Source organism: Sabethes cyaneus, chromosome 1 (genome assembly GCF_943734655.1).
Source record: "Sabethes cyaneus chromosome 1, idSabCyanKW18_F2, whole genome shotgun sequence".
NCBI lineage: Eukaryota > Metazoa > Arthropoda > Insecta > Diptera > Culicidae > Sabethes > Sabethes cyaneus.
Genome location: NC_071353.1, coordinates 75409493 through 75466992, shown reverse-complemented (window position 1 = coordinate 75466992; position 57500 = coordinate 75409493). Strand labels below are relative to the sequence as shown.

The 57500-nt window shown below is 34.8% G+C and overlaps 3 protein-coding genes across 3 annotated transcripts; all 3 read left to right on the top strand.

Annotated features, from left to right (window-relative positions):
• Positions 1 to 5691: 5691 nt before the first annotated feature.
• On the top strand, positions 5692 to 6204 carry LOC128734765 (myb-like protein D; the record flags this gene model as incomplete). The annotated part of the gene is made up of 1 exon (XM_053829107.1): positions 5692 to 6204. A coding segment is annotated over one exon (513 nt), but the record flags the coding sequence as incomplete, so codon positions are not given.
• A 1260-nt stretch (positions 6205 to 7464) lies between these two features.
• Positions 7465 to 8301, top strand: LOC128734754 (probable serine/threonine-protein kinase clkA; the record flags this gene model as incomplete). The annotated part of the gene is made up of 1 exon (XM_053829096.1): positions 7465 to 8301. A coding segment is annotated over one exon (837 nt), but the record flags the coding sequence as incomplete, so codon positions are not given.
• Positions 8302 to 17234: 8933 nt separating this feature from the next.
• Positions 17235 to 22709, top strand: LOC128745839 (uncharacterized). The gene is given in 3 exon segments (XM_053842911.1): positions 17235 to 18305; positions 19307 to 22539; positions 22541 to 22709. Coding segments are annotated over 3 exon segments (4473 nt in total).
• The last annotated feature ends 34791 nt before the right edge of the window (positions 22710 to 57500 follow it).

Here is a 57500-nt window from a genome sequence, read left to right as displayed (position 1 = left end):
ACTGTGCGCTGGTTCGATTTTCGGTTTTTCGAGTGATTCCTACACCTTTATACTATATTTTCATATAGTAGAAAGGCAAAACATTACGATTACAATGAATTTTACTGTTTACAACACTTGGTGCTGTAATCAGGGCTTCGACCGATCCTTCTTTTCTACCGCAGTCACAAAAACGGGCATTCAAGTTCACACCGTCCGTTTAGTGATGGAGTACGAACGCTATGCATAACACAACTGGCAGTTTGCTCAGTCAAACGCCGATTACACGCAGTACAACGAACGCGTTCTAAAGCTTTTTAACATTTTCGTGTCGATCAAGTTGCCTTTACCGTTTGGGGCAGCGAATGACTGCAAAACAGTCAAATGACTGGCAGTCATCACGCTTACGAAAAGCAACCGCACAATCGTATGATTCAATACTACAAAAAAAACAACCACTACATGTGCATGGAAGAAGTCGGTCGGACTCCGTCCAATACAAACGAATATTTTGCTTGCGTCGGACCGACGTCCGGGTGACAAACTATTACTGTGAGCAGCCGATTTGGAGACAAAAAGAGAAACGAAAAAATACGTCACCGTATGCTTCCAGTCAGTTTGCAGTTTATATTCTCAAAGCACAAAGCAAAACGGGAGATTGACTGTTTGCTTTTGCTGAGATGCCGCATGAATTGTAAGACTGTGAACCATTTCGCGAGATTTTTAACTTTTTGGTTAAAATTTGACAGTTCGATGGTTTTTCGAAAATAACCCTGCTCGGGAGCATGGTTAGTTTTGACCAAGGTTTTGACAGTTCGATGGTTCGCTTCAGAGCCAATGAGATATGCACAGGTGAGGAAGAGAGCTTCGACGTGTTTCACTGATTTTTCATAGGAATTTTTTGCATTGGTATGGATGCTTATCGCATAATAAATTTGTTCAAACAACACGGATTGAAATGAGATGAATTTTATCTATCAAATAAAAGCAAATCAACATCAAAAATTCATCCAATTTTAACTCGAACAGAATAAACAATATTTTCATCCTCACCTTATAGGCTCTCATTGAACAAAAAAAACTATCAATACGTCAAATATGAAATGGTTCGCATTCTGAACTGATTTTAACCACTCGAGGAGAAATAACTATCAAACTGTCAAATTTTAACTAAAAAGTTAAAAATTCCGCGAAATGGTCCACAGCCTAAGACGGCAGCAGCGCAAGCGGCAGATTGACTGGATTAAAAAAACAGTCGAATGATCGTTCAAAAAGCGGAGTTTGAATGCGGAAAGTTCGCATTCACGGCAGTCACATTCAACTTGCGATCCCTTTTCAAGCTGAGGTGCGCACCTTGGTGCACCAATCAGTGTGAACTGGGAGTGCGCCGTAAATACTAAAGATAGAGCAATACGTAGTTCAGCAATCTTATGGATAATAATTTACTCTATAATTGCCCCATATGTAATATTTTCGAATTTTGCTTGGTTGAGGTGCTACTGTTAAAAAAGTAAAATAAGTTCACTGCGTGCAGGACAAGCCTGGCTATAGAGCAGCTACGGGTTAGAATCGCTACACCTCGTCGAGTGTCATCTATTTGCCCTCGGATCGTCGTAACGATATTAGCAGCATTCATGAGCACGTGGACTCTATCGGTGCTGTTGTCTCCAACTTGGAACTCAGTGATTATGCTCTACAGTTTGGGGACTATAATCAACCTCAGCTGCGGTGGTGCAAGTCGAGTAACGGGTCATTTCAGGTCGACTCCCTAATGGCTGCTTTGCTAGAGTCTGTTATGACAAGTGGCTTATTTCAAATAAATAATTTGACAAAGGTAAACGGCAGGCTTCTCGATCTCGCCTTTATTAGTGATAATAGTTGCGTGCAATTACTTGAGCCACTGGTACCATTGCTTGGAGTTGACCGCCACCACCGACCCTTTGTGTTGCTATTTGAATTACCCGATGAGAAAATAAATTCCGATAGCGCTGAGGATCCGTTTGCCTTCGATTTCAATCGATACGATTTTGAGCTAATCATTTGCTGACGTTCGCTGGGAGGATATTTGGATTGAATGCAGTGTTGATGAAGCTATGTTTCGCTTGTACGATCAAATGTTTGCCGTGTTTCGTGAACTGGTGCCGCTAAAAAAACCTCGTCGTTCTTGTGGTAGAAGGCAACCCTGGTGGAATAGTGAGCTGCAGTATCTACGAAATCGTCTTCGCAAGGCTAGGAAACAATATTTTCGTTCGAAAGACGAACAGCGTAAAGTTGCATTGCGTGCAATAGAGAGCGAATATAACTCTTTGCATGCATGTTGCTTTCGTTGTTATATTCATCGGATGGAAGCAAACTTAACGAGTGATCCCAAATCGTTCTGGACTTACGTGAAAAGTAAGAAGCAGCCAACTGGAGTCCCTCATCTTGTTCGGTACTACGACAATGTAGCCGAGTCGCAGTTGCAATCGGCAAATCTATTCACATCCTTTTTTCGAAGCGTGCAAAGTAATAACCGCCCACCTTCGTCTGAAGCGTATTTGAATAGTCTGCCGTGTTTCGATTTGAATTTGCCGCTTTCAACTTCCCGCTAAATGATGTTATGATGAAGCTGCGTTCAATCAATGGAGCTAAGGGCGCCGGACCGGATTACCTGCCACCACTACTTTTTAAAAATTGTGCTGAAACGCTGGCAATACCTGCGAGTATTATTTTCAATCGATCGATGTCCGAAGGAGTTTTTCCAAGTGTGTGGAAGACCGCTGCAATTACGCCAATTCATAAAGCAGGTAGTCTTCATGAAGTCACTAATTACCGTGCTATTTCGATTCTGAGCTGTCTACCAAAGATATTTGAAAGCCTTGTCCATGATTTGCTGTATCCGGAGATTCACCACATTATTTCCGAATGGCAGCATGGGTTCGTTAAAAAACGATCAACGACGACCAACCTGATGGCTTACGTTTCATCGCTGATCAGTGCACTTGATAAACGACAGCAAGTCGATGCCGTTTATATCCCGAATGGCTAACATGGTGGATACTGTCGTATCTCACCGAGCGTACTGCTTACGTCCGCATAAATGGAACGAGTTCACTTCCGTTTGAGATCGAATCGGGTGTGCCTAAGGGAAGCCTCTAGGTCCACTACTGTTTATACTATTTGTAAACGATCTGTGCACCACCATACAGTCTCCTAAATACATGTTCGCAGATGATCTCAAATTTTTTCGTGTAGTAACGTCAGCGGTTGACTGCTGTGCAATCCAAGCTGACATTGACGCGTTAGTAAACTGGTGCTCGCTGAACGGGATGGAAGTGAATGTACAGAAATGTAATGCTATCTCTTTCTGCAGAAAAAGACGCAACGTTATAACATTCGATTATAAAATGTCTGCAGCAAGTATCAACCGTGTAAATACAGTGAAAGATCTGGGCATTCTACTAGACAGCAAATTGAGTTTAACACAGCACATTGCGTCTACTAATGCCAAAGCCTATGCTGTATTGGGGTTCGTCAAACGAAACACGAAGCAATTCCAAGATGTCTACTGTCTAAAGTCGTTATATTGTGCACTTGTACGGAGCATACTGGTGTATGGAGTGCTTGTGTGGGCTCCTTATCATGCTGTGCAAGTAAATCGAATCGAACGAATCCAACGCCACTTTGTTCGATATGCCCTACGACTCCTACCCTGGCGCGATCCAGTTCGTCTACCGCATTACGAAAACCGATGCGTGCTTATCCATCTACCGACGCTGACAACTAGAAGGACACTGCTGCAACGGCTTTTTGTTTTCGACCTTCTTGGCAATAATATCGACTGCCCCGACTTGCTGAGCCGTGTTCCAATCAACGTGCCTCCAAGGCCTACTCGCCAGCCTCATTTCCTTCGGCTTCCTGTGTATCGTACTCAATATGCCCAAAATAATCCGTTTAATGTTTGCTGTAGAGAGTTTGACAATATCTCAGAGTGCTATGATTTTAACATTAGTATATTAACCTTTAAACATAGAATAAGTAATATGTAGGGACAGTCTGTACGAATTAGTCGAAGACTTGTAAATAAATAAATAAATAAATTATCTGCTGCCAGTTCTACACTTATCGACGGTTTTACCCTACATGAATTGATGATAGTCAATGGTATTGCCAACAAAAACGCAAGATTTCTTGATTTGGTCTTGACTAACGAAGCCGCAACACCAGTCTGCACCGTTTCGGAAGCAATTGAGCCTTTGATCGCTCTCGATGCAGACCATCCTGCTTTGGACGTCCTGTTGGATCTCCCAACGGATGCCTTCGGGAATGATGGTACACCGGTGTTTCGCCGTGCTGATCTTGACGGAATCAGATACTGGGATCGCGCGATCATAACGGATGTCCTCATACGTGCCAATCGTCTTGACATTGTGGTCTACAACAAAAGGATGAAGCGGGTCACCCTCATCGATATTGCTGTACCGCTAGACCACAATGTGCTATCAACTTTCTCGACCAAAATCACGAAATACCATGATTTGGTCGAGGAGTTACGGCAAATGTGGCACCTGGAGGAAGTACGAATAGTTCCAGTAGTAATCTCTGCTACTGGACTAGTTCCCTGTACTCTACTGCGCTCCTTAGAAGATTTGGAGCTGCGCACCGAACTACAAGTAATCCAGAAAGCGGTGGTTCTGGGCTGCAACATTGTACGGAGGTTCCTGAACCACTATAACTAATCCAACCGAAGCAAACACTCAAACACCAAAAAAATTAATAACTGATGAATGAGACCTCAGAGCCTAACCCCTTTGGCAAAACGGATAGCCCGGGGTAGGTGAAAGTTTCCAGCATTACTGCTGAGAAGTGACAAATTCTGATAATAATAATAATAATAATAATAATAATAATAATAATAATAATAATAATAATAATAATAATAATAATAATAATAATAATAATAATAATAATAATAATAATAATAATAATAATAATAATAATAATAATAATAATAATAATAATAATAATAATAATAATAATAATAATAATAATAATAATAATAATAATAATAATAATAATAATAATAATAATAATAATAATAATAATAATAATAATAATAATAATAATAATAATAATAATAATAATAATAATAATAATAATAATAATAATAATAATAATAATAATAATAATAATAATAATAATAATAATAATAATAATAATAATAATAATAATAATAATAATAATAATAATAATAATAATAATAATAATAATAATAATAATAATAATAATAATAATAATAATAATAATAATAATAATAATAATAATAATAATAATAATAATAATAATAATAATAATAATAATAATAATAATAATAATAATAATAATAATAATAATAATAATAATAATAATAATAATAATAATAATAATAATAATAATAATAATAATAATAATAATAATAATAATAATAATAATAATAATAATAATAATAATAATAATAATAATAATAATAATAATAATAATAATAATAATAATAATAATAATAATAATAATAATAATAATAATAATAATAATAATAATAATAATAATAATAATAATAATAATAATAATAATAATAATAATAATAATAATAATAATAATAATAATAATAATAATAATAATAATAATAATAATAATAATAATAATAATAATAATAATAATAATAATAATAATAATAATAATAATAATAATAATAATAATAATAATAATAATAATAATAATAATAATAATAATAATAATAATAATAATAATAATAATAATAATAATAATAATAATAATAATAATAATAATAATAATAATAATAATAATAATAATAATAATAATAATAATAATAATAATAATAATAATAATAATAATAATAATAATAATAATAATAATAATAATAATAATAATAATAATAATAATAATAATAATAATAATAATAATAATAATAATAATAATAATAATAATAATAATAATAATAATAATAATAATAATAATAATAATAATAATAATAATAATAATAATAATAATAATAATAATAATAATAATAATAATAATAATAATAATAATAATAATAATAATAATAATAATAATAATAATAATAATAATAATAATAATAATAATAATAATAATAATAATAATAATAATAATAATAATAATAATAATAATAATAATAATAATAATAATAATAATAATAATAATAATAATAATAATAATAATAATAATAATAATAATAATAATAATAATAATAATAATAATAATAATAATAATAATAATAATAATAATAATAATAATAATAATAATAATAATAATAATAATAATAATAATAATAATAATAATAATAATAATAATAATAATAATAATAATAATAATAATAATAATAATAATAATAATAATAATAATAATAATAATAATAATAATAATAATAATAATAATAATAATAATAATAATAATAATAATAATAATAATAATAATAATAATAATAATAATAATAATAATAATAATAATAATAATAATAATAATAATAATAATAATAATAATAATAATAATAATAATAATAATAATAATAATAATAATAATAATAATAATAATAATAATAATAATAATAATAATAATAATAATAATAATAATAATAATAATAATAATAATAATAATAATAATAATAATAATAATAATAATAATAATAATAATAATAATAATAATAATAATAATAATAATAATAATAATAATAATAATAATAATAATAATAATAATAATAATAATAATAATAATAATAATAATAATAATAATAATAATAATAATAATAATAATAATAATAATAATAATAATAATAATAATAATAATAATAATAATAATAATAATAATAATAATAATAATAATAATAATAATAATAATAATAATAATAATAATAATAATAATAATAATAATAATAATAATAATAATAATAATAATAATAATAATAATAATAATAATAATAATAATAATAATAATAATAATAATAATAATAATAATAATAATAATAATAATAATAATAATAATAATAATAATAATAATAATAATAATAATAATAATAATAATAATAATAATAATAATAATAATAATAATAATAATAATAATAATAATAATAATAATAATAATAATAATAATAATAATAATAATAATAATAATAATAATAATAATAATAATAATAATAATAATAATAATAATAATAATAATAATAATAATAATAATAATAATAATAATAATAATAATAATAATAATAATAATAATAATAATAATAATAATAATAATAATAATAATAATAATAATAATAATAATAATAATAATAATAATAATAATAATAATAATAATAATAATAATAATAATAATAATAATAATAATAATAATAATAATAATAATAATAATAATAATAATAATAATAATAATAATAATAATAATAATAATAATAATAATAATAATAATAATAATAATAATAATAATAATAATAATAATAATAATAATAATAATAATAATAATAATAATAATAATAATAATAATAATAATAATAATAATAATAATAATAATAATAATAATAATAATAATAATAATAATAATAATAATAATAATAATAATAATAATAATAATAATAATAATAATAATAATAATAATAATAATAATAATAATAATAATAATAATAATAATAATAATAATAATAATAATAATAATAATAATAATAATAATAATAATAATAATAATAATAATAATAATAATAATAATAATAATAATAATAATAATAATAATAATAATAATAATAATAATAATAATAATAATAATAATAATAATAATAATAATAATAATAATAATAATAATAATAATAATAATAATAATAATAATAATAATAATAATAATAATAATAATAATAATAATAATAATAATAATAATAATAATAATAATAATAATAATAATAATAATAATAATAATAATAATAATAATAATAATAATAATAATAATAATAATAATAATAATAATAATAATAATAATAATAATAATAATAATAATAATAATAATAATAATAATAATAATAATAATAATAATAATAATAATAATAATAATAATAATAATAATAATAATAATAATAATAATAATAATAATAATAATAATAATAATAATAATAATAATAATAATAATAATAATAATAATAATAATAATAATAATAATAATAATAATAATAATAATAATAATAATAATAATAATAATAATAATAATAATAATAATAATAATAATAATAATAATAATAATAATAATAATAATAATAATAATAATAATAATAATAATAATAATAATAATAATAATAATAATAATAATAATAATAATAATAATAATAATAATAATAATAATAATAATAATAATAATAATAATAATAATAATAATAATAATAATAATAATAATAATAATAATAATAATAATAATAATAATAATAATAATAATAATAATAATAATAATAATAATAATAATAATAATAATAATAATAATAATAATAATAATAATAATAATAATAATAATAATAATAATAATAATAATAATAATAATAATAATAATAATAATAATAATAATAATAATAATAATAATAATAATAATAATAATAATAATAATAATAATAATAATAATAATAATAATAATAATAATAATAATAATAATAATAATAATAATAATAATAATAATAATAATAATAATAATAATAATAATAATAATAATAATAATAATAATAATAATAATAATAATAATAATAATAATAATAATAATAATAATAATAATAATAATAATAATAATAATAATAATAATAATAATAATAATAATAATAATAATAATAATAATAATAATAATAATAATAATAATAATAATAATAATAATAATCGGTACCGTTCGAGGAGGTGAGGACTCAACGGCGCTTAGCTGCAAGCGGCCGAGCGGGTTGTAGGTTGCGGATAACTAACGGCCATTAGATATAATGGTTAGTTGCGAATTAAATAAGCAATCCCGGACAAGCAGCGGGGATGGTCTATGGGTGTGGTGGGGCTCAACAGTGGGCTCTGTTTAGTTTCCATGAAAAACCACAATACCTGAACGCCAGTCCTGACAAAGCGAGTAGGTACCGCTATAAGTGCCTTAGCCCATGACCTCACTAGCCGGTTAGACTTCCGGAAAGAAAAGTCAACCCAATATGGAGTACAATTTACGGAATAGAATAATAATGCGATCGCCCGAGGAGGGAGCCCCTACTGGAGCTGGTCCTGGAACGGGGGACAGAGCGAGCGGCCAGCGGCTGGAGGAAGACGTGGTGCAAGAGCGACCTTCCAGTCAACGGGCTCAGCCCGTACACCGAACGCGAAACCGAAGAAGCAGCAACAGACACCACCAAGGCAATGCTGCACCTGCTAATGTTGCTACGGCTGACCGACGTCAGTCGCTCACCTTGGCAGGCCGCCAACGGCAGCGGATCATGTGGACGAGGGAGATGAACATGTATGTGATCCGCTGCTACTACGTTTGCACGAGGTTGGAGACGGATATGTCCGGCAGGCCTAGAATGCTGGACATGTTCAATGAGCGGTTCCCTCGATTTGCCAACCAGCTTGACCGGAATAAGCTGTACACCCGACGACGAGCAATATTGACAAACAACATGCTCACTACCGCCGAGTTAGACAGCATCAAGCTGGAAGTGCAAAGGGAACTAGGGAGTACAGGGAACAGATCGAGCGATGTGTCGAGTAGGAGTTCTGTTGGGCACGATGCAGCACGGCGGGAATCGACTGCATCCATAAACATGTCAGTGGAGGAACCATCATTGCATGCTCCAGAACTAACAATGGACCAACAACGACAACAATTACTTGACGAACTAGCTTTCGAAATGAACGCAGCGGTTACACAATTTCGGGGAACAGACCCCTTATCCCGACACCGGATACCAAAGCTGCAATATTCCTTCCGGCTAACGAATGCAGTAAGAATCCTTAACGAGGATGTTTTGCCACTGTATACTGAAACCGCTGAGAACCTTGAGGAACTGCAATGTATAGTGTATTCCGCAGCTGTAGCCGTTGTGAGAACTATGGGAGTACGGACCTTCCCCCCAAGTAATGGTGAGGCCCATGTACGCCCCCAAACACGAAAACCCGCATGGATGCTACGACTAGAATCTAGGATAGCATCGTTGAGGGTGAAGATAGGTCGGTTAACACAATACAAGAGGGGAAACCGATCAAGAAGGCTGGTTCGTCAGGTGAAAGAAATCGTAAAGCCCGCAGAGCTCCTAAATCTCAGTGAACTCAACATCACTGAGATCCTCGACACCCATGTACAAAGGTTAAGTGCTCTTGCTAAACGGATGCGACGTTATGTTGAATGTTCAAAGCGGAAACAACAAAACCGGATGTTCAACACTAACGAAAAGGAGTTCTATAACCACATCAGCAATAACAAAACCGATTACAGCGAGGGACTCCCAGAACTTGGCGAAATTACACAGTTTTGGGCCAATATATGGGAGAACCCCGCTCAACACAACAATAATGCGATGTGGTTGGTAGAAGAGGAAGAAGGCAGTGGTGAAATTGAACGCATGGCCCCCGTAGCAGTGACCGCCGAGGATATCCACGAGGCTACACGGTATACCAGGAATTGGGCCGCACCAGGACCAGATTTTGTGCACAATTTTTGGTATAAAAAGTTCTCTGCAATCCATGGGCGGATGGCGGAATGCTTCAACACGGTACTAAGAAACCCCCAGGAGCTGCCAGAATTCATCACTAAAGGGGTAACCTATCTTCTACCCAAAGATCGGAACACAACTAATCCCGCCAAGTACAGGCCAATAACATGTCTTTCAAGCCTGTACAAGGTGCTCTCGTCGGTAATCACCCAAAAGGTGCAGTACCATTGCGATGCAAATGGAGTGATGACTGAAGAACAAAAAGGATGCCGTAAAAACACACAAGGCTGTAAAGACCAAGTCATCATCGATGCAGTCATTGTGGGACAGGCAAGCCGAAATAGGCGAAACCTCAGTATGGCGTACATCGACTACAAGAAGGCATACGATTCAGTACCCCACTCGTACCTAATTAAGGTACTAGAATTGTATAAAATAGACGGTGGCATCATCAGGTTAATGAAGCACGCAATGGGAATGTGGAACACTTCACTCCACACTACCGACGGGATAGAGGTGTTACGATCCAGAACTCTCAGCATAAAAAGGGGGATTTTCCAAGGCGATACATTCAGTCCGCTATGGTTTTGCCTTGCGATGAACCCCCTCAGCAAAGCACTTAACCGAAGCAGCTATGGCTACCAATTGAAAAGTGGGACAACGAGTACAATAATTACCCACACCTTCTATATGGACGATCTGAAGCTGTTTGCGGAAACTATGGAGAAGCTGCGTCATCTGTTGCAGCTGGTGACAACGTTCAGCAACGATATTCGGATGGAGCTTGGTGTCGACAAATGTCGTCTCGTAAATATCCATCGGGGTAAAGTAATGGACGCTGAAAGTTTCCGCATCAACGAAAGGGAGGAAATTCGAAGTATGATTGAAGGTGAGTCGTACAAATACCTGGGATTCCTGCAACTGAAAGGTATTCACCACACGACTATCAGGAAAGAACTGCAGGAACGGTTCCTGTATCGTGTCAACCGTATTTTGAAATCACTCCTCTCTGCCGGCAACAAAGTAAAGGCGATAAACACGTTTGCCGTGCCTTTGTTGACATACAGCTTCGGGGTGGTTAAATGGACCAAAACGGATTTGGAAGCGATTGAACGTACCTTGCGAGTATCGCTAACCAAGCACCGTTCGCACCACCCAAGATCGGCAGTCGAAAGAATCACCTTACCACGCATGGAAGGAGGAAGAGGTGTCACTGACATCCAAGCGCTATGCGTATCCCAGATCGAGCAGTTGCGGAGATATTTCATAGATAGTCAGACTCGTCATGTTGTCTACCGCACTGTCTGTGAAGCAGACCACGGGTTCAGCGCCCTGCATCTGGCGCAGGAGCATTACCAGCTGAACTGCGACCTAAAAACCGTACCAGAAAAGGTCGAAACGTGGAAAGCAAAGGAACTACATGGGACGCACCCCCATCAATTAGAGCAAGCGCATATAGACAAAGTGGCATCGAATGCGTGGTTGGTGCGAGGTGATCTCTTTTCGGAGACAGAAGGCTTCATGGTAGCCATTCAGGATCGGGTTATTACGACGAAGAACTACCGCAGGTACATATTGCACGAAGATATAGAAGACCGTTGTCGAAAGTGCAATTCAGTAGGGGAAACGATCGAGCATGTGATTGCAGGCTGTCCAGCCTTAGCCGAAACGGCTTACCTAGGACGCCACAATGCAGTTGCCAAGATTGTGCACCAGCAACTCGCCTTGAAGCACAACTTGGTAAACTGTTACGTACCCTACTATAAGTACCTGCCTAGCCCGGTTCTGGAAAATAGCTGCATAAAGTTGTACTGGGATCGTGAGATTATTACGGACGTCCTTATACGTGCCAATCGTCCTGACGTTGTGATCTACGACAAAAGGAGGAAGTACGTTACCCTCATAGACATCGCTGTACCGCTGGATCGCAATGTCCAGTCAACATTCTCGGCCAAAATAACGAAATACCACGACTTGGCCGAGGAGTTAAAGCAGATGTGGCACCTTGAGGGCGTACGTATAGTTCCGGTGGTCATCTCAGCCACCGGAGTAGTGCCCTGTAGCCTACAACGTTCCCTGGAAGAGCTAGAGCTCCAAAAAAATTTGGACAATATCCAAAAAGCGGTGGTTCTTGAAACCTGTAATATTACGAGGAGGTTCCTGAATCACCACAATTAAACACAGCTGGAGCAGACGTAACAACAAAAAAAAATATGAATGAGAACCACAGAGCCTAACCCCTCTTGGCATAAAGAAGCCCGAGGGTAGGTGAAAGTTTCCAGCATTTTTGCTGAGAAGTGCCAAAACTCTATAATAATAATAATAATAATAATAATAATAATAATAATAATAATAATAATAATAATAATAATAATAATAATAATAATAATAATAATAATAATAATAATAATAATAATAATAATAATAATAATAATAATAATAATAATAATAATAATAATAATAATAATAATAATAATAATAATAATAATAATAATAATAATAATAATAATAATAATAATAATAATAATAATAATAATAATAATAATAATAATAATAATAATAATAATAATAATAATAATAATAATAATAATAATAATAATAATAATAATAATAATAATAATAATAATAATAATAATAATAATAATAATAATAATAATAATAATAATAATAATAATAATAATAATAATAATAATAATAATAATAATAATAATAATAATAATAATAATAATAATAATAATAATAATAATAATAATAATAATAATAATAATAATAATAATAATAATAATAATAATAATAATAATAATAATAATAATAATAATAATAATAATAATAATAATAATAATAATAATAATAATAATAATAATAATAATAATAATAATAATAATAATAATAATAATAATAATAATAATAATAATAATAATAATAATAATAATAATAATAATAATAATAATAATAATAATAATAATAATAATAATAATAATAATAATAATAATAATAATAATAATAATAATAATAATAATAATAATAATAATAATAATAATAATAATAATAATAATAATAATAATAATAATAATAATAATAATAATAATAATAATAATAATAATAATAATAATAATAATAATAATAATAATAATAATAATAATAATAATAATAATAATAATAATAATAATAATAATAATAATAATAATAATAATAATAATAATAATAATAATAATAATAATAATAATAATAATAATAATAATAATAATAATAATAATAATAATAATAATAATAATAATAATAATAATAATAATAATAATAATAATAATAATAATAATAATAATAATAATAATAATAATAATAATAATAATAATAATAATAATAATAATAATAATAATAATAATAATAATAATAATAATAATAATAATAATAATAATAATAATAATAATAATAATAATAATAATAATAATAATAATAATAATAATAATAATAATAATAATAATAATAATAATAATAATAATAATAATAATAATAATAATAATAATAATAATAATAATAATAATAATAATAATAATAATAATAATAATAATAATAATAATAATAATAATAATAATAATAATAATAATAATAATAATAATAATAATAATAATAATAATAATAATAATAATAATAATAATAATAATAATAATAATAATAATAATAATAATAATAATAATAATAATAATAATAATAATAATAATAATAATAATAATAATAATAATAATAATAATAATAATAATAATAATAATAATAATAATAATAATAATAATAATAATAATAATAATAATAATAATAATAATAATAATAATAATAATAATAATAATAATAATAATAATAATAATAATAATAATAATAATAATAATAATAATAATAATAATAATAATAATAATAATAATAATAATAATAATAATAATAATAATAATAATAATAATAATAATAATAATAATAATAATAATAATAATAATAATAATAATAATAATAATAATAATAATAATAATAATAATAATAATAATAATAATAATAATAATAATAATAATAATAATAATAATAATAATAATAATAATAATAATAATAATAATAATAATAATAATAATAATAATAATAATAATAATAATAATAATAATAATAATAATAATAATAATAATAATAATAATAATAATAATAATAATAATAATAATAATAATAATAATAATAATAATAATAATAATAATAATAATAATAATAATAATAATAATAATAATAATAATAATAATAATAATAATAATAATAATAATAATAATAATAATAATAATAATAATAATAATAATAATAATAATAATAATAATAATAATAATAATAATAATAATAATAATAATAATAATAATAATAATAATAATAATAATAATAATAATAATAATAATAATAATAATAATAATAATAATAATAATAATAATAATAATAATAATAATAATAATAATAATAATAATAATAATAATAATAATAATAATAATAATAATAATAATAATAATAATAATAATAATAATAATAATAATAATAATAATAATAATAATAATAATAATAATAATAATAATAATAATAATAATAATAATAATAATAATAATAATAATAATAATAATAATAATAATAATAATAATAATAATAATAATAATAATAATAATAATAATAATAATAATAATAATAATAATAATAATAATAATAATAATAATAATAATAATAATAATAATAATAATAATAATAATAATAATAATAATAATAATAATAATAATAATAATAATAATAATAATAATAATAATAATAATAATAATAATAATAATAATAATAATAATAATAATAATAATAATAATAATAATAATAATAATAATAATAATAATAATAATAATAATAATAATAATAATAATAATAATAATAATAATAATAATAATAATAATAATAATAATAATAATAATAATAATAATAATAATAATAATAATAATAATAATAATAATAATAATAATAATAATAATAATAATAATAATAATAATAATAATAATAATAATAATAATAATAATAATAATAATAATAATAATAATAATAATAATAATAATAATAATAATAATAATAATAATAATAATAATAATAATAATAATAATAATAATAATAATAATAATAATAATAATAATAATAATAATAATAATAATAATAATAATAATAATAATAATAATAATAATAATAATAATAATAATAATAATAATAATAATAATAATAATAATAATAATAATAATAATAATAATAATAATAATAATAATAATAATAATAATAATAATAATAATAATAATAATAATAATAATAATAATAATAATAATAATAATAATAATAATAATAATAATAATAATAATAATAATAATAATAATAATAATAATAATAATAATAATAATAATAATAATAATAATAATAATAATAATAATAATAATAATAATAATAATAATAATAATAATAATAATAATAATAATAATAATAATAATAATAATAATAATAATAATAATAATAATAATAATAATAATAATAATAATAATAATAATAATAATAATAATAATAATAATAATAATAATAATAATAATAATAATAATAATAATAATAATAATAATAATAATAATAATAATAATAATAATAATAATAATAATAATAATAATAATAATAATAATAATAATAATAATAATAATAATAATAATAATAATAATAATAATAATAATAATAATAATAATAATAATAATAATAATAATAATAATAATAATAATAATAATAATAATAATAATAATAATAATAATAATAATAATAATAATAATAATAATAATAATAATAATAATAATAATAATAATAATAATAATAATAATAATAATAATAATAATAATAATAATAATAATAATAATAATAATAATAATAATAATAATAATAATAATAATAATAATAATAATAATAATAATAATAATAATAATAATAATAATAATAATAATAATAATAATAATAATAATAATAATAATAATAATAATAATAATAATAATAATAATAATAATAATAATAATAATAATAATAATAATAATAATAATAATAATAATAATAATAATAATAATAATAATAATAATAATAATAATAATAATAATAATAATAATAATAATAATAATAATAATAATAATAATAATAATAATAATAATAATAATAATAATAATAATAATAATAATAATAATAATAATAATAATAATAATAATAATAATAATAATAATAATAATAATAATAATAATAATAATAATAATAATAATAATAATAATAATAATAATAATAATAATAATAATAATAATAATAATAATAATAATAATAATAATAATAATAATAATAATAATAATAATAATAATAATAATAATAATAATAATAATAATAATAATAATAATAATAATAATAATAATAATAATAATAATAATAATAATAATAATAATAATAATAATAATAATAATAATAATAATAATAATAATAATAATAATAATAATAATAATAATAATAATAAATGAAGCACGCAATGGGAATGTGGAACACTTCACTCCACGCTACCGACGGGGTAGAGGTGTTACAATCCAGAACTCTCAGCATAAAAAGGGGGATTTTCCAAGGCGATACATTCAGTCCGCTATGGTTTTGCCTTGCGATGAACCCCCTCAGCAAAGCACTTAACCGAAGCAGCTATGGCTACCAATTGAAAAGTGGGACAACGAGTACAATAATTACCCACACCTTCTATATGGACGATCTGAAGCTGTTTGCGGAAACTATGGAGAAGCTGCGTCATCTGTTGCAGCTGGTGACAACGTTCAGCAACGATATTCGGATGGAGCTTGGCGTCGACAAATGTCGTCTCGTAAATATCCATCGGGGTAAAGTAATGGACGCTGAAAGTTTCCGCATCAACGAAAGGGAGGAAATTCGAAGTATGATTGAAGGTGAGTCGTACAAATACCTGGGATTCCTGCAACTGAAAGGTATTCACCACACGACTATCAGGAAAGAACTGCAGGAACGGTTCCTGTATCGTGTCAACCGTATTTTGAAATCACTCCTCTCTGCCGGCAACAAAGGAAAGGCGATAAACACGTTTGCCGTGCCTTTGTTGACATACAGCTTCGGGGTGGTTAAATGGACCAAAACGGATTTGGAAGCGATTGAACGTACCTTGCGAGTATCGCTAACCAAGCACCGTTCGCACCACCCAAGATCGGCAGTCGAAAGAATCACCTTACCACGCATAGAAGGAGGAAGAGGTGTCACTGACATCCAAGCGCTATGCGTATCCCAGATCGAGCAGTTGCGGAGATATTTCATAGATAGTCAGACTCGTCATGTTGTCTACCGCACTGTCTGTGAAGCAGACCACGGGTTCAGCGCCCTGCATCTGGCGCAGGAGCATTACCAGCTGAACTGCGACCTAAAAACCGTACCAGAAAAGGTCGAAACGTGGAAAGCAAAGGAACTACATGGGACGCACCCCCATCAATTAGAGCAAGCGCATATAGACAAAGTGGCATCGAATGCGTGGTTGGTGCGAGGTGATCTCTTTTCGGAGACGGAAGGCTTCATGGTAGCCATTCAGGATCGGGTTATTACGACGAAGAACTACCGCAGGTACATATTGCACGAAGATATAGAAGACCGTTGTCGAAAGTGCAATTCAGTAGGGGAAACGATCGAGCATGTGATTGCAGGCTGTCCAGCCTTAGCCGAAACGGCTTACCTAGGACGCCACAATGCAGTTGCCAAGATTGTGTACCAGCAACTCGCCTTGAAGCACAACTTGGTAAACTGTTACGTACCCTACTATAAGTACCTGCCTAGCCCGGTTCTGGAAAATAGCTGCATAAAGTTGTACTGGGATCGTGAGATTATTACGGACGTCCTTATACGTGCCAATCGTCCTGACGTTGTGATCTACGACAAAAGGAGGAAGCACGTTACCCTCATAGACATCGCTGTACCGCTGGATCGCAATGTCCAGTCAACATTCTCGGCCAAAATAACGAAATACCACGACTTGGCCGAGGAGTTAAAGCAGATGTGGCACCTTGAGGGCGTACGTATAGTTCCGGTGGTCATATCAGCCACCGGAGTAGTGCCCTGTAGCCTACAACGTTCCCTGGAAGAGCTAGAGCTCCAAAAAAATTTGGACAATATCCAAAAAGCGGTGGTTCTTGAAACCTGTAATATTACGAGGAGGTTCCTGAATCACCACAATTAAACACAGCTGGAGCAGACGTAACAACAAAAAAAAAAATATGAATGAGAACCACAGAGCCTAACCCCTCTTGGCATAAAGAAGCCCGAGGGTAGGTGAAAGTTTCCAGCATTTTTGCTGAGAAGTGCCAAAACTCTATCATAATAATAATAATAATAATAATAATAATAATAATAATAGTAATAATAATAGCAATAAGCAGCGGACCGGACCGGACAAGCAGCGGGGATGGTCTATGGGTGTGGTGGGGATCAACAGTGGGCTCTGTCTAGTTCCCATGAAAAACCACAATACCCGAACACCAGTCCTGACAAAGCGAGCGGGTACCGCTATAAGTACCTTAGCCCATGACCTCACTAACCGGTTAGGCTTCCGGAAAGAAAAGTCAACCCAATATGGAGTACAATCTAAAAAATCGAGATATCATGCGATCGCCCAAGGAGGGAGCCCCTACTGGAGCTGGTCCTGGAACGGGGGACAGAGCGAGCGGCCAGCGGCTGGAGTATGATCAGGTGTAAGAGCGACCTTCCAGTCAACGGGCTCAGCCCGTAAACCGAACGCGAAACAGACGAAGCAGTAACAGACACCACCAAGGCAATGCTGCACCTGCTAATGATGCTACGACTGACCGACGTCAGTCGCTCACTTTGGCAGGCCGCCCACGGCAACGGATCATGTGGACGAGAGAGATGAATATATATGTGATCCGCTGCTACTACGTTTGCACGAGGTTGGAGACGGATATGTCCGGCAGACCAATGATGCTGGACATGTTCAATGAACGGTTCCCTCGATTTGCTAACCAACTTGATCGGAACAAACTGTACAGTCGACGACGAACAATACTGTCGAATAACATGCTCACTACCACAGAGCTGGATACCATCAAGTTGGAAGTGCAAAGGGAGCTCGAGGGAACAGGGAATAGATCGAGTGATACGTCGAGGAGGAGTTCTGTTGGAAGAGATGCAGCAAGACGCGAATCAGTGGCATCTGTAAACACACCAGTTGGGAAGTCACACGTCCCAGGACAAGACTTGGGTCGACAACAACAACAGCTACGAGACGAACTAGCTTTCCAAATGGACGCAGCGGTTACACAATTTCGAGGTACAGATCCCCTATCTCGACACCGGATACCAAAGCTGCAGTATTCCTATCGGCTGACGAATGCAGTAAGCACTCTTAACGAGGGTATTTTGCCACGGTATTCTGAGGCCGCCGAGAACCTTGAGGAACTGCAGTGTATTGTTTATTCCGCAGCTGTAGCCGTTGTGAGGACTTTGGGTATGCGGACTTATCCCCAAGACATTGGTGAAAGTCGTGCACGTCCCAGTAAACAGAAGCCAGCTTGGATGCGACGATTGCAATCAAGAATTGCATCTTTGCGGGTAAAAATCGGTCGATTAACACAGTATACAAGGGGAAATCGATCGAGAAGGCTGGTTCGTCAAGTAATGGAAATTGTTCAACCCTCAGAGCTCCAAAATCTCAGTGAACTAAACGTCACGGAGATCCTCGACACCCATGTACAGCGGTTAAGTGCTCTTGCAAAGCGGATGCGACGTTATGTTGAATGTTCGAAACGGAAAGAACAAAACCGAATGTTCAACACTAACGAAAGGGAGTTCTATAACCACGTCAGAAAAGAGAAACCCAACTACAGCGAAGGACTTCCGGAGATTGGCCAAGTTACACAATTCTGGGCCAATTTATGGGAGAACCCCGCTCAACACAACAATGATGGGATGTGGTTGGTAGAAGAGGAGGAAAATAGTGATGAAATTGATAGCATGGCCGCTGTAATATTGACCGCCCAGGATATTCGTGAGGCTACACGGTATACTAGGAATTGGGCCGCACCTGGACCAGACTTTGTCCACAATTTCTGGTATAAAAAGTTCTCTACAATTCACGGACGGTTAGCGGAATGCTTCAATATGGTCTTGAGAGACCCCCGAACACTCCCAGAATTCATCACTAAGGGGGTAACCTACCTTCTACCGAAGGACCGAAACACAGCTGACCCAGCCAAATACAGACCAATAACATGCTTGTCAAGTCTGTACAAAGTGCTATCGTCGGTAATTAGTAGTAAAGTGCAGGACCATTGTGATGCCAACGGAGTGATGACAGAAGAACAGAAAGGCTGCCGAAAAAACACACAAGGCTGCAAAGACCAAGTCATCATCGATGCAGTTATTGTTGGTCAGGCAAGCCAAAACAAACGAAATCTTGGTATGGCGTACATCGACTATAAAAAAGCATACGACTCCGTACCACACACGTATCTCATTAAGGTACTGGAATTGTATAAAATAGACGATGGCGTCATCAGGCTAATGAAGCACGCAATGAGAATGTGGAACACATCGCTGCACATTACCGACGGAGCAACAGTGTTACGGTCCAGAACTCTTAGCATAAGAAGGGGGATCTTCCAAGGTGACACCTTTAGTCCTCTATGGTTCTGCCTTGCGATGAACCCCCTTAGCAGAACACTTAACCGAACCAGTTATGGCTACAAGTTGAAGAGTGGGACAACGAGAACAAAAATTACCCACACCTTCTATATGGACGATTTGAAGCTGTTTGCGGAAACGAAGGATCAACTGCATCAATTGTTGCAAGTGGTTTCGACGTTCAGCAACGATATCCGAATGGAGTTGGGCATCGACAAATGTCGACTCGTCAATATTCACCGGGGTGAAGTTATGGACGCCGAAAGTGTCCGCGTCAACCCTAGAGAAGAGATTCGGAGTATGGTTGAAGGTGAATCGTACAAATACCTGGGATTCCTGCAACTAAAAGGTATTCACCACACGATGATCAAGAAAGAACTGCAGGAAAATTTCTTGCATCGTATCAACCGTATAATGAAGACTTTTCTCTCGGCTGGCAACAAGATCAAGGCCAGAAACACGTTTGACGTGCCGCTGTTGACATACAGCTTCGGGGTGGTCAAATGGACCAAAACGGATTTGGAAGCGATCGAACGAGCATTAAGAGTATCGCTGACAAAACACCGTTCGCACCACCCAAAATCGGCCACCGAAAGAATCACCTTACCACGTAATGAAGGAGGAATAGGTGTGATTGATATCCAGGCACTTTGTGCCTCACAGATCCAACAGTTGCGGAGATATTTCGTAGAAAGCCAGAACCGTCATGAAATCTACCGCACTGTTTGCGAGGCAGACCATGGGTTCAGCGCTCTGCACCTGGCGCAGCATGACTATCAGCTGAACTGCGTTCTTAAAACCGACGAGGAAAAGATCGCAACGTGGAAGCAAAAAGAGCTGCATGGGACGCACCCCCATCAGTTAGAACAATCACACATAGACAAAGCAGCATCAAATACGTGGTTGGTGCGAGGTGATCTCTTTTCGGAGACAGAAGGATTCATGGTAGCCATCCAGGACCGGGTTATTGCAACCAAGAACTACCGCAGGTACAGATTGCACGAAAACATAGAGGATCGTTGCCGTAAGTGCAATGTAGTAGGGGAGTCGATTGAGCATGTTATTGCAGGCTGCCAAGCGTTAGCAGAAACGGCCTACCTCAATCGCCACAATACGGTTGCCAAGATTGTGCACCATCAACTTGGTAAACTGCTACGTACCCTACTACAAATACCTGCCCCACCCAGTCCTGGAAAATGACTGTGTAAAGCTGTACTGGGATCGCGCGATCATAACGGATGTCCTCATACGTGCCAATCGCCCTGACATTGTGGTTTATAACAAAAGGATGAAGCGGGTCACCCTCTGAGAAAAAGGTACATGAAGTTTGAAAATCATGTTTTTATAGGAGCGGGGTTTTATTCCGTCAAGGTTGTACTGTACTAGGTTTTATTTCTGATTCCCGTCGTAGTAAGTAAAGCCATTCTAATTTTCATCATTTGTTGGATGGATTTAATGAATACTCCAAAAGTTCTTGTGCTGATTTGACTCAAACGCACTTACCTTTCGATCCGTGAACTTTGAAATCACTGAAAAGCGATTATTAAAGCATATTATTAAAATAACGCAACTGACATTATTTCTTAAATTCGTCGTACCGTTTTAAAATCCGTCCATCAAAAATTTTCAACGTCCGAACTAAAAATCACAACAATGTTTATGAAGCTAACGCGCATGTATTTGTGTAGAACGGCATGACAAATGTTATTGTGCAACTTTTCTGCAGGTCAGGCAAGTTTTTCTGGCTGTAGAATAACGACAATGCCTTGCGTGAGCTATTTTCATTTAGGTATGAATGACGCAAATTAAAACGATTAGACGACATTTTCTTCTTCGTCTCACGAAAAAACGTAGGAAATTTGGCTGGTAGGACCCATCCCAGCTCACTTTGATTGATCGCGTATGATAGACAACAAACTAAAATATTAGGGAATAACTGGTTTTGCATTGTGTGTTATAAAAATACTGATATTTTTAATAATTTGTGTTGGATAGGCAATTACGACGAAGCAGCAACATATCCTTCGTGGTACTGGAATGCTTATGTGTTTAATCATTTTTCAGCCACTTGCCGTGGTCGGATCGTTACACGCAAAATAATCCACATGTCGTGTCCACGTGAAAAATTATGTCAATTTCTCTACAGGGAGTTACGTGACTCACATAACTGTTCCCGTAATTTCGACGTGAAAATTATTATGAGTGTACAAAATTAGTATCAAAATAAGCGGAAAAGACTGCAAAATCAAAATCTGGAATAAAAAAATAATGATTTGTTCAAAACTTTTAGTCGTTGACATCCCCTTAATATAAATGGAATGTGCAAGCCATATCCGCGAATCTATTTTTCGCTTTTGTATTTATCATATTTGATAACTTTTAAAACTACTCAGAACAGTTTATATTTCGGAAAACTTAATTGTCCCAATCCCATTTCAATTAACTTTTCCGAGAGTCCACTGTATTTGCACTTACATGGGCCACTTTTATGGAATTAATTCTTCTCATATCTCTATTTCAATAAGCCCTTTGCACAAGGCAATATTTCCTAGTATCTGGCAACGAACCTTGCTATTTCTTGTTCATAAGGGTGGCGATCGTCGGAATGTTAAAAACTATAGAGGTATTACCAGCTTGTCTGCAGCTTGCAAACTTTTTGAAATTATTGTTAGCACTGAATTCCTAACTGTACCAAAAGCTTTATATTCGCTTACCAGTATGGGTACATACCTTTTCATCAACCAACTCGATTTTACTTCCTTTTGTATCGCGCAACTTGAAGAAAAGTACAAGTCGACATAGCTGCATATGACCGGATCGAACATCGCATTATTTTACGGAGACTGCATCGTTTGAGAGCTTTGCAACAGCTATCAGCAGCTGATGGCTTGGCTTGATTCATATTTACTCGACAGAGTCTTGTAAGTCAAGTTGGAATCTAGTGTTTTATCTGTGTTTACAAATAGATTGGTTCCTCAAGGAACCAATACGGGCCCCTTGTCGCTCATATTATTCTTCGACGTTGTAGTTATGCTACTAGATCGCATCCGAACTTATTTATGCTAATGATCTTAGACGGATTTCACGCCAACTCGTCTGTGGAGTTTGCAGCACCCTCTCAGAATTCAATGAAACTTTGCATACTTAGTTTTTCCAAAATTAGACTAGACTAACTTTTTGAAAGAGCTTAATTTTTTTCTGTTTGCTTTTAATAAAAACTTTAACTCGAAAATTATAGCACCTACAAAAAAATGATGAAAATGAAAATGAATGACTTTTTGGAAATTTTCTGAATTTTCATAAAAAAATACTGAAAAAAATACAGATGAACTTCTAAATTGACAAAAAGCATTTTAAAAATTAAAAATCGATTTCCCAAAAAACGCCATCTCAGAAATTGATGGATTTTTTTTAAAGATAGATGATAATTATGTGGCTTACCAATCTTCCATACCTCGCAGGATGGTCAAATTGTAGGGAAAAAAGTTTTCCTAACAAAAACTATTTCAAGTCCTTACCGGAAAAATGAGATTTCAGTACATTCCGAAAATTATAGCACCTACAAAAAAATGATATGAGTGACTTTTAGAAAATATTCTGAATTTTCATAAAAAATTTATTAGAAAAAATAAACATTTCAAAAACTAAAAATCGATTTCCCAAAAAACGCCATCTCAGAAATTGATGAATTTTTTTCTGGAGATAGATAATTATGTGGCCTACAAGTCTCCCATACATTGTAAAATAGTCATATTTAAGAGAAAAAAGTTTTCGAGAAAGTTCGAAAACAGACACTGATAAAGCCTGCAAGTCGTAGGCGAAATACGTATCTGTTGCGAATAAATTTTATTTAGCTTCAGATTTTGTATTTTACTAAGATGCTTCAAAAACTTCAGCATGAAAATTTAGAAAATTCCCTGAAAGAGTGATTCCACGGAGTTTCGCAAATCGATTTTAATTTGTCATTTTTGATTTAGCTGAAACGTTGCGTAGCTGTTATGTTTAAGAAAATATGTCATTTTATCATATAAGGTATTTTTTTAAGATGTCGACTGCTGTTTCAAAAGGGCCTAACCAAAAATGGTGCTAATCCATTAAATAATTTATATTGGAAAAATGGTTCATTTGATCGAAATAGTGTCTTCAGCAAAGTTGTAGATGATAAAATTGCCTTTCTAAAAAAATATGTGCATTGTAAAAAAATTTTTTTTCTTCAAAAAAAAGGAAATAAATCTAAAAAGTTTAATATCTAAATAAGCGCATTTTTTAAAAATTTTATTTTTTGACATGTTAAAGGTAATAATATACACTACTTTTTCTGAAAGTGTCATTGCTGGCGAATGAAGGGCAAATAAGTAATAATGTTTTAAAAATTTGATGTTTTTTTATTTTCACCAAAAATAATTTTTTACAGTGTATAACTTTTTTTGAAGATGATACTTATTATAATTCTCATCTTTAGAAAAAGTTTAGAAAATTTTCAAAATATGCGCTTTTTTTAGATATTACACTGTTTAGTTTTATTATCTTTTTTTTCAATAAGGCCATTACAAATATTTTATAAAGTTTTTGTCCTTCCGGTGTTCGGCAACTGAAGGGGGGGGGGGGGCGAAAAAAAAAAACAAAGTGAATTTTTTAAACGAGCAAAAAAAACATGGATTTTAAGAATTTTTATTTAAGGTTTAAACGTGAAAACCAAATCTATTCTTGCTTATAATATATACGTTATTATTTTCTATGCAAAAAATACGAAAGAAGACAAAAACAAAAAAACCAAAAGCATGTATTTAAAATAAAAAATTAATACTATTACATAAATTTTGAACGGAAGATTTTTGTTTTCAAATGAAAACCATTTGTAAACAGTGCCATAAAAATAAAAACTGTCAAATACACATGCATAATGAGATGTAATGCGGTTTTTTTCATGCTATGTCAGTTCTTGTACAAGCTTAGGGCCATTGTTGCTTTATTGTCCAATGATTAAACACTCAAATTTTAATACTTTAAAAACTATAAATAATTCTTTATTTTGCTTGAAAATGACAAATAGTTATGAACAGCATGATATAGTAATATAATTATTTTAAACGTTAATTAGTGAGACATGTTTCTTATCTGAAATACTAACAAAATTCAGGGTTATAGCCCATATTGTATGTAACAATGTTCAACTAGAATTTTTGTTTTTAAATCTTGCCTTATGTAACGCTATTGTTACAAGAAATTATTCACAACTGATCAAAGTGAGTAATTCGTGCACTTTGATAGGATTTGAGCGTATATGTAATCTAGAATTAGCGTTTTATTGGACGCTGTCCAATCATTGGAATCGTTCAATGATAGGCAAAATACCCTATGCAAGCTTTCTTTCATGGTCTACTTGGAGTTCGTGCTTCATTTTTCGCCACCATACTCTGTTTTCCTGTAGGGTAAAGTGGTGCAGAACGCACCGTTTAAGCAAAACATCATTTTGCAGAGCAACGGTGTGTTTGTGGATCTTTGAAGACTTTGAAGACTTTGGGATCTTTTTTACATTTGCTCCTGGTGAAATTTTGACGTAGGACTACGTCTTTGTTTACTATACTGGGACTGGGTAGCACTTTGTGAAAACTAAAATAGAAGTGTAACGTTTGAATGAAAGATTTCAAATGCTAATAACTACTAAACTACTAAGTGAAACTGAACAATTTATATGTCGTTGGATAGATAAAATGACCAGTAATTTTATGGGGGGATAAGAGAGCAATTTTAAGGAAGGCGTAAGAGGGGGGGCTCCTATACAAATGAGACATAAATTTCCTCATAACTCGAGAACTAATCAAGCAAATGGAACCAAATCTGGCATGTGGGGGTTTCAGAAGACAGGATTTTTTTCTATGGTGTACTGAGACCCCTTCCCCTTCTAAGAGTGGGAGGGGGCTCCCATACAAATGAAATACAAATTTTCTCATAACTCGAGAACTAAGCAAAAGGAACCAAATTCGGCATGTGGGGGTTTTTGGAGGTAAGAATTTTTTCTATGGTGTACTGAGACCTCTTCCCTTTCTAAGAGGGAGTGGGGGGAGCTTCCAACCAAAAAAAAATACAAATTTCCTCATAACTCGAGTACTAATCAAGCAAATGAAACCAAATTTAACATGTCAGGGTTTTTGGAGGCGTGAATTCATTTTATGATGGTTTGAGACCCCTCACCCCTGTGGCAGGAGGATAAGGATTCTCATACAAATAAAACAGAAATTTTTGCGTATGTGCCATATTTTCTGCTATGTAACAAGCGGTAAGCTGTAAAGTAGAGATGGACGGGTATGAAAATTTGTACACCCGAACCCGACCCGTACCCGATTAAGAAAAAAATTAAAAACCCGTACCCGACCCGAACCCGCAAATTATTTTTTTTCAATACCCGAACCCGACCCGAACCCGGCGGGTACGGGTACGGGTGCGGGTTTCGGGCAAATTTTCCGCTACCCGACCATCTCTACTGTGAAGGTAAACTGATAAAACTTTCTCGGAGCAAAGGCAGTGAATCGATGCCGCTAACTTACGTGCCTTTTGCCATTCATGTCAAAAGAGAAGGACATTCGAATGGCACGTTAGATTTGCGATGAACGTGTTTTGGCTTTAATGTTATTTGTAACCAATGGCCCTTTTAAAGGCCACAAGCGAGTTAAAGTAAGATTACTGAAACATGTCAAGCTACGCATAATCATATTTAATACAATAATCTGGGCTGGTCATTCATTACTATTTCAACATTGATGATGCACACGAGTGATTTTTAAAAGAAATCTATGTCTCAATGGTTGCAGGCGTTGTACTTATGAACCCTCGTCCACGTATTTTCAAAGCCACCATTGCATTCAATGAAGAATTGAATCTGAATATTTCGCTCTTCTCTTTTAAACATTCACTTAAACAATGGCACTCACAGATTCTTATAAACATACATATGCCAAACTGCATTTACATTAGTCTTTAATCTAATGATCTTATATAGTCCTACGTCACCCTTTCGTACAACCCTTAGGGCTGTATACCTTGTAGTTTTTTAACAAAAACCGGTATTCTTTGATATTTTAGACAATTTTTAGCAAGAGTCAAAATCATTATGTAAGGCAAAAAGCCAAAACCCGTGGGCAAAACGCATCAAGCTTGCCCAGCCAGGCGTCAAACGCAACCAGCAAATTTACATATTATCACGTGTTGTATAAACTCCTAAAACTAGGCTTCCAAAATGCCGGAAGCGTTTGTTATAGCGTTTGTCCATATGTTTGATGGGATATAATGGGTTCCTATCTCAACATAATTGGCAATAAAATTTATTCATTTATTTTTCTCTAACTGATGTGTGATGAAATATTGTAAGTTAAACAAAGTACAATTAGGTTTAAGGCAAATTCTATGTCCTATACAATACATAATATTGCTACATTTTTAATTAATAATCTGAAACAAAAGATGTACTGCAAATTAAAAATATTTTATAATTGTTCGATGTGGAACATTCTACCCCTGTTTTGTATTTTGAAGTTTTTTGCAATTTATGTTAAAAACATGCCTAGTTAATGCCGTTTTTGTGATCATCGAGTATGACGGTATATCAATTAGATAGACTGTATTTATTATGAAATTTGCATACCGACTAGTGGTAAAAGCTTAAGAGAAAACCGTGATTTCTTACATGTGGAATGAGATCGCGGATAATTGCTTTATTTTATTGGATGTGGCTATGTTTGATGCTTTTACATGCTACACAATTATGAATTAGCTTGTTTTACATCAAAATAAAATGCGCATTCATAATTTTACAAAATAGTTTCCGCGTTTTTAAAGAATTAATAGCATGGGCCATTTTACTCCCCCGGTGTGTTCTGGATAGTCTTCCCCTACGCCAAAGATCGTTCTTAGCACTCGTCTTTTGAAAACTCCGAACACTCGCAGGTCCTCCTCGAGCATTGTTCACGATTCATGCCCGTAGAGAACAACCGTTCTAATAAGCTTCTTGTTCAGGGTATACTTTGTACGGGGACTTAGTCTGTTTGATCGCAATTGTCTATGAAGCTCATAGTAAACACGACTTCCACTGATAATACGCCTCCGAATCTCACGGCTGGTGTCATTGTTCGCCGTTACCAGTGAAACAAGGTAGACAAATTTATCGATTACCCTAAACTCGTCGCCGTCGATCGTTATATTACTGCCCAAGTGACGTCGGTCGGCCTCGGTTCCGCCGGCCAGCATGGACCTTGTTTTAGACGTATTTAAGTACCTTTAACCTAAACTTATTCAGTTTCAGTAAATTTTGAACCCGTATTTTTTCATTTAACACTTGGGGTGCCTCTTTCTGAGATAGAGTGGGCTCAACAATCGTCATTTTACCAAACGTATGTTTTAAATTATAACTTTTGAACGACTGAACCGATTTCCATGATTTTGATAGCAAACGCAAGGTATTTATTGTATATATTTATTATCTGTCAATAGAAGTGTACCAGCTGACACAACGTTAACTAACAGCAGACTTATGATCCGAAGTCCTGTAAGTTTCTATCGCAAAAAAAACAAGTAAGATTGTATAACAAAGGTTCCTCTTACCATTAGGTGGGTTAAATCTTTTTTTTAAGGAAGGGGAAGAGCGTTAAAGACGGACACTTGTCATATTTCATAAACAATATTTTTTGAAGCAAATTAATGATGGAACATGTTATAAGCGCATGAATGAACACTTTTCAATTAAACTGTTGATTTTTAGCAGGGGAGGCATCAAATTTATAAGCAAAACAAAGAAAAAATCGTGGGTAAGCTAGCCAATGTAATTTTGTGTGTAGAAAATAGCTGGTAAATCATCAATAAACAATTTTTTTGCACTATATCGACGACATTACCGCTTTGTCCAACCCACCTTGAAGTCTACTAAATAGCGCTCAAAAATCGGTCAATAAAGCGAAAGCCCTTAAGCCCTTAAGAGCTCAAAACATTTGTAAAGTCTATGCTGTAGGTTTGAAAACGGGAAATTGAAATGAACGTAAAAAGCGGAACCTTTTATGACAAACAGGGAAACTGTCGACTGAATTATTTCTCTGCATCTATTGTCGCCCCTTTAAATGAAAGGTAGATGCGAGGGGTGCAAATTTGATGAACTGATTCCCACCGATAAACAGAACAGTTTTTTCTGTTACTGCACGCTCGATTTACTCACTCCTATGAATACAACAGGGAAATAATTTTTTGATGTTTCATTTTAGTTCGACAGACACTTGCTTGACGGTGGGCACACTTATAAAACCTGAAGTAACCTTCGTTATTAGCATACGATGAATCTCTTGAGTGTTGCCACGTGAACAACACACGGCGTTTGGTGTTGGAAGATTGCTCAAAAGAGATATCCAATATCTATTGATATTTATTGTATCTGCAACGCGCTGCACGTCGCTCGAATATAAAATCAATTATAATAATCAACAAACCTAAACACTGATGAGATAATATCGTTAGCTATTTTAAACATTTTATGGTACATTTGATCATTGGCATTGCGGGGTTGGCACGTGCAAAAATTTAACATTATGGTAGCGAATGTAATGCAAGATTCATGAGGTTGTATGAAATAATTAACTTAGACTATGGAATATCAGACCTCCGACGGCTTAGTGGTGTAATTGGGTTAACTAACACACTCAACTAGAGATCGAGAGTTGTGAGCTCGACTCTTACCTTCGTTTATAATCAATATTTTTAATCTAAGATCAAGATTTTCCAGTTGATCTAATTTTTTATTTGTCACATGAAGAATTTACTCTTCTTAAATAAGAAAAGTAAAGTGATCTATAGGATAGTTTGCCAATTGTTGTCCACGACCCAATTGTTGCCCACTTCTCGATTATTGAATAATATCTGAGAATACCTATATTATTGCAGCACTCCAAACAATCAAAACACAAATATATGTCATTACCTTCAAATATGTGTAAATATGATTGTTAGTAAACAAATATTTGGAGTAGAAAAATTACCTCATAAAACCCAAGTTTTCTTTGTTTACTTTGCAGCAAAATTGCAGGGCTGCCGAATTTTTCATGCTATCGCGGTGTAAAGTTTTTCATACACATTTTTAATTGTTTTTGCCACGAATTGATTTAACAATAATGTAAAGGAACTACATGATATCCTGTAGAAATGTTTTCTGTAAGTTTGAAAACAAATTGCAAAGGATTTATTACTTTGATAATAAAGATTGAATTGTTTTGCACACAATCCAGCTGGCAGCAGTTTCGAAAATCATCGATGATGGTAGTGTGATGCGTACACGCTGACGAACTGAGGATAAAGTAGCAAAACGCGTCACTTCGATGAATTTTCTAGTTTTCGCAGAATTTAAGTAATATAGAAAGCTTATATGATCCACATGGGTTTATAATGTAAAATAGAAGCGGTTGGCATCTTAGTTGCTACTAAAAAGTGTATAGGAATGTGTAAAATATTAGGGTAAATGATTTTGAATGGACCTAGTCGAATTCTGATCTTGAATGGACCTATTTTTAAATAAGAATTTTGGGATATAATTATCAAGTCTTTGTACTGTATTTAGCTTTTATGTTTATCTTTAATCATTTCTGAACGTAAATATACTAAAATTAAATTAAAACTATAGCCAAAACCACTTTATTGCCGCGTATTTAAAAGTAGCTGTTTTTCAGCGTTTTGGCAGTCACCATAGAGTATTTTCAAGCTTTTAAATCTTCAAATTCCTTAAAAATGTTAACCCCCTTTTTTGATCTTGAATGGACCTAGTATTGATTTTTGAATGGACCTAGTTTTGCGCTTCGAGACATCACTGACGGTAGCTATCATTGCCTACCACTAACGAACTCGTCGTTGTATATTCATTGAAACTGCTTGTTGTCACTATAGTATCTCCGTTTATAATTAATCTATAAGCACGGGATATTGAAAGTAGGCTTGATTTATAGCCTAAATAAAAACTTAATTATATTGATAAAACTAACTATCACTCATCCTTTTTCGTAGTTGCTTCATAGTGTTTGTACATTGTACCCTCTAGTTTCGAAACTAAAAAGTCTTCCTAATTAGTTAGCTAACATATGTCTTCTTCTTCTTCTTCAGCAGCATAGAGCCGGGGTGGCTCGTGCTGTTTCAAGCACTCGTCTCCATTCAACTCGGTCTTGGGCCACTCGTCGCCAATTTCCTAGTCGTCTCAGAAGTCGCAAATCGCTTTCGACCTGGTCGAGCCATCGTGCACGTTGGGTCCCCTGTTCCTGGTGCCGGTGGGGTTGTTGAAGAGGACCGTTTTCGTCGCACTGTCGTCCGGCATCCTTACGACGTGTCCGGCCCACCGTAGCCTGCTAACTTTCGCTAGATGTACGATGGGAGTCTCCCCAAGCAGTGCCTGTAGCTCGAGATTCATACGCCTCCGCCACTCTCCGCTTTCAGTTTGTACTCCGCCAAATATCGTCCGCAGCACTTTCCGCTCAAACACGGCAAGGGCGCGTATGTCCTCCGTAAGTAGCGTCACGGCTTCAAGTCCATAAAGAACTACCGGTCTAATAATGGTTTTGTACATTGTTAGCTTCGTGCGGCGGCGTATGCTTCCTGATCGCAGCGTTTTACGAAGGGCAAAGTAGGCCCGATTTCCCGCTTGGATGCGCCGCTGGATCTCCTTACTAGTGTTGTTGTCCGCGGTCACCAGCGATCCCAAATACACGAACTCTTCTACCACTTCTAGTTCATCGCCGTCAACGGTTACCGTCCGTGGGAGGCGCGCATTTGTTTCCTTTGAGTCTCTTCCTTTCATGTATTTGGTCTTCGACGCATTTATTTTTAGCCCAATTCTCCTAGACTCCGCTTTCAGTCTGGCGTAGATTGCCTCCGCCGTCGCAAAGTTCCTGGCAATGATATCGAAGTCATCTGCAAAGCCTAGAAGTTGGCTACTCTTGGTAAAAATCGTGCCTCTCGTTTCAATGCCCGCTCGTCGGATCACCCCCTCAAGAGCGATGTTGAACAGCATGCAGGATAGACCGTCACCTTGTCTCAACCCTCGTCGCGTCTCGAAGGGACTCGAGAGTGTCCCAGAGATGCGTACGAAACACATCACTCGATCCAATGTAGCTCTGATCAGTCGCGTCAGTTTGTCCGGAAAACCGTATTCGTGCATTATCTGCCATAGCTTGTCTCGATCGACTGTATCGTATGCTGCTTTGAAATCAATAAAGATGTGATGCGTGGGCACGTTGTACTCCCGACATTTCTGCAAGATCTGTCGGATAGTAAACATTTGGTCCGTAGTTGCGCGAGCCCCCATGAAACCCGCCTGATAATTCCCTACGCAACCTTGTGCTATCGGTGACAGCCGGCGTAACAGGATCTGGGAGAGTACCTTGTAGGCGGCGTTTACCAGCGTAATACCACGATTGCAGCAGTCTAGCCGATCACCCTTTTTGTAGATGGGACCACTCCTTCCATCCATTCCTCCGGTAGCTTTTCCTCTTCCCAAATCCTCGAAATAACCCAGTGTAGAGCCTTTGCTAGCGTTTCCCCGCCATGTTTAAAGCTCTGCCGGTAGGCGGTCCTTCCCAGCGGCTTTATTGGTCTTCAGCAGCCTGATTTCTCGATGGACTTCTTGGAGATCAGGTGCTAGGACATCACTATCTTCCATGGGCGCTCCTAGGTTAATTTCCGTTCCGCCTCCTTCTGCGACTTCGCCATTGAGGTGTTCATCGAAGAACTGCTTCCACCTGTCGACCACCTCGCGCTCGTTTGTGATTAGATTCCCTCCCTCGTCCCTACACATGTCAGGTTTCGGTGTGTAGCCCTTCCGAGTTTGGTTCACCTTCTCATAAAACTTGCGCGTGTCATTAGCTCGGAATAGTTGCTCTAATTCTTCACGATCTCTGTCCTCCTTTTGGCGCTTTTTTCTCCTCAGGATCGTGGTCAACTGGTTCCTAGCTCGTCGGTACTTGGCCAGGTTCTCTCTAGTGGCAATACTTAGATAATTTTTCCAAGCATTTTTTTTCTCCTCCACCGCTTGTTGGCATTCCCCATCAAACCAATCATTTTGTGTACTCCGAGGCTCAATACCTAGTGCCGCGGTAGCGGCCTCTCCGATGGCCGAGCGTATTCTACCCTAACCGTCTTCGAGGTTTGAAGCACCTAACTCCTCGGAAGAAGGCAATGCCTCATTCAGTACTCGCGCGTAGTTCTAGCTAACATATGTCATTTTATGCTTAAAATAATATAAACTTAATTTATTCTCAGTATTGTACAAAAATTTTAACCATCATTGATTAAAAGATAAGATGGATCAAAAGATAAAAGGGATACTAACTGCCTTCTGTTAAGGGGGCATAGTACCTTTTCAATTTTTTAAAACCTAAATTTTTTATTGATTATTTCGAAAGATTAACATTTTGACCATATGTGTTTGAAGTCGTTTGCATGAATTCCAAAAATTGACAAAGTTACAACTATCTGTACCGCGCATGTCTGGAGCGATTAAACAACGAGTAAAAACTTCTACGCCGTTTTTCTCGAAATCAGGTTTTGAAAGTCGGTACCATAAATATCTTAAGAACGTGCTCAAGCAATTCTCATGATTCTTTTTTTGTTTGAAAGCCAACCAAATTATTTAGTGTTTGACCCATTTTTTTTTCTTGATATTGTAATTTTTGTATTTTTTAGAAATGTTTAAAGTCAATTTTTTTGGGTAAAACCCATACTTTTATGTTTCAATGTCCGCCATTTTGTTCGAATTCTTAAAAAGGATGGATCACACACGAGATAATTTAATGTACTTTCATGTCGTTTTGGAATTTTTCAATTCGGATAAGCCCCCCAGCGCCAATCCATGGTACCGCCATTCATGGTTTTTTGAACGGCTATCTTCAAGGAGCCGTAGGGGCAAGGGGAAGAGGTTCCCTTATGAAAGCAAATATTAGTATAAAATGCAATGTTTGGAATGCAAAAAACCCGATTCAATTTGTTTTTCGCGTTATCGAGAAAAAATTATTTGATATTAGGCAAAAAATATGGTATAAAACCCGATTTAATCCACCTAGTGGTGAAAGGAACCTTTGTTATAGGTCTTACTTGCTTTTTGAGATAGAAATCGACACGTCTTCGGAGCATAATTCATCTATTGGTTAACGTTGCGTAGTGCGTTGGGTTACATAAAATTTTTGAAAATTGAATAAGTTTACAAAATTTGAACAAAATAGGAACACTTTTATATTTTGATAGATCATTTTTTCATGAAGTTGCTGAGTAAGGATAAGTAAGTTGTTATTAACCTGAGTAAGTGCAAATAAAAGTAAGTTGTAAGAGGAAATCTCATTCTTTAACATATACATTGTCTAGTAAAGGTCTAGTTTATAGGTTTTTGAGCTATGCATAGTTTCCTGTAATGCCTTTCTATTTGAATCACATCAATAGAGTTTTCTTGAATAATTTTCATCCATTTTTATTACCCTTCGGTTACTCATAACTCATCATAACTTGTTATAAAATTACAAATCGTTGTTTAAATTGTTGGGAAAATGTATGCAGCAAAGCTACCAGCAAATGTAAAATGTTTAAAATGTATCCGTCTGCTGGTAGTCGAGTAATTCGGAGTCAGAATTAAGGTATTCTTTATAATCAAAGTTCTACAGTTCCTAAATAAGCAAACATACAGGTATGCTATTTTCAGCAAAGTTGTGTATTTTTACTATTTGTACAATTTTGTAGTACATGAAAAAGTCATACAACAATTACAAAATGAGCAAAAAGAAAAAAACTGATTTTTCAAATTCAAATACAATAAACAAGATTTTTCTATCTTCGCTGCAGAGATAGATGATTACTGTCTTTAGCAAAATTTCTTGTAATAATATGCTCTATAACTTTGCAGAACACATCAATGTGTTATATTGACACTGAAGAAAAATATTTTTTTTATTTCACTTTTAGGGGGATTAATCAAAATGTAAATTCCACCAGACGATAGAGCTTTCAATTTCTAGAAACTCTTCCAAAGGTTCGATAAACCTAAAACCAAGTTTTCCCAGTCAAAACTCTAGTGCGCACGTTTTTTGGTTTGGGGCAATTTGGCGCGCGAGTAACGGTGTTACAAAAGCTGACGCAAGTGTTCGAGGGTTAATTTCTTTTGACCAGTAAAACCAATTCTTATGAAATTTTGCATATATATTCGTAGTGTCAAAACTTCTCGTTTGATATTAAAATAATTGAAATTAGGTAAATTATCTTGGTTAAAATCATTATAAATTATTATTAATTTTGGTGTGGTGTATACGGTTGCTCGTAACTTTCTAATTAAACGTCCAAACAAAAAATCATTCAATAGTGATCTATTGGGATATATTATCTTGCAAATGAGACTAATAGCGCATAAATTGGTTTGCCCATCTCTAAGAAACAGGCGATAATTATTACCTTGTCAAAACACGTTTTTTAAGCATAACTTTTAAACTACTTGTTTGTTTTCAATTAAAAATTCCTGAACAATTTAGCTTTAATAAGGGCTTTCAATTCATACTAAGATCGTTGAAATCGGTCATGTAGTTCCGGAGAAACCCGTGTCACGTATTTTTCACATTTTTGCTTATAACTTTTGAACGGAACGTCGTATCACGAAACAACTCAATAGTGATCTACTAGACAATAATAGCTTTCAAACAAAAGTAATAGCGAACGATTCGGTTCAGCCATCTCTGAGAAACAGGCGATAGAAAAAATCATTACATACATACACACACACACACACAGACATTGCTCAAATCGTCGAACCCTATCGTTTGGTATATGTGACTTGGCCCTCCGGGCCTCGGATCAATTTCGTGTTTTTCGAATTTTTAAACCTTTGTTATAGTATAACAAAGGTAAAAGGTACTATGCCCCTTAAAAAAGAACTATTTTGCGTCATTTGCATTAGGCAGAAAACCAGTTACACTTAAATTTTTCAATTGGATTTTACGTATTTGTTTAGGCTGGTAAACGGCTGAATAATGCGTACCGTCGGTGCCTTGTGCACGTGTAGGCATAAAATAGACCCTACAGTGGTTTATAGCCTCTTATTCAGCAACTCCTATTCCTACCGCCTCGTGGTACCAGCCGGGATACGAGCAACTTTGGTGGAGATCAGGTAACCAACCCCGGTGGAAGCCAAGGTCGTATGCTGACAGGAAAGGAGGGCTCTTTCGAGCTTCGTTGGCCCTCCGGCGAAACAGGGGGTTGGTGTAGCAGGCTTTGCAAGCCGTCACCACGAAAAATATTAAAGCATGGAACGAAGAACAAATATATTCTTACTGGAACAATCGGAATAGACCCACACGATGGAAAAGGACTATGGATTGGAAACTCGGGACGTGGAACTGCCGATCTCTCAACTTCCAAGGGAGCACTCGAGTGCTCTCCGACGTATTGAAGAGCCGCAAGTTCGACGTCGTAGCGCTGCAGGAGGTGTGCTGGAAGAGCTCAACGGTACGTACGTTCAGAGATGGACATACCATCTACCAGAGCTGCGGCAACACACACGAGCTGGGTACAGCTTTCATAGTGATGGGCGAGATGCGGAAACGGGTGATTGGGTGGTGGCCAATCAATCCTCAAATGTGCAGGTTGAGAATCAAGGGCCGATTCTTCAACATAAGCATCATCAACGTGCACAGCCCTCACCTCAGAAGTACCGATGACGACAAGGATGAATTCTACGCGCAGTTGGAGAGTGAATACGACCGCTGCCCAAAACATGATATCAAGATCGTCATCGGGGATTTCAATGCTCAGGTCGGCCAGGAGGAGAAATACAAACCGGTGATTGGAAGGTTCAGTGCACACCAGCGAACCAATGAAATGGGCCTAAGACTTATCGACTTTGCCGCCTCCAAGAATATGGCCGTACGTAGTACCTTTTTCCAGCACAGAATCCACCATAAGTACACCTGGAGGTCACCAAATCAGGCAGAATCACAGATCGACCACGTTTTGATCGACAGTCGGCACTTCTCAGACATTATCGACGTCAGATCCTATCGAAGCGCTAACGTTGACTCGGACCACTACCTAGTGATGGTTAAGATGCGCCCAAGACTCTCCGTTGTGAACAACATTCGGTACCGACGCCAGCCTCGGTTAGATCTCGCGCGGCTGAAGCAGCCAGACGTCGCCGCAAACTACGCGCATTCACTCGAAGCTGCACTGCCGGAAGAGGACGAGCTGGACGAAGCCCCTCTCGAGGACTGTTGGAACACTATCAAAACAGCCATCAGCAGTGTAGCGGAGAGCTCCATCGGGCATGTGGCCCGGAATCAGCGGAACGATTGGTTTGACGATGAATGTAGGAGGGTGATGGATGAGGAGAACGCTGCGCGGCCAAAATGCGCAGTGCCACACGTCAGAACGTGGAAAGACACAAACAGAAGAAGATGCAGCGAAACCAAATCTTTCGGGAGAAAAAGCGCAACCTGGAAGAGCAGGAATATGCGGAGTTGGAGCGGCTGCATCGTTCTCAGGAAACGTGGAAGTTCTACCAGAAACTGAACGGATCCCGCAAAGGCTTTGTGCCGCGAGCCGAAATGTGTCGGGATAAGACTGGCAGTATTCTGACGGACGATCGTGAGGTGACGGATAGGTGGAAGCAGCACTTCGACGAACACCTGAATGGCGCCCAGGCGGAAAACCATGGCGGCGGGGAAAGCGATTTCGACGGTGCAGCAAACGGGGAAGAGGTGCCAGCCCCAACGATAGGCGAAGTTAAGGAGGCCATCATGCAGCTAAAGAACAACAAGTCAGTTGGAAAAGATGGCATCGGAGCGGAGCTTATTAAAATGGGACCAGAAAAGCTGGCCGTTTGTCTACACCGACTAATTGTTAGAATTTGGGATACGGAACAGCTACCGGAGGAGTGGAAAGATGGGGTTATCTGCACGATCTACAAAAAGGGCGACAAGTTGGACTGTGAGAACTATCGAGCGATCACCGTTCTCAATGCCGCTTATAAAGTGCTGTCCCAAATCATTTTCCGCCGTCTATCACCAATTGCGAATAGATTTGTGGGAACTTATCAAGCCGGCTTCGTCGAAGGTCGGTCTACAACGGATCAAATATTTACACTGCGGCAAATCCTCCAAAAGGGCCGTAAATACAGAGTTCTCACGCATCATTTATTCGTTGACTTCAAAGCCGCATATGATACCATCGACCGGAAAGAGCTATGGAAAATCATGGACGAGAACAGCTTCCCCAGGAAGCTCATCAAACTGATTAAATCTACGATGGATGGTACGCAGTGCTGTGTTCGGATTTCGGGTGGATTGTCAAGTTCATTCGAATCACACAGAGGGCTTCGTCAAGGTGATGATCTTTCATGCCTGCTGTTCAACATAGCGCTACAAGGTGTTATGAACCGAGCGGATATCAACACGCGGGGCACGATTTTCAACAAATCTAGTCAATTCGTCTGCTTTGCCGATGACATGGATATTATCGGCAGAACATCTGTGGCGGTGGCTGAACAGTACACTCGACTAAAGCGCGAAGCAGAAAAGATTGGGTTAAAGGTAAATAGGGTAACCAACCTATTTTGGACCCCATCAGCAGCTGTACATAATTTGGACACTTCCATTTGATTTTGCTGCAAGTGTCCAAATTATGTACAGCTGCTGATGGGGTCCAAAATACGTTGGTTACCCTACGTCTAAAACAAAGTACATGCTGGCCAGCGGAACCGAGGCCGAACGACACCGCTTGGGCAGTAGTATATTGATCGACGGCGATGAGTTTGAGGTAGTCGATGAATTTGTCTACCTTGGCTCACTGGTAACGGCGGACAATGATACCAGCCGTGAGATTCGGAGGCGTATTATCAGCGGAAGTCGTGCTTACTATGGGCTCCACAAGCAATTGCGGTCGAGCAGACTAAGTCCCCTTACAAAGTGCACCCTGTACAAGACGCTTATTAGACCGGTTGTTCTCTACGGGCATGAAACATGGATAATGCTTGAGGAGGACCTGCGAGTGCTCGGAGTTTTCGAACGACGAGTGCTAAGAACGATCTTCGGCGGCTTACAGGAGAACGGAGTATGGAGGCGGAGGATGAACCATGAACTCGCACAGCTCTATGGCGAACCCAGTATCCAGAAGGTGGCTAAAGCTGGACGGATGCGATGGGCAGGGCATGTTGCAAGAATGCCGGACAACTGCCCTGCAAAGATGGTGTTCGCCTCAAATCCGGTAGGAACAAGACGACCAGGAGCGCAGCGAGCAAGATGGTTAAACCAGGTGGAGCGAGATCTGGCGGAGAGTACTCGGTGTCCGAGGAATTGGAGAGCGGTAGCCCTCAACCGAGTTACATGGAGAAATTTTGTTCAACAGGCTTTGTCTTAGGACGGCAAGCCACCTAAGTAAGTAAGTAAGTAAGTAGTACGTATTTGTTTTAGCACGAAGCAAAAGTGTAATCTATATAATCTATATAATTGTGATCTATCTATATAATTGTGATGCCCAACCGTCCTACAAAATTAAATTTGGATAAATATCTGGACCGTTTTCGAACTGGATATGCCTAAAAGATAATACTGTATTTGATAATTTTCTAAATAGTTTAGTTAAAATAAATATGAGGCTCAGAATAAAGTAGTATTAGGCCATTTAAAAAGTTTTTGTCCATCCGGTGTTGGGCCACTGAAGGGAGGGGAGCGGGGGGGGGGGGGGGAACAGAGTGAATTTTTTAATCGAGCAAAAAACATGGGTTTTAAGCATTTTTATTCAAAGTTTAAGCGTGAAAACCAAATCTGTTCTTAATTTAAATAGAGAGTAAGGAGGGGTAAAAGTGCGATGCGGGTAAAAGTGCGATTCAATGATTTATATGTGCGGATTCCGAGTAAATTGACTACATTGGCATGGATGGGTCTATCATCTATCATAAACATTTGTTGTTTACGAATCATAGTTGCTGAGTTATGGGTAAAAGTTATTTTAGAACTGTTTTGATGTAATATTTCGTTGTACGACAAATACGATATCAACAGGAGGATACTACTTATTGACAAATTGTAGCAGCGTTTTACATCACTCAGATATCTCTCTTGAAATTGCGGTGAGAAGAATTTACAAAATAGATTTTGCTTTTCCATAATTTAATCAGACTCCGCCAAGCGCCTAGCGGGGCAAAAGTTCGATTTATTGACGGGGTAAAAGTTCGATTCATGGATCGAGAATCTAACTCATTTTACTGACGGGACGACGACACTATGCAAGTCCTTACGACTTGTACACGGTAAAAAATTGTCACGTCTATTTCAAGGGTTTTTGCATTTGCTTCAATTTGTCACGCCGCACTGCAAATTGAAGTGATTTAGCATTGATTTTCGAGATTTTTATTTTTCAACAAAGTGATCTTCTATTGAGAGCAAGGTTGCCAACAGATTTTCCCGAAAATCTGGCGAATACAAATAAAAGTGTCTGGCAAAAATCTGGTGGTCAATTAGTCCGATGGGGAGGCGTTTTCCTGAAAAAATCTTGCTCGTTTTGCTCACCGTAGATGCAAAATTTCGTCCAAAATTAGAAGTGATGACCTTTTTGCAAGACGGAGGATCGGAAATCTGGCAAAAAACTGGCACATTGCCAAATATCTGGAAGATTTTGAGCTTTGTCTGTTTGTCTGGCGCGCAATCAAAAATCTGGCAAAATCCAGATTTATCTGGCATACTGGCAACCGTGATTGAGAGGTATTTAATATAAAACACCATCAAATTATAATGCATATCCTTAGAATCTGCACGACTGTTTTCATCCATTGAAAATGAATCTTGTTTTTGCAACTCATATATGTCAAAGTCTTACGAAACAAACGGGCAACTTATAATGGTCAGCAGAAAAACAGAAAATCAGCTAGCCAAACCATGTTTTCGTTTGAAATCACTGCTATTCTAGACCGTGAGTATAGTGAATTTATCCCCGTGATCGAAATTAATAAATTAAATGTTTTCAGTTTAGGGAATTGATCAAATAGAGATGGACATGAACACGGCAGCGGCAACCAAAAATATTTAAGAATGGTAATCCTCCTCAATGATCGGTGATTGTGGTTACGGATAATTACGCAATATCAGTTATTATGGTAAATTATGTTACCCATCATATTAATGTAATATACTAAATAAACTTTTCGAACAAGATAATAATCTCAATATGCGTTTTTTTTTTCAATTCATTTGACAGTCCAAAATTCAAAACGTAACACGCCCGAAATTGAAGTGATTTTCTGTTGGTTTCATCGTGCTTCGAATTGATTCATTTTCAACACGTTTTCATTTCAAATTATAATGTTTGGCAAGTAGTGCGAATTCAAAGGTAAATCACTTTACTTTAACGTGATAGTTTTTTACCGTGTAAGCTACTGCGCGCAACGCTGTTCGTCCGTCAGCGTTATAGCCAAGGTTGCCAACAGGTTTACCCGAAAATCTGGCGAACACGAATAAAAGTGTCCGGCAAAAATCTGGTGGTAAATTAGTCCGATGGGAAGGGGTTTTAATGAAAAAATCTTGCTTGTTTTGCTTACCGTAGATGCAAAATTTTGTCCAAAATTAGAAGTGATGACCTTTTTGCAAGACGGAGGATCGAAAATCTGGCACATTGGCAAATATCTGGAAAATTTTGAACTTTGGCGCGCAATCAAAAATCTGGCAAAATCCAGATTTATCTGGCATACTGGCAACTGTGGTTATAGCCGCGATTCTCAACGGGGTTGTTCGGGGAAAGGTTTCGTTTCTATCACGGAGCGAAAAAATTCGTTTGTTTCAAACGAACTTTTTATAACAACCTAAAAATATTTTTGTTTCAAAACGAAATTCTATTTGAATCAAGAAAATAACAGTTTTAAATTAAAAGTAAAGTAGTCAAATTGAGTTTTCGATGTAAATATTTTCATTTCAATCATACATATCAGTTTGAAACGAAATGAAATTTCGGTTTGTGCGTAAAACAACCATAAATGTGGTTGAAACTACATTTTTACATTTGTTATTGAGTAAGGATGCGATTTAATGATTTATCGGTGCAGATTCCGAGTAAATTGACTAGATTGGCATTAATGGGTGACTACTTTGACTGCTTGAATCTAACGTAAACTTTGGTTGCTTACGAAGCATAGTTGCTGAGTTATGTGCAAATGTTATTTTAGGGCGGTTTTGATGTAATTTTTTGTTATACGGGTATTACGATATCAACAGGAGGAAATTACTTGTTAAAAATTTGTAGAAGCGTTTTACATCACTCGCATATCTGTTTTGAAAATACGGTGAAAAGAGTTTACAAAATATATTTCGCTTTTCCATAATTTAATCAAACCCCGTCAAGCGCCTAGCGGAGTAAAGGTGCGATTCACGGACGGGGCAAAATTGCGATTCATGGGCGAGGAAAAAATGTATAGCTAATAATATACAGCTTTTGGCACTATATTACAGATACTAGAAATGGAAGATCTGCAGAAAACTGTGCTCTACAGATGTTGGTCGAAGGAAAACAATGTTTTTCCGCTGATGCAACAAAAAACAAACGTTTGGGAAAGTTTCGATCTGTCGGAGGCTGCAATACACCAGCGCAAAATAGGAAAGGTGTAAATTGAGAATATTCCTTACCGAAACATACCGCAGATTGACGATAAAATGGTTTTGTTAGCTACTGCTGTGCTAATTTCATGGATTCGAGCTTCGCACTTTTGCCCCGTGGTAATTGAACTTTTGCCCCGCTAGTGGGGTAAAAGTGCGATTCGGCACTTGATCAGAAGAATGAAGAATTTATTTTCAGTAACACTATTATTCCAGATGATTTATAGTTGAATGTAAAGACATTGAGTAGCTGCATCACTATAATATATATTTTGTTGTTGTTCTTCTTTATATCTCGCGAAAATTGATGACAACTTCAAACATCGCATTTATGCCCCGCCCTACTCTATACGTTATTATTTTCCACGCAAAAATGTACGAAAAGAAGACAAAAACGAGACAATTGATTCTATACTCATATCCTACACATTTTTTTAGCCCCCCGATTTTTCAAGCCTATTTCCAAAAGGGGGGGGGGGGGGGGTGACAAAAACTTAAAAAATATTTTGCAAAGGCCTTATATTCCTCCGATAAGTAAGCAGGTTGACTTCACATCACCTTTTGGTCGATTGACAGATAGATTAAAAATCAGTTTAGTAAAATATTCAAAATCATGCAACCGGACTAACGTTGTACTACGTCATCCGTGGTCGTATCTTATACACAACCCCTCTGATTTTTTTCTTGGGGGATGTAAAGTTTTCTTTAAGCACCTCTCCCCTCTGATTTGTGACAAAATTAATACCTCCTTGTCCACCGAAATTGATTGACCCTGAGATCTAAAATATTCATTTTTGAAACTTCCTATTTTCTATCTGGTACAGTTCTTCATCGACTATCATTTAAAATTAAAACCTAGTATCTAACCTTACCTTTAAGCAAAGAAAGGAATATCATCTTCGATTTGAAAACTGGATACAACTCAGTTCATTTTTGACTGCCATCTAGTGGTAAATGGAACGCTTTTTACGCGGAAAAAATTAAACCACTTTCAATACACCTGTCAAATATTCTGGTATAAGTTAACGATGTGCGTGGTAACAGGTTCACCCTTGTAAAGCGGCTTGTGTTTTGTGTGAAATTTTTTGTAGATGCTTATAATTTTTTTCACACAACTACTTCAATCCTATCAGAAGCATAATGAATATACCTTGTGTTCGCGCTTAAAATCGATCCGATACAAATCGTTATGAGCGACGGTCCCTCGCATAATTTTAAACTGTGAAAATAACGTACATAAATGTTACATTTAAAGTGACAGTAGTACGCAATGATTTTTTAATGAGTCAAAGTGTCAAATTGCGGTGAGCAAAATTATCATAAGCATGTAAATATTTTCAAACACACATACTTCTACATGTTGGAACCAATTAAGTCAGTCCGGTATCACCAATACACTCTCACATATGATTTGACAATAGCCCCATACTGATGGGCCCATCGATGCTGGCCCCGAAGCAACAATGGCCGCTCCATAGAATTTCTATGAAATGATTTCCCGCCCAATGCTTTTGACGTCTAGATTTCAACCACAGAAAAAGGGCTATGTACCGGGGGTCAAATTATGTCCATTTAATAGGCTAAGGCGAACCAGCCGCAGAGCGTTACAGCCGTTACCAGCCGTTAAAGCGGTCCGTCTTAGCGTTCTTATCGGAGAATTGTACTTCGAACAAAGAGGCTCTATTGGTGTCAAATTTCATACACGTGTGCGTTAATATAGATGCTGATTGGTCTAGACACATGAAGTGATAAACCAAAAACGATCGGTGCCAAAAATGAAACGAACTGGTCTATTGAACTTAGGGGAAAAAACAAGCAGATTCCATTTTGCTAAACGTCTAAGTTGTGCAATTTTGACAGGTAGCAGGTAGAGGAACAACCTGTATTCGAAAGTCCAAGTTCCAAATCATCTTCGTTCTAAAGAAATGAAATCTTAATTTCAGTTTCAATTACTGATATGTGCCAAGCCGATATTTTATTTTAGATTTCAAAACAGTAAAATCTTTATTATACTGCATCACTTTTCTACTCCGATTATTACTTTTCAATAATATCTTCTTTAAGTTGTCATTAATAAAAACAATCCTTATTAACCAGGTAGAACTGTAGAGCTAACGGTCAATTCAAAGCATAGAAAAATATTATACCACTTTATACCACAGTCAAAGTGGCATAAATGTGCACGGTCTGAGAAATTTACTCGAAGTAAGAAAAAATCGTTGCTGATTTTTGCATTCCTTTTGTGGTCAGTTTTTGAATTCGCTTTTACTTGAAGTTGATCTTCCGTTCTGTGCTTTAAGCCTAGTAGAATTACCAGGTCTAATTTTTTCAAGCACCATTTACAGTATGATTTCGAATTTGACAACAAATGCGTGTCGCCTATGTTGCCAAAATCGAAACCGTGGCAAAATATAGACCATTTTTTAACTGAAAAAATTGCATATAAATGTGTCAAAAATTGAATAAGTACCACTAATTGACGAATTTTTCACGATTACAACGGTTTTATATTCAAAATGTTCGACAGGGGCTGTCGCAAACTTTTAGATACTTTGCAGTAGAACGTAGTCCTACGTCAGTAAAAATCTTACCTTTTGAAATATGTAGTCACTAAACAAAAACTCGAACCCCGCTGTACTTGATAAACTACGTTTAATACAAGTTATATTACATATTTTTAATGAATGGTTTAAATTTTTGAAACTAATAGGCGAGACAATTTTTTAATGACGTGGAAATCGTTTCAACCATATCTGAACAACAGGTAATAATAAATTTCCAATATACAAATGTCACACACAGATACATACACAACACATATCAAGTCACTGAAACATTGTTCAATTGTTGGGCTGACATAAAAACAAGACCCTCGGCGACTGTGACTTTCAAATTTTTCAACCGACTTTCATACCTTTCTAACAGAGTATAAGAAAGGTAAAAGCTGTTCAACCTTGTGTCCCATTAATAAATAACAGTAGTATAGTTGTACTATTAAAAAAAATCTTTGTTATTATATTGTTCATTTACATGGAAGAAACTATGACAATCCTAATTTAGGTCCATTCAAAAATCAAAAATAGGTCCATTCAAGATCATGTTGGGTCCATTCAAGATCAAAAAAGGCTTTGGCAAAAAACGATATATTTAATAAAAGTTTCATCAATTATACATTTTTAAAGTACTGATAATGTAGAAAAAAGGTGGTACTTTCCAACAAATAGTAACATCACCACATATTATTTATAAATGACGAGTAAATTGAGCAGGAGTGCGAGTGGTGGTGTTAAAAAGCGCTAAATAGGTCCATTCAAGATCAATTACCCTACAGTGCCGCATTTTTTCCGACTGGGCATTTTACCTCTCAGTTCCCCAACATATTCATTGGGCAACGCCCCCTTTTTGCAAATTTTCACTACGATTCGCAGTCCATTAGGCAGAAGTGTAATTTCATCTGCTACTTATGACGTCAAAAAAATCCCACTGCGATCTGGAATACCTCCGAGAAAATGGAACCATAATTTACCAACATACTTTTCCATTAAATGTCAATCTAATATAGTTCTTTTCAGACTAGTTGCATAAAAATCGATTGCAAATCAGTGGAGATACGGCCAACAGTGTAACTGCAAGTACCTTCATTTTTGATATCGGTGATGTAAAGCTTTTAAACCATATTTTTGGGTAGGAAAGAATAGTTTAGTGCTGTTTATTGTGTCTATAAAGCATACATTATTGTTGGGTATGAATGTATGATTTAAAATTCTGATGATTTTCACATATACATTTATACTCATATGAAGGACAAATCCTGGACACCTGAATTTTAACTTACACTTCAGAGTTCATTTACAGTCAATCTCTGTGGATTGATTTGCAATTGAACACAGAAAAAAAACTACAAGGTATACAGCCCTAAGGGTTGTACGAAACGGTGACGTAGGACTATATCAGATCATTAGATTAAAGACTAATGTAAACTGCATTTCTGGCATATGTATGTTCATAATCTGTGAGTGCCATTGTTTAAGTGAATGTTTAAAAGAGAAGAGCGAAATATTTAGATTCAATTCTTCATTGAATGCAATGGTGGCTTTGAAAATACGTGGACGAGGGTTCCTAAGTACAACGCCTGCAACCATTGAGACATAGAGATTTCTTTTAAAAATCATTTGTGTGCATCATAAATGTTGAAATAGTAATAAATGACCAGCCCAGATTATTGAATTAAATATGATTATGCGTAGCTGGACATGTTTCAATAATCTTACTATAACTCGCTTGTGGCCTTTAAAAGGGCCATTGGTTACAAATAACATTAAAGCCAAAGCACGTTCATCGCAAATCTGACGTGCCATTCGAATGTCCTTCTCTTTTGACATGAATGGTGAAAGGCACGGCAGTTAGCGGCGTCGATTCACTGTCTTTTGCTCCGAGAAAGTTTTACCAGTTTACTTTCATAGCTTACCGCTTGCTACATAGCAGAAATTTCTGTTTTATTTGTATGAAAATCCTTTTGCTCCTACCACTGGGGTGAGGGGTCTCAAACCATCATAAAATAAATTCACGCCTCCAAAACCCCCACAAGTTAAATTTGGTTTTACTTGCTTGATTAGTACTCGAGTTATGAGGCAATTTGTATTACATTTGTATATGAGCCTCCCCCTGTTACAAGACGGATGGGTCTCAGCACACCATAGAAAAAACCCTACATTCTAAAACCCCCGCATGCCAAATTTGGTTCCATTTGCTTGATTAGTTATGAGGAAATTTGTATTTTATTTGTCTGGAAGCTCCCCCCCACCCCCTCTTTTTTTTCCATGTGTGGACTCAATACTGCGACCAGTATAGTTGATCTATTGTAATATCGCCCGGGTGTTTGCTGTATGACCTGCACTGCATTTCTTTTTTGCTATAATCGCTATTGAGTGAGCGATATGCTTATTAAATTTTATGCGTGCTTGCGTGTATTGGGGTTTACCCTTCCTTCAAAGCTTAATCTACTTTACCCACTTATTCCTCGCTGCCAGCACTATCCCATATTATAGCCGTCCCTGGCGAGGACTCATTCGTACCTCTGACCAGTACACTTAACTATAGGAGGGACATTTGCACTGTCAAGAGGCTTCAGAGGGTAAATATAGAATTCAGCATGACGGAAGGGTAAATGGAGGGGCCTGAGAATAAACCCATGCTAAAGTCACTTGACATCGAATGGCTTGATTCTACTAAGATTCGAACCCACGACCACTCGCTTGTCAAAGCAGACTCGGTAACCTTGCGGCTACGGAGACCCCCCCCCCACCCCCTCTTAGAAAGAGAAGGGGTCTCAGTACACCATAGAAAAAATTCTTACCTCCAAAAACCCCCTTATGCTAAATTTGGTTCCTTTTGCTTATTTCTCGAGTTATAAGGAAATTTGTATTTCATTTGTATGGGAGCCCCGCTCCCACTCTTAGAAGGGGAAGGGGTCTCAGTACACCATAGAAAAAAATCCTGTCTTCTGAAACCCCCACATGCCAGATTTGGTTCCATTTGCTTGATTAGTTCTCGAGTTATGAGGAAATTTATTTCTCATTTGTATTGGAGCCCCCCTCTTACGCCTTCCTTAAAATTGCTCTCTTTCTCCCCATAAAATTGCTGGTTATTTAATCTATCCGGCGATCGAAATGCGGGGCACGATTTTCAATAAATCCAGTCAATTTATCTGCTTTGCTGACGACGTGGATGCTGTCGGCAGAACATTTGAGGCGGTGGAAGATCAGTAGACCAGACTGAAACGCGAAGCAGAGAAGATTGGATTGCAGATAAATACGTCTAAAACGAAGTATATGCTGGCGGGCGGGACCGAGCGCGACAGGGCTCGCTTGGGCAGCACCGTGGTTATCGACGGGGATGAGTTCAAGGTAGTCGACGAGTTCGTATACCTTGGCTCGCTGGCAACAGAGGACAACAATACCAGCCGTGAGATTAAAAGACGTATTATCAGCGGAAGTCGGGCCTACTACGGACTCCACAAACATTTGCGGTCGAACAATCTGAGCCCCCGTACAAAGTGCACACTGTACAAAACGCTAATTAGACCGGTTGTCCTCTACGGGCACGAAACGTGGACATTGCTAGAAGAGGACCTACGAGCACTCGGAGTTTTCAAACGGCGGGTGCTAAGAACCATCTTTGGCGGAGTGCAAGAGAACGGTGTATGGAGGCGAAGAATGAACCACGAGCTCGCGCGTCTCTACGGCGAACCAAGTATTCAGAAAGTGGTTAAAGCTGGACGGATACGTTGGGCAGGGCATGTTGCTAGAATGCCAGACAACTATCCTGCAAAAATGGTTTTCGCATCAAATCCGGTAGGAACAAGACGAAGAGGGGCACAGCGAGCGAGGTGGCAAGACCAGGTGGAGCGAGATCTGGCGAGCACTGGGTGCCCGCGAAACTGGAGATCAGTTGCCATGGACCGAAACAGATGGAGAAATTATACTGCGCAGGCCTTGTCATAAGACGTTAGGCCAATTAAGTAAGTAAGTAAGTTTATCTATCCAACGACATATAAATTGTTCAGTTTCGTTCAGTAGTTTAGTAGTTATTAGCATTTGAAATCTTTCATTCAAACGTTACACTTCTATTTTCGTTTTCACAAAGTGCTACCCAGTCCCAGTATAGTAATCAAAGACGTAGTCCTACGTTAAAAATTCAAAAAAATTTGCATGGCGAAAGCTATGTCTCAGTCTCAGTGTCATGTGTCACACAAATCTCTGTGTCTCACCGTTGCCAATAGGAATGTGTTATGAAAAATAGTGAACTAGCGCAGTTAGCAAACAATTCGATTGTCATATTTTTGACGTAGGACTACGTCTTTGTTTACTATACTGGGACTGGGTAGCAGAAAACGAAAATAAAAGTGTAACGTTTGATGAAAGATTTCAAATGCTAGTCACTACTAAACTACTGAACGAAACTGAACAATTTATATGTTGTTGGATAGATAAAATGATCAGCAATTTTATGGAGGGGGTGAGAGAGCAATCTTAAGGAGGGCGTAAGAGGGGGGGGCTCCTTCTCAAATGAAACAAAAATTTCCTCAAACCTCGAGAACTAATCAAGCAAATGGAACCAAAATTAGCATATGGGAGATTTTGGAGATAAATTTTTATTCTATGGCGTACTGAAACCCCTTCTTCTTCTAAGAGGGGGGGCTCCCATACAAATGAAATACAAATTTCCTCATAACTCTAGAACTAATCAAGCAAAAGGAACCAAATTTGGCATGCGGGGGTTTTAGAAGGCAGGAATTTTTTCTATTGTGTACTGAGACCCATCCGTCTTGTGACAGGGGGCTCATATACAAATGAAACACAAATTTCCTCATAACTCAAGAACTAATTAAGCAAATGAAACCAATATTTGGCATGTGGGGGTTTTTGGAGGCAGGAATTTTATCCATGGTGAATTAGGACCTCTGCCCTCTTTAAAAAGGGGGGATCCCATACTAATGAAATACAAATTTCCTTATAACTCGAGAAATACTTTGGCATATGGGGGTTTTTGCAGGCATGAATTTATTTTTTGATGGTTTGAGACAGTATAATCAATATATATAGAATGCCAGTGTCGCTGCAGTTCGCGTGGTAAACATCACACATGTTCAGATAATGTATTTACATTATATATGCATATGTGTGTGTACCTGAGATTCATCATAAGGGGAATCTCATTGTCAAACTTTGACAACCAGTTTAAAATTTCAGATATGGCTGCCAAGTAATGTGATTGGAAACTCCGCTCGTTGCAAATTTCTGAAAAAATCGGTGCAAAGGACGCAGTTATGGGATTCAATTCATCCGGACGAAAAGAAAAAGAACGCTTAAAAACATTTCACTGGCATGAAAACACAGCGATGAGCGTACCAGCCAGCGCACAGATAAAGAACAGATAAATAACAATGAGCAACTTTGAGAATGAAGTTTCCGATTCACAGACTTGATACAGATTGTTAGCATCATGTTTACCACAATGAGTCCTGTAGTAAAACAGTGACACTGGCATTCTATTAATATTGATTCTACTTTTGAGACCCTTACCCCTGTGGTAGGATGGTCCTTATGACCTCATTCAAAAAACCCGAAATTTTTGCGTATGTGTCACATTTTCTGCTATGTAACAAGCGGAAAGCTGTGAAAGTAAACTAGTAAAACTTTCTAGGAGCAAAAGACAATTAATCGACGCCGCTAACTTACGTGCCTGTTGCCATTTATCTCAAAAGAGAAGGACATTCGAATGGAACGTCAAATTTGCAATGAACATGCTTTGACTTTAATGTTATTTGTAACTAATGGCCCTTTTTAAGGCCACAAGCGAGTTATAGTAAGATTATTGAAACATGTCAAGCTACGCATAATCATATTTAATACAATATTCTGTGAACTGGTCATTCATTACTATTTCAACCTTTAGGATGCACACAAGTGATTTTTAAAAGAAATCTCTATGTCTTAATGGTTGCAGGCGTTGTACTTATGAACCCCCGACTACGTATTTTCAAAGCCACCATTGCATTCAATGAAGAATTGAATCTGAATATTTCACTCTTCTTTTTTAAACATTCTGTCAAACTGTGAGTGCCAGCACAGATTCTTAGAAACATACATATACCAGAAATGCAGTTTACATTAGTCTTTGATCTAATGATCTGATATAGTCCTACGTTATCCTTTCGTACAACACTTAGAGCTGTATACCTTGTAGTTTTTTCAAATATTCACTCTTATTACTCTGTGATGCCATGCAGTAATTTTAATTTTGATTTAATATGTATTTTGTTGTTGAAAATCACTCGAAAATGATTGCAAAAGAATTTACTTTGACCCCCCAAAACTGATGTTTTTTAAAAAACTAGCTGACCCGACAAACTTCGATTTGCCACAAATTAACCTGTGTTGTACATAAATCATGAATCTCGGATGATCTTTGTCACAATCTCGAGTTTTGCAAGATTCTGAGGAATTCAACCTTAGATGATTCATTTTGGCAGTTACGTAACTATGAAAGCATCTCAGATAACCAATAAGCATCACCAATGCTATTCAAATGCAAGCCAATAAGCATTTAAGTCGCCTTAGATGCTACTTAAATGCTATTTTGGCAAACTATACAGCTACTTTACTGATAATCTTCTTATAGTGCTGACAATGCTAATTTACAGCTAATTACCGACACGAATAATTTGAATACAATTTTGGATGCCAATTTACTACACCTATGCAGTCAAAAAGCTAACATACAATTACGTGCAGTATAAAATGCCAGATACGCTGATTTGCTGCTTATGTTAATGCTTATTAGTTACCAGGAATGGGTAGTTTAATATACAAATTTGCAATTTTTCCTCACAGTAAAGTAGAAAACAACTCTCCTGTCCCCTCATTGCATAACCAGAAAGCGGATATTAATATTCGCCATGATTGTACAACATTTCGCCGAATATCATTTTGCGAAAAACCTTAAGAGGAATGTACCATTTCACGGAAAACTTTTTGTGGAAAGTACCATTTCGCGATCCTCAGTAGCGATTTCTGCAGGGAGTTGCCTCCCCACAGTGGGCAGCGCTTCCGACGGCGGGTCGCCGGCAACACTCGCGGCCGTCTCGTCCTAAATGATCTAGAGTTACTATAGATAGTTTTTGTGATCTTGTTATTGACTAATGTTTTATGGAAGAGTCTCGAATTTCTCGAGTTCGATTAGTTTTTGAGTTTCGCAAAAAATTCTGTTTTTTTGTATGAGAGTCCATATCCCCCTACCACAGGGGTGAGAGGTCTCTAACTATCATAAAATAAATTCAAGACTCCAAAATCTCCTACATGACAAATTTGGTTCCATTTGCTTGATTAGTTCTCGAATTATAAGGAAATTTGAATTTCATTTGTATGGAAACCCCCCCTCCTAAACAGGGGAGGGGTCTTAATTCATCATAGAAAAAAATTCTGCCCCCTAAAAGCCCCACATGCCAAATTTGGTTCCATTCGCTTGATTAGTACTCAAGTTATAAGGAAATTTGCATTTCATTTGTATGAGAGCCCCCCCTCTTAAAAGGGGAAGGGGTCGTAATTCACCATAGAAAAAATTTCTGCCATCTGAAACTCCCACATGTCAAATTTGGTTCCATTTCTTAGCTTTTAAGGGGGCATAGTACTTTTTCTATTTAAAAAAATCGAATTTTTTTATTGATTATTTCGAAAGATTAACATGTTGACCATATGTGTTTGAAGTCGTTTGGATGAAATCTAAAAATTGACAAAGTTACAGCTATTTGTACCGCGCATGTCTGGAGCGATTACACGGCGAATAGAAACTTCTACGCCGTTTTTCTCGAAACCAGGTTTTCAAAGTCGGTACCATAAATATCTCAAGAACGGCTCAAGCAATTCTGTTGATTCTTTTTTTGTTTGAAAGCCAACAAAATTATCTAGTGTTTGACCCATCCTTTTTTCGATATTGCAATTTTTGTATTTTTTAGAAATGTTTAAAGTCAATTTTTTCGACTAAAAACCTTACTTTTATCTTTAAATGTCCCCCATTTTGTTATGCATTCGAATTTTAAAAAAATCATGGGTCAAACACGAGATAATTTAATATACTTTCATGTCGTTTTGGAATTTTTCAATTCGGATAAGCCCCCCAGCGCCAATCCATGGTACCGCAAATCATGTTTTTTTCGAATGATCATGTTCAAGGAGCCGTAGGGGAGAGGGAAAGAGGTTCACGTATGCAAACAAAATTGTAAATATTAGTATAAAGTGCAATGTTTAAAATGCAAAAAATCCGAATCGATTCGCTTTTCGCGTTATCGAGAAAAAAATATTTGAAATAAGGCAAAAAATATGGTGTAAAATGTACTATGCCCCCTTAACTTCACTTTTTGCACTAACGTAAGAACTGACGACACTATTAACACAAGGCATAACACTTATCGTTCTTACAAACATAAAAAGTATATTTACCTTTTACCGACTGGTTTCGGGCAACTAGCCCATCGACCCCGCATTACCCCGTCGATGGGCTAGTTACCCGAAACCGGTCGGTAAAAGGTAAATATACTTTTTATGTTTGTAAGAACGATAAGTGTTATGCCTTGTGTTAATAGTGGTTCCATTTGCTTGATTAGTTCTCGAGATAAGAGGAAATTTGCATTTCATTTGTATGGAAGCCCACCCTCTTAGAGGGGAGATGGGTCATAATTCGCTTTTTAAAGAGAAGAGGGGTCTCAATGCACCATAGAAAAAAATCTTGCCTCCAAAACCATCTACATGTCAAATTTGGTTTCATTTGATTGATTAATTCTCGAGTTATGAGGAAATTTGTTTTTCATTTGTATAGGAGCCCCCCTCCTAAAGTGGGGAGGGGTCATAATTCACCATAGAAAATATTCTTGCCTACAAAAACACCCACATGCCAAATTTGGTTCCATTTGCTTGATTAGTTCTCGAGTTATGAGGAAATTTGTTTTTCATTTATACAGGAGCCCCCCTCTTAAAGTGGGGAGGGGTCCTAATTCACCATAGAAAATATTCTTGCCCTCGAAAACCTTCACATGCCAAATTTGGTTCCATTTGCTTGGTTAGTTCCCGAGTTATGAGGAAATTTGTATTTTATTTGTATGGAAGCCCCTCCTTTGTTGGAAGGGATGGTAAATGGTTGAATAATGCGCTCCAGAACTACCACGAAGTTCCGCAGCCTCTTATTTAGCAACCCCTATCTCTACCTCCTCGTGGTACCATCCGGGATACGTTCCTTAGTGGAAACCGGACAACCGGCGGAAACTAGGGTCGTATGCGGACAGAGAAGGGGGTAGTCATGCGAAAGCCGAGTGTAAACTCTCCGCCTGCAAATGACGGATCTCGGTAGAAGCATGTTCGATGAACCTGAAAATACTGAGAACCTGAGCAGAGGGTCCAAAGCCCCTAAAGGAGGATGGTTAAATAGCTGTAATCCATGGCTAAAAGTAAAAACCTGATTTAATCCACCTAGTGGTGAAAGGTACCTTTGTTATACGGTCTTACTTGCAGATTGAAATCGAAACGTCCTCGGAAAATAATTCATCTATTGGTTAACGTTGCGTTGTGCATAGGTAGGTTTACATAAAATTTTCGGAAATTAAATAAGTTTACAAAATTTGAACAAAATAGAAGCAGTCATAAATTTTGATAGTTCCTTTTCTCATGAAATTTCTGAGTAAGTTGTTACTAATGTGGGTAAGTGCAAGTAAAAGTAAGTTGTAAGAAGAAATATTATTCTTTAATATATACATTGTGTAGTAAAGGTCTAGTTTATAGGTTTTTGAAATATGCATAATTTCCAGTAATGCCATTCTATTTGATTTAAATCAATAAAGTTTTGTGGAATAAATTTCATCAATTTTTATTACCCTCGGTTACCCGCTGTTGTATTTTGTACAACACGTGTAGGTTTTTGAATGCCATATTGTCGTAAAGTTACAAATCGTTGTTTGAACGAAGCTATGAACTTTTATATCGAAGCGCGCACGTTAATGCAAACGGGCGGACGAACGCGTGTGCTTCAACGACACGTTACACTTAACAGCATCAAAGGCGGCCTCGTCATGAAGCTGCCCGTGGGTTAGAACATCGATTGAGCATCACCGCCCGCTTCACATTAACACACGCGCTGAGACATAAAAACTCATAACTTCCAGAGTTTCCATTTCTCCATTTCCAAATTTTACATGCTTCTTCGAGAAAGATTAACAAATATTTTAAAGTAAAAAAAATCGAGAAAAAAAAGTTCCAACTTTGAAAAAATTGCAATTGTGTATAAAAATGCACTATTTAACTATTGAAAAACAATCGAAAAAATGGTATACCAATTTTTAAAGCTTGTGGAATAGTGAACACATCTGGTACAAAGTCATTTTTTGATATTACAAACTATGTTTACAATTAGTATTTAAAAAATAGTGATTTTTTCGGATTACAATACTTTAAAAAATCATATCTTGCGAATTCCAACAGTAACGTCGAAATACAAAAATACGTGTTGATTTTTTTTGAATAAAGAACGTAAAAAAAATATTCCGAAGAGAAAAAAAATTTTGGCTGTAAATTCCCCTTCAATAAACTTGTTATGAGCAAAATGTCAGAATTATTCAATGCATTAATACTTTAAATTGTTAGAAAAACAGATCAGCATAAACCGACATCACAGAAACGAAACAAGCAGCACGTGAGATGTACCGCATTTGGCCCCAACTGGAATTTTCTCTCGTTTCTTCATATAGAAAAATGGTGTCTGTATGCAGCAAAACTACCAGCAAATGTAAATGTTTAAAATGTATCCGTGTGTTGGTAGTCTAGTAATTCGGGGTCAAAGTCAGGGTACTTTTTATAATCAAAGTTCTACAGTTCCTAAATAAGCAAACATAGAGGTATACTATGTTGATCAAAGTTGTGTATTTTTACTAT